This window comes from Myodes glareolus, chromosome 2, assembly GCF_982192425.1.
Source record: "Myodes glareolus chromosome 2, mMyoGla1.1, whole genome shotgun sequence".
Lineage (NCBI taxonomy): Eukaryota > Metazoa > Chordata > Mammalia > Rodentia > Cricetidae > Myodes > Myodes glareolus.
Window position 1 is genome coordinate 88008177 of NC_142027.1, and position 71079 is coordinate 88079255.

The 71079-nt window shown below is 47.6% G+C and overlaps 6 long non-coding RNA genes across 8 annotated transcripts; 2 read left to right on the forward strand and 4 right to left on the reverse strand.

Moving 5' to 3' along the window:
- Positions 1–3504: 3504 nt before the first annotated feature.
- Positions 3505–5790, reverse strand: LOC146895538 (uncharacterized). Its single transcript, XR_015000489.2, has 2 exons — positions 5071–5790; positions 3505–3779 (listed from the first exon to the last, which is right to left on the reverse strand). It is a non-coding gene; the product is annotated as an uncharacterized LOC146895538 (long non-coding RNA).
- Positions 5791–12105: 6315 nt separating this feature from the next.
- On the reverse strand, positions 12106–22088 carry LOC125390052 (uncharacterized). Of its 2 annotated transcripts, none has more exons than XR_015000488.2 (6): positions 21886–22088; positions 19706–21787; positions 17898–18060; positions 17739–17816; positions 16986–17151; positions 12106–12809 (listed from the first exon to the last, which is right to left on the reverse strand). It is a non-coding gene; the product is annotated as an uncharacterized LOC125390052 (long non-coding RNA). The 2 variants fall into 2 exon arrangements; XR_015736911.1 differs by lacking the exon at positions 16986–17151 and adding an exon at positions 18976–19110 and having other exon boundaries at positions 12106–12872; positions 21621–21787; positions 21886–22046.
- A 2228-nt stretch (positions 22089–24316) lies between these two features.
- Positions 24317–27249, forward strand: LOC146895539 (uncharacterized). Its single transcript, XR_015736912.1, has 2 exons — positions 24317–24599; positions 26724–27249. It is a non-coding gene; the product is annotated as an uncharacterized LOC146895539 (long non-coding RNA).
- LOC146895540 (uncharacterized) lies at positions 24939–34352 on the reverse strand. Its single transcript, XR_015000497.2, has 3 exons — positions 34255–34352; positions 25588–25649; positions 24939–25447 (listed from the first exon to the last, which is right to left on the reverse strand). It is a non-coding gene; the product is annotated as an uncharacterized LOC146895540 (long non-coding RNA).
- Positions 34353–44519: 10167 nt separating this feature from the next.
- LOC125390067 (uncharacterized) lies at positions 44520–54240 on the forward strand. Of its 2 annotated transcripts, XR_015736915.1 has the most exons (6): positions 44520–44898; positions 49994–50193; positions 51175–51338; positions 52730–53023; positions 53421–53521; positions 53702–54240. It is a non-coding gene; the product is annotated as an uncharacterized LOC125390067 (long non-coding RNA). The 2 variants fall into 2 exon arrangements; XR_007228637.3 differs by lacking the exon at positions 52730–53023 and having other exon boundaries at positions 44525–44898.
- Positions 49992–57060, reverse strand: LOC146895541 (uncharacterized). The gene is made up of 2 exons (XR_015000502.2): positions 56110–57060; positions 49992–50754 (listed from the first exon to the last, which is right to left on the reverse strand). It is a non-coding gene; the product is annotated as an uncharacterized LOC146895541 (long non-coding RNA).
- Between the last annotated feature and the right edge of the window lie 14019 nt (positions 57061–71079).

Below are 71079 nucleotides of genomic sequence, written 5' to 3' on the forward strand. Positions count from 1 at the left end.
TGTGTGGTAACAGGATTACATGGCTTTCTAATGAACATGGCTGTGCTGGCTCAGCCCCGTAGCTGGCTCCTGCACACATTGCTCTTTCCTTCCCTTTAGCACACACTCGTTGTTTCTTCACCCACCCACCCTTCCTTCCTTCCTTCCTTCCTTCCTTCCTTCCTTCCTTCCTTCCTTCCTACCTTCCTTCCTTCCTTTCAGAACTTGACCAGAATCCCCCCAACACATCTCCTCTCCATTGCCGGTTGCAACTCCCACCCCCTCACCTGCTCATAGCATTCTATATTGCGACTCATTTTCTGCTCTATTTCTTATTCGGAACCTTGACTTTGCATTTTTTTATGCCTTCTAGTGACTGTACACATTCCCACAGCTATCCAAGCTCCCTGTCCCCCTTGTCCTGTACGACCTCTCCCACGTCATTCCTTTTACAGAGGTGTTTAAAGAGTCTGAGCCTTGGGACTGGAGAGATGGCTCACTAGTTAAGAGCATTGCCTGCTCTTCCAAAGGTCCTGAGTTCAATTCCCAGCAACCACATGATGGCTCACAACCATCCGCCTACTGCCCTCTTCTGGCCTGCAGGCCTACACATAGACAGAATATTGTATACATAATAAATAAGTAAATATTAAAAAAAAAGAGTCTGAGCCTTGGGACATTTTGTAGTCTGGATCGATCAGAATATGTGGATAGCTTCCCACACACCTTCCTGAAACCTTGGATCTCAGATTTACCCGTGAAATAGACATTATTGTTTTTCTACTTTACATAGGTTGTCATTGAGGATCAGAGGGGTCAAGTATGTTTCTAGGGTCACACAGCTAGGAAATGGTAAGTGACCTATGAACTGACCCTAGAAGGATTGCTTTTGGATGTGTGAGTTGAGAGGACAGAAGGAGCCAGGGACCAAATCCCCCGAGCTACATGTCCACCTCAGGCGCCAGGTGCCGAGGATTTTAATTGACCTGCAAATGCCCTGCCTGCCACAGTGCTTGCTTGTATTTTCACTGGAGCTGTTCTGTCTCCATACAGAAAACACTTACTCTTCTGTTAAAATCCTGGTTGTCATCGATTCAGTAAGCACTGTAGAGGCAGCACAGAGCCAGTAGGCTGCGCGCCACCAGTATACAGTGGCGTCTACCCTGTGGGTTGCACAAACGTGTTCTCTGGTGTTTAGGACCATGTCACCTAAGGACACACTTCTCTCTCACAGCCCATCCTAAAGGACACTTGGCTGATAGGAGCATAGCCACTTCCTCACAGTTAAAAGTGTGAAACAACGTAATCCTTAGGACGCTAGTTCTCAAATTCTGTCCCTACCTTGCACGCTGGACTTGGGTGGTGGCGGGGCCAACAGTGGCGGCTACGGAGGTCAGATGACATTGTGGTGGCTGCTGCCCCCATCCATTCTGATCTGATCTCTCTGCTGCTGTGATGAACACCACAACCAAAAGCAACTCGGGGAGGAAAGGGTTTATTTCAGTGTACAGCTTGCCGTCCATCACTAAGGGAAACCAAAGCAGGAACCTAGGGGCAGGAGCTGATGCAGAGGCCATGGAAGAACCCTGCTTCCCAGCTTGCTCCCGTTGGCTTACTCAGTCTGTTTTCGTATACTGTCCAGGATCACCTGCCTGGGGTGGCACTGTCCACAGTGGGCTGGGCCCTCACACATTAATCATTAATCAAGAAAATGCCCCCCCCCAGACTTGCCTAGGGGACAGTTTGTTGGCGGCATTTTTCTCAGTGAGTGTTTGCTCTTCCCGGTGGCTCTACTTTGTGCCTAACTAGCACACCGGCTCAGGGTGGCGATCCACTCTCCGGGTGGTGATGTCACGTTACTGCCTGAAAACGGTCCCAACTTCAGAACATTCCATTGAAAATGTCCTTAGCCTTTTGGCACTTGCGCCTGCTGTCTGCGAGCAAACACGGATAGGCTAAGACACACGTGTGGGCGGCTCACGCAGATTAGCAGAAACACAGAGAGACTCCGTGTGGCCTGGTGTGACAGCTCAATCTTTCTTTCACGGGCAGTTGGCGGTGATTTTTAAATTGTATCCACATATTCTGGAGTCTACTTTCTCCTCATAAAATTGCTCTTAGATTGTGTAAAAGAAAATGAATGCTCCAATGTTTCACCCTCCAAAGGGCCCCACAGCTTTGAGTGCTGTCCCGTGTCCTCTGCTATTGCACGGGACTGAGGACGACTGCAGACTTGTTTAACTTCAAGGATAAAGGGGATGAAAATGTAGAGATGCCACGAGGGACAGGCAGTGCCATCAGGCTGGCGGAAGGCACTTTGAACACTCTGCCCAATGAAAATGGCACCCGTTAAAGAAGGGCCCCGGGCCCTGTCTCCCCCAGCAGGGGTTCCCCACCAACTGAGAACTGGAAGGCTCCTTTTAGCTTTTCCAAACCAACCCCCCCACCCCCACTTCTGACGCCCAGAAATAACTCCCAGGCTTGGGCCAAGCCTGTGCTCGTACCCATCCCAGAGACCCTGGGAGGAAGCTGGCCTGCACACTGGAGAAGCCTTGACGGAAGGAAGGATTGCCTGGACCCTGAAGAACAAGGTCTTCATGACTCTGACCAGGGTTTACAGAGGAAGCCTGTGGCCGATAGAAGTCTGTGCCTCCCGCTCTTTCCAAGCCCACCCTTCTCCGGGGCTCTGTGGCACAACTGCATTGGGGCGCCGTCCCAGGCCTTGAGGAAGGAGGCTGCAGTCTGAAGAGCCACCTCTTCTCACTGGAGTGAGCTACTGGGAGGTGCTCGAGCCAAAACCAGGTGAAGTTTCGCCACAGCACCACAGACCACCAGGCTGCCTCCCCACCACTCATCCTGCAGCAGAACCTCCCCTCCCCCAATGCTGACATAGCGCCCAGGGTCTTCTGGACCTCTAAACACCCAGCAGGAACCTCAAACTTTGCTGTCTCCTGCATCATCCTAGCTCCCCCTCCATTCATTCATTCATTCATTCATTCGTTAGTTTTATTAAGACAGGGCCTCAGTCTGTAGTCCAGGTAGCCTAGATGCTCACTCTCAACCAGGATGGCCTTAAACTCACAACATTCCTCTTGCCTTGACTCCCAAGTGCTGGATTACAAGCATGAGTCGCTACATCTAGCTCTTATTGTCTTTCATTTAATTTTCAGCTTACAGTGCTAGGATCTGCTCGTGGAATACAGTGTGATATATTACTAAGTATCTAGGTTATGTAAATGATTGAGTTGGGCTAATTAGCATACCCATCATCTCAGTCATTCATCACCTTGTGCTGCAAATCCTTAGCAAGGTCTCAGCTATGTTGAAGCATAAACTCTGGTTATCCATCCTACTGTGCTACAGGACATTGGGATTCATTTCTCCCACCCGCCTTTACCCTCTGCCCCATAATTTTGAACCCAGTGAGTCACATCAGCATCTGCCTGTCCACTCGAGCTACCAACCTGTGGACTGTCTGCCTTCTCAGTTCTTTTTCTCAGCCCTCTCAGCGTAGCCAATCAAGCATCGTGTCCCGCCTGCTTTATTCATCTGATGTGATCATTGACATGGGTCTCTCAAAGCACATGTGTTGAAAACTTGACTCCTGGGGCAGCAGTGCCGAGAGATGGGGCTCTAACGAGAGGCGGCTAGGTCCCTAGGACCCTGCCTGCCTCAGCATAGATAGCTGTTGGGGGTTAATTAGCCCAAGAGTGGTCTTGCTGCCCCTCCCATGCTTCCTTGTCTTCCTTCCACCACGGGCTGATGCAGCAGGACGGCCTCCACGTTGGCCTCTTTAACGTCTGGAAGAGTGGAGAATAAAGTTTTTCATAACCTGCCCAGTTTCAGGTGTTCTGTTACAACAACAGAGGTACAGAGACACATACATGACTTCCCATGACGTCAGCCCAGTTGGAGCCTTCAGCCCCTCTCTTCTGGACATGCTGCAGCACAGAGACATCACACGGCCTCAGAGTACCTAGATGGTTGAAGTATGTAGGAGGTATGTGTAGATTCTGTGCAAACACTACATAGACTTACGGAAAAGGTGCAGATGCGTCTAGATTCTGACATCCATGGGGACCTGCACTGAATCCCCAGTGGAAGCCACAGAGCACAGACACAACTGTCCTGTCAGGCCTGGAAGGGTCACCTGTGACTCTGGGCAGCTAAGCCAGCTGATGCCATGCTTCCGGTCTGGGCAACATATGCTTTATGCTCTGATATGCATGAAGTACTTCCTGCCCACGTGCCACCTACAGACTGAATCTCAGGAGGCAGTCTCTCGCTATGATGAGAGTGTGGTCCCAGATGTGTCACTGAGCAGTTGTATGACTTGGGGCAAATGTCCTTTCTGGGATTCCGTTCTCCTCTGTCATATGGAGTGACCATAGTGCCGGGTTTACAGGGCAGCTTTAGGGCGTCAGTGGGTGAAGAAAAAGTACTGGGCTGGGAGGTGGTAGCATGCTCGTGTGAGTACACACACACACACACACACACACACACACACACTTAGGAAGCAAAGACAGAAGGATCTCTGTGAGTTCGAGGCCAACCTGGTCTCCAGGCCGAGTTCCAGGACAGGAAGGCTTCTCAGAGAAAGTCTGTCTCGAAAAACCAAAAACCAAAACAGAAAGAAAGAAAGGAAGGAAGGAAGGAAGGAAGGAAGGAAGGAAGGAAGGAAGGAAGAAAGAAAGAAAGAAAGAAAGAAAGAAAGAAAGAAAGAAAGAAAGAAAACGGGAAAAAAGAAAAGAAAAAAAAAGAAAGAGAAAGAACGTGTGCTAGGAGTGGGCAAGATGGCACCAGGGAAAGCCAGCAATATTCCTGTGTGCAGGCTGTCAGCTCTTTACAACCCCAGACAAGGAACTGCTTTATGACAGGAAATAGAAGCTGACAAACCGAGCTAGCCAGCTCTGAATGCTTCCATCTTACAAATCCTCCACCCCAAGGGCAGGGCTCAACCCATATCCCCTCCCCCACAAGCCGGGCCTCGGTTCCCGAGGAACAGATGCTAGCGGAGCTCAGGAAATCCTCTTGTCGTAAGCCCCAGCCTTCCTGCATGGCCACCCTGGTAGCGTCCTCCACGGCACTTACAGGCTGTGATCGGCGCGAGACACTCTGGATCCTAGCAGCGCCGCCTGCTCCTTGGTAGGAAATGTGTTTGAACTAACTCAAAGATAAGAAGTGCCTCACACTTAAAAATAGCTCCTTTTATAAAAATAAAAATAAACAAGCACCAAGTCCTACCCGTTAAGACCTGGCCTAGCTACAGGATAACGTGGCAGAGAGGCCTGTGGGTTCCAGCTTTCCATTCTGTAGCGCCAGCGTGCACCTCTCTCTTGCCCTGGGGAAATCAAAGGTGTTCTTGCAGAAAGGGTGGCTGCAGATGGGCAATGGCGCCATGGGCTAAAAAAGGTCGTGTGGCAGGAAGCATGTCGGTATGTGACAGTTCCCTGGGTCATGTGTTGTGACCACCAGGCTACGCTTCTACAGTTACAGCCCAGGAACCATGAGAAACACCAGCTGCAATCCTTGAGGACTCCTCAAGAGGAGTGCTCGAAAAAAACCGGGCAGGATAAATGTCCTTCATTTTGGTTCCACGGTGGCAAATGGCAGGCTTAAAACTAAGCAGGAATGTCACAGGCGGCTGCTTAGCAGGGCTGCAGGACCTTTTGGCTATAAAAGGTTATCAATTCACGGGGCTCATCAAGCATAGCCAGTTGGTTTACAGATCACGAGTCAACTTTCGGTTGCCGTTGAACTTCCTTTAAGCCTCTTGTTTTGCACCGAGCAAGCAAACAACTTCTAATCCCTCAGCTGTGTAGTTCCAAGTACACCACAAAGTGCCGAGACACGCCTTGGCCCCTGCTCTGTGTGGTTGCAGGTTAACCAGGCCTTCTGTTGGGAGCCTCTGCAACCAACCGTTCCTGCCCTTGGTGCACACCTCGCTGTGGACCGGCAGGCTCCCTGCTGACTTTTGTTTGGGCATAGCTACTTGATGATCTCCTCTCAGACCTACACCACACAGTCAGACTACCATAGGGACTATTACTTTTAAAGCAGAGTGCATGCTTTTGTGTTTAGGGAGACTTCAGGACACACTTGAGAATCCAGTATCAAAGTCTGTTTGCTTTCAGGAAGAGAGTGGTGTACAGGAAGGTGTACTGGAAGGAAAGAATGCCGCGGCAGGCCGGTGCATTCGCAACACAAACATCGCACCTGCCAACTGGAGCTTCTTTGAGAGGTCAATCTCAGGCTCTTAAGGCTAAGCAGACCTGCGCTGCAGCTCACTAAAGTAAAGGACACCCAAGTCACCAGCCTCAGTTTCAGCCGGAGCCGATTTGCTAAGATGCATGGCTATAGATTTTTAGTGCACTCAGGTTCTTCGTAATTAATTTCTACCAAATTTTTTGTTTTTGTTTTCTTGAGACCAGGTTTCTCTGTAGTTTTTGAGCCTGTCCAAGCCTGTCCTGGAACTAGCTCTTGTCGACCAGGCTAGCCTTGAACTCACAGAGATCCATCTGCCTCTGTCTCCCGAGTGCTGGGATTAAAGGTGTGCGCCACCACTGCCTGGCATCAATTTTTCATATGTATCCTATTTTGAGACAATGTGTAACTCAGGTTAACCTGCATGTGCTTGGATTACAGGAATGAATCCCTCCCTCCCGCCCCCTCTGGTTTCACTATGTCCCCCTGTCATCTCCAGGGCTGGGACTAAAGCCTGTGACATCACAGGTGGCAGAAATATCCTCTGCCGGACTTAGAAAATAGCTTCCTTTCAAGTTTACTCAAATCGGAGAAAAGTTTAACTGATGTTTTTATTTTCTATTTTGTTTTTGTAAATGCAGTGGCCATGAGGGTGCCATACAGAGTGATAAAGGGGCAATACCTTCTCAGAACCCTTTATTTTTTTCACATTCTTTTTGCGGGGGAGGGAAGTTGTGGTGCAGTGGGGAGGGGGTCAAAAGACATCTTTCAGGAGTCCCTTCTCTCTCCTATGTGGGTTCCAGGAATTGAACTGAGTTCAGTAGGCAAATACCTTGACCCAGTGAGCCGTCTTACTGACCCTCGGGGCACATTTAACTTTGAAAATTGTTTTAAATTATGCCCATGTGTGTCAGTTCGTATGTTAGCTTCTGCTCATGAGTACAGACCCCCCCCAGAGGTGGCATTACCAGCAACTGTGAGCCGCCTAGCTTGGAAGTGACCTCAGGTCCTCTGCAAGAGCACTGGGTACACTAACCCACTGAGCCATCTCTCCAGTCCCAGCCCACCTTCATAACACATGTCCCCTCCAGTTTCCCACAAAAGACGATGTTACAGATTTCAGAAGCCAGAGGGTTGTGCTTGGCCTTGTGGTCAGATGTCCTGAACACTTTTCTGGGGACAGAAGGGACAGTAGGGCCCTTTCCCAGGCCCTCACACTCACGCCCTTCCACTCTCCAGCAGGCCGGCATGATTTGAAACTAAAGAAGTGAGCTCAAATGTTATTAAATTTTTTAATTAAATATAAAGAGAAATGAAGACTTCTGCCCTCATCCTGTTCTTAGCCACAGCTCCTGCTGGCTGTAGGAAAGAATTTTAATTGGAAAAAAAATAAGATAGGATAATTAAATAACTCCAGAGGCAGAAGTGACCCAGCAGAAGTCACTAAGAATAACCCATAATTGTGTCGCTATGTTCAACACAAGTGTGGCTGGAAACATGACCATCCACCCAGCTGCCTAAGCCTCTCGAGTCACCCAGGAAGCCCCACCTCCTGCTCAACACACCTCTCAGCGGTCCTGGGGTTCCCTCATAACTTTTGTTCACCTCCCACCTTTGAAGACGTTTGTAGCTCTTCAGATGCCCCTCTTCCGACTCTTTGCCCCATGGATATAGCCTGAGACCTTGAACATGAACTTGTCCTGTGGTTCTGTGCTTGTCCCCCTCATGCCCTTGACTGTGAGACTCTTGAGAGCGAGGCTTGTCACTCCTTGCTCTATCTTCAGTACCTAATGGTAACTTAATAAATACATATAACTCGCGAAGCCATTCTTTTATGTTCTGCCGCATTCCAAAAACAAACTGAGAAGGCAAAGGAATAGTTTGCAATTACTGGCCTCCCTGCCTCCCGACAGCTGGGCAGCAATGGGCCCAGAGATGGTTTGGTGGTTAAGAGCACTGCTGCTCTTCCAGAGGACCTGGGTTCAGTTCCCCGCATCCACAGAGAGGCTCACAGCTGTCTCTAACTCTAGTCACAGAGGATCCAACACCGTCTTCTAAACTCCCTGGGTACCAAGCATGCATGTAGTGCACAAACATACATGCAGGCAAAATATCTATACTTATAAAATTAAAACAATAAAATTTAAAAACAAATAAACCAAAAGAGGCTTTTTTTTTTTCCAGGCTGGATGAGACCGAGATGAGCAGGTGATGTTCAAGGTCACGTGCAAAGTCAACCATGAGGGATGACACCATGCCTGATGGTCTGTTTTTCTAAGCATCAACAACCCCTAGAGAGCAGACACCAAACACCTTCATCAAATCGTCACAAGTCGCTATGACAGCAATTCTCAAATGTATCAAATATCCTTCTTATCAGATATTTACATTGCAATTCGTTTTTTAAAAAATGCATGCATGGGCAGCCCGTATATGGCGGTTCTGTTGAACTTGTCCATATTGGGTTTCATGGTCTTAGTGGATGAGGACGACTGACCAGGTCTCTTCCTCTGGAGGGCACCAGACCTCATTACAGGTGGTTGTGAGCCACCGTGTGGCTGCTGGGAATTGAGCTTAGGACCTTTGTACTAAAGGATCACAGTATTTGGAAGGTTGAGAACCACTGCTCTATGGCAAGGATGAAACTGAAGAAACTGGGTCAAGCAAAGATTTTTTTTTTTTTAATGAATGTAGTGGGGTTGGAGAGATGGTTCATCAGTTAAGAGCATTTGCTGCTCTCATATAGGATCCCAGTACCCGTTTCTGGAAGCTCATAGTAGCCACCTGTAACTCCAGCTCCAGGAGACCCCATGCCTTGAGCTCCATGGATACTAGCCCTGATGTGCACATACTCACACACCCAGGAGGCCGCCAGAGCTGCATAGTGAGACCCTGTCTCAGATAAATAAATAGTAAATCAAAAAAAAAAAAACCACCTTCATAGTCCATGTTGTGCCACACGAGTAATCCCAGCACTAAGGAGCCAAAGTGGATAACCATGAGTTCAACAAGATCAAGAACTTGTCTGGAGAAAAGATGGGTCATGGGAACACGGTCCAAGAATGGAATCATGTGAGATCATGTGAGGAGAATTCTGTTTGTGAGAAAACCCCTGGTGCAGGAGAATTGTCTGTATTCTGTCAGTCTGTTTATTTTGAATAAACGCTGATTGGCCAGGCAGGAAGTATAGGTGGGTCAACCAGACAGGAAGTAGAGGTGGGGTGATAAGAACAGGAGTGTTCTGGGAAGCGGGAAGCTCCCTCCACAGTTCTGCCCAGGTCACCGAAGAGGCAAGATGTAAGCTGCCCCGCTGAGAAAGGTACCTATCCATGCGGCTAACATAGATAAGAATAATGGGTTAATATAAGCTATAAGAGCTAATAAGAAGCCTGAGCTAATGGGTCAATCAGTTTGATAACTTATGGAGATTTCTGTGTGATTTTCTTTGGGGCTTGCCGGTTGTGGGGCACCAGGTGGAACAGATACCCCAACAAGCTGGCCCTCATGTTACAAACCCCAAGAAAACAAGACAGAGTCTTGTAACCTCAGTTTCTTCAAAACCACAGAACTGTTCTTGGAATGTGCTGTCACGCCCCTCCCAGGCGTAGCCAATGGGAGTGAGTTCACTGCAGTTTATCACACCTGGCTATCCTTACTTGTTTATGTGCCTCTATGGAAAAACATGTTTCTGCCCTCATGTGACTTGTCCCCCTGGCTGTGCATTTTACTCGTGTGAATCCTCTTTGGAGGACAAATTGTCCAATGCTCTGAATAAACTTGGCTGTTACGCGAGACTTTCGTCCACTCATTTCTTCAACTCATTCTCCCTGGCTCAATCCCCTTCAGAGCAATAAACAGGAACTGAGGAGGAGGAGTAGAAAGAGAAGATGCGGCCAAAGTCAGACCACCGGTAAATACACAGCGTGGATTCCAATCCGAACACCTTTGTTCTCCACATCCTTCTACTATGCCCTTTGGTCTCTGCTCACAAACTTGGCTCTGACACCTAAACCCTGTGAGCCCTTTAGAACAGTTTGTTTCTCGTAGTCTGAAAGGGCTGTGGTGGTGGTGGTGGCCTTAGGGAGAGCTGGACTTACACCAGGCAGAACTATTATCTACACCCACACTGATGATCTCATCAGAAGCCTGAGGCCATCCTCAGGTACAGCCTAAAAGATACGCTCTCCTGCAGCGTGGTAAGAGACAGGCAAAGGGATCGTTCCCGTGTGCTGGCTGCAGGCTGCACTGGAAGCCGACCCGAGACCTGCCAGCCCTAGTGAGGCCTCCGTCTGAACCCTTCCCATGCTAGACTTCAGGTCTCTTTCTAGGACTGACTTCCATCTCAGGGCCTCTCTAGACCAAGATGGTGCCTCTGGGTTCCAGTGTCTGGAAGGGCAGAGAAGGAAGTGGGGTGATCACTAAGGGAAATACACAGATGTACATCCCATGTAGCAGGTGAGTTAACTCCCAGACAGAGACAGCCTTGGGGGGATTTGGCTGCTGCTCTCCTCCCACCCACACATCTAGCATGCTCATGGCCAGCCGAAGTAGATCTGGTCGTCAGCAATTTACCCCTGACTGAGCCACAACCATCTTCAGGTGGACGTGGAAAGGTACACTGCCAAAACAGCAGTGTGCCGGAGGTGGCCAGAGTGGTGGCACCTTACCCAATCCTGTCTTTTGAACGTGAACTTTCAACAGTTTCAATCAAGCATCAGGTAACACGGGAACACATTGTAAGAGGCATTGGTGGTCAGCCTGACTGCTGGGTAAACATCACAGCCCCAGATGGCCCCGGTCAATCACTCCACGTGGCCTCCTGATGCAATATCGCTATAAACACCAGCAGGTGTGGCAGGTTGTGCAGGAGAAGCTGGGCAGGCTGCTCACAGTTCACTCATTGTTTCAGAGCTGTTGACTTGTATGTATGTGTATGCACCTGCGACATGTATGGCTGCCATGTCCATATGGGTGCCCACGGAGGCCAGAAGGGGGCACCGGATCCCCTGGAAATAGAGTTACAGGTGGCTGTGAGTCAACCAAGCTGCATTTTGGGAAGAGAACCCTGAAAGAGCCGCAAACACTCTTAGCTGCTAAGCTATCTCCCTAGCCCACTAATAGTATCTTTAATAAATAGAAACAGTTTCTAAAATAATAGTAAAGCTGAGGTATAGCTTAGCTTAGAGCACATACTTAACATAAAGAAAGCCTCGGGGCCCATTCCCAAAACCAAAATAATAATAATAGCAGTACTAATAACAGCAACAATAATGATAATAAAGTTGAAAGTGTAATGAGGCTGAAGAGATGGCTCAGTGGTTAAGAGCACTTGCTACTCTTTCAGGAGATGAGATCAGTTCCCAAAACCCGTATTAGGTGACTTGCAACAGCCTACTGTTAAGTCGAGCTCCAGGAATCCAGCACCCTCTTCTGGCCTCCACTGGTACTGCACTCAATGCACATACTCATACACTTATACACAAAATAAATACATATTAAAAATGACAATGTAACAAGTGCATGAGCAAGTGGCCATTGTGTGTAACCGTCATCATCAAGTACTGCTTACTGTGTGGGGCTGTCTGTGCTGTGCTTCCGTGGAACTGGCAAAATGACCAACGGTTTGCTTACAGTGACATCTTCACCTATATTATATGTTCCCCTCTAAGGTCACACCTACTACCCTACACAGTGTAACAGGGAGTTTTCAGCCCCATTACAATCTCGTTTTGTTTGGTTTGGGTTTGGTTGGGAGACAGTCTCACTATGTAGCCATCGCTGGCCTGGAACTCAGAGAGATCTGCCTGCCCCTACCTCTGGAGGAGGATGAGGAGGATGAGGAGCGTGTACCACTGCCCCGGCAGCTCTACTAGAATCTTAAGGAACCAGCAGTATGTATACAGTTGCTCATTAACTGAAAAGTTATTAAGCAGCAAGGATGTATTTATTTCAATTTTTTATGGAATCAGTTATAACATACACAAAAATAAAAGGCTAAATAGGAGATTGAAAAGAAGATAAATAGGAATTCCAGTATGTTCTTCCGATCCTTGTCTGCTTATTACCTTAGCACTTTCGTCCTTGTTAGCCTATGTCAGGAGGAAAATCCCAGCAGAAATAATCAGAGGACCAAGAAAATTAAATCAGATGCAAAATGTGTTTGGGAAGTATAGGAAAATAAGGGCATATCAGACGAGGGTTAGTGATAATAACTACTGCTTTTCATAACTAGCACCATCATTAGCCAAAAAGCAAGCCTGTAAGGTCAGACAGCTGAGGCCATTTTTCATGTTGGGAAACTGGTGGCCCGAAGTTGGAACCACGCTCTGAGTTCTTCGGTTGCCAGTTTCTGATGGGTTTGGTGGTGCGGTTTCCTGGGACGGAGCACAGGAAGAAGAAAGGGTGGAGCCGGGGGAGGATTTGTTCGGTGCCTGTGAGTTGTTCGGTGCCCGTGAGCTGTTCGGTGTATGCATCTGCGGGATCCGGTGGCAAGAAAACAATTTGGAAAGTGTCAGCTGCTCAGGAGCCAGAGTAGAAGACGTTTGTTTGGGTCTTGTCACCTTGATCAGGAACAGCAAGTACAGACTGGTGAAGAAGGGAGTGAAGGGAGCTGGACTCTCGGATGCCTGAGGGGGTTGGGATGTAGAGTGGAGCTTTGGTGGGCAGCTTTCATTGGAGGAAGACCACCCCTAATGGAGGGACAGCCCACAACATAATGAGCAGTGACAAATCATGAATAAAGAGACCTAGAATCTGCCACCACCTGGGAGAGACCAAGTTAAGTAGCTAAATGCCTTGTGGGATTCCCAGGTCAGTCCAGGAATGGGGAGTTGGGAAGACACCAGGGTTGGGGTATCCTCAGCCTCGAGAGCCTCCCTTGGTGTGAGCAGAGCCATGGTTCCATGCCCGGTGCCACAGAGAGAAAGCGATGAGAGACAGCGAGGATGGACGTCGGTGGAAACTTGGTGTACTTTAAATAACAGTAATTTGCCAAGCGGTGGTGGCGCACACCTCTAATCCCAGCATTTGGGAGGGAGAGAAAGGTGGCTCTCTGAGTTCTTCGAGGCCAACCTGATCTACAAAGTGAGTTCCAAGACAGCCATAGCTATACAAAGAAACCCTGTTTCAAAAATAATAAATAAATAAATAACAGTAATTTATCAAAGCTAATGTCTTGGTTTGGGTCATGCCAGCATTATAGATTCAGACACTAGAGGAAGCTGAGTGAGGGCTATATGAAAGCCTTATGTGCCAGTTTAACCTGTCTGTGAGTCCAACATTATTTCAAAATAAAAAAAAAATTAAGCAGGGCATGTGGCACTCTTGAGAAAAGGTAATAGGGTAGGGAGTTCTGGGCCAGCCTGGGCTACAGATTGACTCTGTCTCAGATTTTTTGAAAGGGCTGGGAAAGAGCCTTCACAGGAAAGCGATTGCCTTGTCTATGCCAGAGCCTTTTAACAAAAGCACTCAGCATGTGCCATAGGTCATCTTGGGGCTGGAGAGATGGCTCAGTGATTAAAAGCACTGACTGCTTCCAGAGGACCAGGGTTCAATTCTCAGCACACACACATGGTGGCTCACAACTGTCCATACATACGTTTCCGGGCCTTTTTTTTTAAGATTTATTTATTATGTATACAGCCCTTCCTGTTTGCCTGCACTCCAGAAGAGAACACCAGATCTCATTATAGATGGTTGTGAGCCATCATGTGGTTGCTGGGGATTGATCTCAGGGCCTCTGGAAGAGCGGGTAGTGCTCTTAACCTCTGAGCCGTCTCTCCAGCCCTGTTTCTGGGGCTCTTAAACCCTCTTCCATCCTTAATGGGAATTGCACACATGTGGCGCACACACATTCATTCAGGCAAACATTCACATATGCAAAGTAAAAATAAATAATCGAAAAAATGGGATAAGTCATCTTGCAGCCCCAACGCCTTCATTCTTCTCCACTGGCCAACAGATTTGGCTAGAATTCCAAGGCCTTGGATATTGCTGGTCAGAGTAAGGAAGCGGAAAGGGAACTGAGGGGGCAGAAGGTCAGGCCTGCTTTTCTGCGCGATCCACAGCTGGCCATGGCTGACTCCAGCTATAGAGCTCTGGACCCTGGGCTTCTCCTTGGAGGAAGTCACTCTTATTGTCTGCCGAAGATGCCAGAATGAGACCGTCTGGGTCGGAATCACACCATCTGTTTGTGCCCTCGGAACTTTTAAAATGATCCCAGTGTTTACGGATCTGAACTTCCGATGTCACACTTGTGGGGGAAGTACCCAAGAGGCTTCCAGGCCTGGCAAGACTGTTCATGCAGGAGGGAGAGCCTTGGCTAGGAAGCAGGTTAAGTTGTGCAAGGTGGTGCTCAGTGAAAGCGCTGTTGTCATTCTGGTTGCCAGGGAGGGGTTCACGCTAGCATCTCTCAGATCCACTTCCACCTAACTGCAGTATCCTGAAGCCAAGGCAGATGCTCCGACTTAGCATGTCACACTCACGGGTGAATTTTCCCACCAAGAAGACAGGATTTTTCTACATTGAAATTCTCAGCGGGGTTGAAGAGATGCTTAAGGGCCCCGGCTGCTCTTCAGTGGACCCAAGTTCGGTTCCCAGTACCCACATGGCAGCTTAGAACTGCCGGTGACACCAATTCCAGGGGATCTGATGCCATCTCCTGGCCTCCATGGCCACCAGACACACTTGTGGTACATATATACACACACAGGCAAAACACTCCAACACATAAAATGAAGGTGAATAAATTATAAAAAAGAAAAAAGTCCCAGGGCTGGAGAGGTAATGATCTGGACTCTATTCCTAGAATCCACTCCACAAAGTTGTCCTCTGATCACCACAATCTGTGCCGTGCATGGCACACGTGCCCCCTGCTCCCATGCGCGCAAGCACACGCCCACAGGCACACCACACATACACACTCATAAATAAGTGTTAAAAAAAAACATTTTTAAGGCAGAAAATCTCCCTGTAGAAAATGGTATCTACAACATTGTTCCATATCCACCATTCCCTGCGCTTTGAAGTCAGGCAAATTCAAACTGACATACCCGCATCTTCCAAGTGGCAAGACAGAGTAGTCTTTGTTTTCCTGCCTCTGGCTGGTTCCTGGCGACTTAGCCAGGGCCACCTTTCCACATCACACACTAACCCTTAGTCCTACAGAAGCATTCCAGGACAGCTTGCTGCTTGTTCTCCTGATTCTCCCTTCTTCCCACTCTCTCTTTTTGTTTTTAAATTATCTTTTATCCTACCTCTTGGGAGGCTGAGGTGAGAGTATCGCCACAACTTGGAGCTCCCCCCCCCCCCCTTTAAAAAGGCGATTCTAATCAATGGTGGCGCATCTTTAATCCATGCACAGGGAAAGCAGGTGGATCTCTGTGAGTTTGAAGCCAGCCTGGTCTACAGAGTGAATTTGAGAACAGCAACACAGAGAGACCCTATCTTGAAAAAAACAAACAAAAGGATAGTAATAAACTTGTGACATGCCTGTAATATGACACACCCCTCCCCCCAGAGAATCCGCTGTAAGGAGGCCAGCACTGGCTACACAGTAAGACAAAATTCTTTCCCCTTTGCGGAATGCCGTAGTAAACCCTTTCGTGGACATGATGGGGTTAAATTGTTTGTGAAACATCTCAGGGCTCAAGACTAGCAGACTCAGGAGCCAATGGCCAAGCAACCCCTCAGGCAGCAGTGTGGTGGCTGGGGAGGAGCAGAGCAGAGCTTTGGGAGTGACTGGGAAGTTTCCTAAGGAGAAGACATTTCTTTGACCCAGCGAAAGCCACGGAAAAGGATAGGGATGGCTCAGTGGTAGAACATTTACTTATCATCCACAAGGTCCCAAGTTCTACCTCAGCACCCCCACACACACAGAGAAATGATAAAGTTGATTCTTAGCACAACATGATGATTTGCTCTTGCACAAGCATTCATTCAAGGAGACTGAGGCAGGAGGATCACCTTGAGTTCAAGGCCAGACTTAGCTAAGCAGTGAACTGAAGGTCAACCTGGACTACAGTGTGAGACCCTGTCTCAAAAAACAAAGGGAGGTGCTGGAGAGATGGTTCCGCAGTTAGGAGCCCTGGCTGCTCTTGCACAGGACCTGGGTCTCATTCCCAGCACCCACATGGCAGCTCATAACTCTGACTTCAGTTTCAGGAGATATGACGCCCTCTTCTGGCCTCCACAGATACTGCATGCATACACAGACAGGCAAAACATCCACATGTAAATTTTGAATTGGAAAAAAAAAAAGTGAGAGTTGCCAGATGTGGTGGCCTGTAATACCACTTGGTGGTATAGGCAGGAGGACTTCAGTTCTACCTCAGCTAACAAAATTGGAACCAGCCTGGGACCTGAAACCTTGCTGTAAAAAACAAACAAACAAACCCATAAAGCTTAAACAAATAAAGTTGATGCTATTTCCTGTTGGGAAGCTCCACCAGCCCCATTCCAGACCCCGCCCCTGAGAAAGCCCACCATTGGTGGCTCCTCCTTGTGAGATGCAAAAGACCCCGCCTACTGCTTATTTAAGCCCATAGAGCTGCCACAAACTCTCACACTGTCCCTCCTGCCTTCCTGAGGGTCACCTGGGAGTGCTCTTCTCTGCTTTGCTGTTTATTAAATCTGGATTTATTAATTCGGTTTGCTTTGGCTAAATACATCCCCGATAACCAGGGATCCAATACCTTTCATGTCCATGTTGATAAATCAAGTTTGACAGAATTTGGAGTTTGGTCAGACCTATCTTTTTCTATTTCATAAAAATAGGACTTGCCCGAAGGTCGGTCCTCACTTACTTTGTAGTACATTTCTTGTGGCTTCATTTGCGACACTTCCATTACAAAAGAATAGTATGGATTCCACATTCCAAGTAAGGAAACTGAGGTAGAGGCAAAGGAACTTGTCCACGGTCGCACAGCTTTTTAGGAACCAGACTGGGGTACAGACTTCAACCGTCACATGCTAGGGAAACATTGCACCCTGAGCCACACTGCCAGACCGGAAGTAACTGATTATGTGAACACCAGGGAGGCTGCTAATAAGCCTACAGGGCTCAGACAGCTCCTTTCGCCCACCCTCTGTCAGTGACCTTGACGCTAAAAGAGCCCGGCGCTGGTGAACCAGTGCCCACACACTTGCTTGCCCTGAGCTGGAACCTCGTTGAGTCGGGACTCAGGACTCCTCGGGGCGAGCTCTCTCCTCTGGGACAGGAGCTGTTGCTGCCTGTTCTTGGGCTCCTTCCACTCAGCTAATTGGTGCGTCTGGGCTCCCAGGCTCCTTCCCCACTCGGTTTTTCTAAAGTCAAGGACGCTGTCCTGACGAGCTGAGTGAGTGAGTGAGTGAGTGATTTAGCAAAAAGAGCCCTTCTGCTGGGTGAGCCCAAAGCAAAGGCCAATGGCTATATTTAAGAGGCCGGCTATCGGGAGCCTGGGAAAAAGGCGCCTGCTGTGGATACGGTTGGGGGCACGGGCAGATAAAACCCAGAGAGACCTTTGCCTTTGGGAAAGGAGTGGGGCCTTAATCTAGACACAGCCTATGGGCCCCATTACCTGATTACTTTAAAGGTAATGAAGTCGGGGAGAGACTCCGCTTGCACACAGTCTGGAAACAAGACTTCTGCCACATACCTGCAGTGAGAAAGGAAGATCTGACACCCTCCTACTTCCCATTCCCACCCCCAACCTCCATCCCCCTCCCCTCCCCTGTACCTCTCTCCCATGAATCAAATGTTCGGTTTTGGTGTTTTGTTTTGTTTTAACTCCAGTTTTGAAAGGCTCTCCCCAGTGTGCCGACAGCAGACACTCGGAACCCCAGAGGTCTTCTCACAGAGCAAGCCAAATACAGCCACTCAGGGTCATCCTGAGAAGCAGGCTGTGAGTAGGAAAGCCGTGCTGGGGGTGAGTTAGAGTGCTGGGCAGAATTCCAGGATGAGGCCCTGCCTGCTCCCCTATTCTTTATCTTCCTAGTGTCAGTTCTGAAAGAGGAACCTTCCACAGGTTAAGTCCTGCAATTCCACCGGAGACTTCTTATTATTTGATATTTAAAATGGACAGTTATCCCATATGAGATGTCCAGGCAAGCTTACCACAAGTACATTTAAATTGTTTGGTCCCCAGGTTTTGGTAGGGGGGTGGCTCAGGATTGAATGTAGTGCTTTATATAAACTAGGCAAGAACTCCAGCACCGAGCTACAGCCCCAGCCCTTGAGAATAACTCTGAGATACATTTGAGTGTGCAGGGCAGATTTGCCATGACGCTACTAAATACCAAGTTCATACCATGCAGGCATGACCACTCAGGGGCATAGGCAGATGCCCAGCCTTGGGGTCATATGACCATCCACTGCTATCAAGTCTTTGTAGGACTAAAACACACATACACACACATTTATTTTTGTGTTTGAATGTTTTGCCTGAATATATGTATGTGCACCATGTACCTGGTACCTACAGAAGTCAGAAGAAGACATCAGATCACCTGGCACTGGAATTATGGGTGGTTGTGAGCCACCGTGTGTGTGTGTGTGTGTGTGTGTGTGTGTGTGTGTGTGTGTGCAGGAAGCAAACCTGCACACAGCAAGTGCTCCCACCACTCTACAGCACTGGGCCAGGCTGGGATTCTTTTATTTTAAACAGGGTTTCCCTGTGCAGCCCTGGCTATCCTGGAACCCATTCTGTAGACCAGGCTGGCCTCAAACTCAGAGATCCGCCTGTCTCTGCCTCCTGAGTGCTGAGATAAAAGGCAGCAGGTAGCACCACCACCCTGCCAGGAGAGATTCTTAATCACCTAAGAGCCACGATTCTTTTCTCCTGCTTCCTAGTTGGCCACGAGGCGAGTAGCTCTCCTCGGCAAGGATGCTCTGCCCAAGCACCTGGGCTCTGTAACAGACCCCCTCCGATGGTGGGGTGCTTCGTGTTCTTCCTGTGAGCACAGAAAGGCACTCGATGCAGCGGCTGACCAAACAGAAGGCCTGGAAGTCATGTGCGGAACCCGTGCCGACTGATGTCCACCGCCCTGGGCCTGAGCACTCGCTCACAGCGAGAAAAGCAGCTGCTGTTCTTATTGTAACTCATCCATGAGTCCAGGTCAGAAGCCGAACGAAACAGCAAACAGTCCTTGTTTGGGATCTCAGCTCCTCCCCTTCCAAACCTCACCCTCAGTGCACCAAACGGCCGCCCCTCCCCTGGAGCTGCCCTCTTCAAACTCCGCCCTTCCGAAAGCCAGCCAAAAGTCTGCCCCTCCTTGGAGCTGCTCAAGACCCCACCTATAGGCTACTTAAGACCCGGTAGCCATATTTGTCACGTGATTCTTCTCCTGCCCACCTGACGGTTACCCAGGAGTTCCTTTGCTCTGTTCATTAAACCTGGATTTAATAATTCAGTTCGATTGGCTTTATTACATCGGCGGCAGATTTCCATTAACTGGGGATTCAAAACTTATCAGTTCTGACCATGCCGAAGGAAGATGGTTATTTTCGAGGGATGGGGTGAGGCCAGTGTGGAAGGCACCCACTCACCGCACATGGCTGCAGTTCAGTCACACCTGCCGGGGTACACAACACCCCTCATAATGGCATACTTCTGCTGTCGTCCCTGTGTGCTTCTAGCTTTGTCTCACAAATTCTGTCTCTATCATAACTCATCCCAATTGGTTGCTATGGGGATTTGTTTTGCTTTGTTGCTACCTGGTCTCAGGCAGCCCAGGCTAGCCTCAAACTGGCCAAGGCTGACGATGAATTCCTGAACCTCTCTTTGTGACTGTTCATTTGTGAACGTTTGTTTTTGTTTTTAGGGTTTGTTTGTTTGTTTTGCTTTTATTTTTAGGACAGGGCCTCGCTGTGTGGTCCCAGCAGACCTAGAACTAACTACATTGACCAAACTGGCTTTGAGGTCACAGGGGTCTACCTGCCTCTGCCTCCTGAGTACCTCCAATGCTGTATTAAAGCTGTTGGTCACCTTGGCTGGCTGAGCCCTGATCCTCTTGCCTCTAACTCCCAAGCACTAGGATTACAGCCATCATGAGCCATCATGCCAGGCTTTGCTTTTCTAAATTACTTTTTGGTATGCTTCAATTTATCAACAGAATTCAGCATTACTGAATTTGCTCAATCAAAGATGCCTCCCGCTTCCATAGTACATTCGTTTCCTTTTCACCAGGATCTTTCTTCGTATTCTTTCATTCTCCCATTAATTCAGTGATGGGCAGCTAAGACGAAACACTGGCCAACTACAGGGGTGCATGCCTGTAATCTCAGCACTCAGGAGGATGAGGAGTTATTACAGAGACCAGTCTGGGTTAAGTGAGACTCATCTCACACTGACTGATGGGGGAAGGGCCCAGCTCACGTGGGTGGTGCCATCCCCGAGCAGGTGGATCTGGGTTCTATAAGAAACCAGGCTGAGCAAGCCGTGGGGAGCAAGCCAGTCAGCATCGTTCCCCCATCCCGGCTGCTAGGTTCCTGCCTTGAGTTGCTGCCCTGACTTCCATCAGCAATGGCGTTGACCAGAGAGTTGTAAACTTGAAGTAAGCCCTTTTCTTTACAAGCAGATTTTGGTCACGGTGTTTTATCCAAGCAGCTGAAAGCATACTAAGACAGACTACTCTTAACTGCAGTCTTAAAACAACAGATCGAATGAAAACCCACTCTTGTAAAACTACTTTTGGAGAACTTAAGAAACATGGGATTTTACTGCATTTCTTGAACAACAAATATAGCTCATGAATAATCGATTTTTTTTATAAGCAAGTCTTCTTGTTGAGTACAAACCCAAAGGAAAGGGAATTAGTACCCTGCAAATATATTCTCGTGGGATCGCAGAATCACTGAATCGGCTAACTACATTATAAACTGGTGGGCTATATAGGCAACAGGATACACCTATGGTCATTTCATTTATTTATTTTTGGGACAGGGTCTTACTGTAGAATTTAGGCTGTTCTGGGATTTGCTGTGTAGACAGGGCTGACCTCACATTCCACCCACACAAGACCAGAACCTTACTGCACTGTATTTGGGAAGAAAAAAAAATAATAACTTTTTCACGATATGAAAACTAGAACTCTGAGATTTTGAAAGCACGTGGTCTTTTATTTCTGTTTTTGTTTTACTGATAAGGCCCTTTCTCTGCATTTTACCCTCTTCCCTCCAACAAAGCTTTGCCCTTTTTTATCCTGCCCATTATTGTCACTTCTATACTAAAATCAAACAAACTCAGCTCCACAGATTTCGAAAACACTAAGGAACACTGTCCAACCCAGAGAAGGAGAAAGCAACTTCCAAATCCAAAGGTTGAGCAAGAAAACCGCCTGGCAGGCAGTGTCTGGTCTTATCAACCGCAAGATTTCGGGGTAATGAAAACTCCACAAATGCTCCCACAGGCGCACGTGCCTCCTCCCACCCTCTCGCTCCTCGGGGAACTCCTGGCACTAACTTCCTTAGGCACAGAACACCTGGCTCTCCGTGAGTTTTAACCCAGGACTCCTCTGAGGTCCATCCTCGCAGCTCTGGGACAGCATTCTGGCTCCCAGGTTCAGATACTCCGGCCCTGGCTACCGCGCGGGTCTGGAAAAGCAAGCTGCGCAGCACAAGTTGGCAATTCTAGAGAAGAAAGCAAGCAATGAGGGGGTGCTTGCGGGCTCTTCCATCTCCTTTAGAAAGCAATTAGAGAGAATAAGTCACCCACCCACCCCGGATACCTTCTATTGCAATCCTGCAGTCCCGGCCTCTTTAAAACCTGCATTTTTCTCCCTGGGAGAAAGCCTTAGTTAATGATTGCCAGCCGGCTGCTCTGTCTGGCAGGCCATGTGACCCGGACACGTGACTCGGAGCTGGCTGGGATGGTTTCTCCTATTTGAATAAGCTTGGGCTTATTATTGCAGTCTGTGGGAGCGGCGGGCGCAACGTGATTCCCTGGCCGTTACACAACGCTGGAGAGCTGTGCTCGCCGCTGCCAGCCGCTCCAGGGCTGGCTTCTCAAGAAACAGAAAACAAACAGGACTTGGTGTTTTCCAAAGTAAGAGTCCGTTCTCCCCTTTGGAAAATGCATCTTGGCAAAAGACAAGGCCCAACCTCGCCAGATAGTACTAGTCCTTTTGGGGCAAGAAAGGTAAACTTGTGCGCAACAGGCAAAGCAGAGAGCAGATCGGGATGGGTTTTACCGCGCTCGTTTCTCTCCCTGAAAAGGCCTCAGAATATGGCCTTTTTACATTCATAAAAAGTGTCCACTAACAGAATGTGGTGGCAATGCTTTTAAACCCAGCACTCCCGGAAGCAGAGGCAGGTAGAGCTTTGTGAATTTGAGGTCAGCCTAGCCTACATAGCGAATTTTAGCCTGCCAGGGCTACCCCCACTTCTCGCCAAAGTACACGAGGTTGAGGTTCTGATTCAGCAGGGGAGTGCATGCGAGGTCTTGGGGTCAGCCCCCAGAACCAAAATCAAACAAACAAACAAAAAACCCAAACCCTACGATTACTTTTAAATTTAAACTGCAAATAGCAAGTCCTTTTGCGGTTCCTCCTTCCTTTAATTTGTCAAATATTATTAGGTGAATTTTTATTTTCAGCATATCCTAAAAAGGATCGAATGAGGGTCTCTAAAAGGGAAAGCTGGAAGAGCCTTCACAGGTTAAATGACATGCATGCACATGTTTGAAAATATGGGCAGGCTGGCCTCTAGAGAGCCCCTCTCCCACTAAGATGTCATCTTCACTGTAAGCTTCCTAGGACCGCCCCAATCCCACGCCAAACGGAGCCCTGCTGGGTTTAGCTTTCTCCAGCCTCTGCTGTAGTGACCAGAACAAGAGAAAGGCGGGGAGGAAAAACCACATGAACCATGTCTTGCCAGGATGGAGCCTGACAGAAGCCCTCCCCAGGTGGGACCATAGCGGGAGGCCCCTCACTGTCTCTTCCTTTAAGGAGGCGCTTTCTCTAGGCCAGGCCAAGAGGTTTACAGCAGTGGAGTCTTTCATCATTCCACAGCCTGCTAAGTGTTACTGCAGGGGCCTGGGAGACAGGAGCCAGCAGGCCCAGGGACAGAAGGACAGAGCCCTGCTCCCTCAGGGCTTCGACTCCACTGATCTCTGGGGCCCAGCCTGGCCTGGCTGAGATTGCAGTAGCTGTTGTGGTCGGCCAGCCCTTTCCTGTTTGCTGGCATTGCCAAGGGTCCTGCCCTACTGGCTAGGACTCAACAACTTGCCAGCTGACTCATCGTGTGGTGGTTTGAACAAGAATGTCCCCCACAGGCTCCCGTATTTGTCATGGGTTGTTTGGGAAGGTTTGGGAGGTGCAGACTTGATAGAGTGTGTCACTCTGAATCGGCCTTGAGAGTTTAAAAACTCCTGAGCTGACTTTTGGGAACCTATTCCCTGTACTGGGTTGCCTTGCCCAGCCTTAGTACAAAGGAAGGAGCTTAGTCCTACCTCAACTTGATATGCTGTGTCTTGTTGACACCCATGGGAGGCCTGCCCCTTTCTGAACAGAAGCAGAGGAGGAGTGGGGGGGGGGGGGGTAGAGGGGAGGTGGCGGGGACAGGAGAAGAGAGGGAGGGGAAAATGTGATCAAAATGCAAAATAAATGGAAAATTCTAATTAATAAGAAAAAAGGCTCTGTGCTATTTCCAGTTCACTGTCTCTGCTTGTGGTTCAAGATGTGATCTCTAAGCTTCCTGTTCCTGATACCACACCTCTGCACCCCTCAATTGGACTCTTCTTATTCCTCTGGGACCCTAAGGCCAAGCAAGCCTTTTCTTCTCTCGGGTGCCTTGGTCATGGTATTTTAGCATAGCAACCGAGAACTAACTAAGACACATGAGGGACAAGAACCCAACCTTCGCTGGAAGACACAGGTGTGGCTTTGTTCCTTGGGGACACTTCAAGCCAGCCTCCAGGGCATCTCCCTCACACTTATTTATAAGGGTCTGGTTGCTATTGGCAACTGGATTGAAAGAAAAGCAGGTCTACCCTAGAGTGAACCCTGCTCCAAACTTGAGTGTCCAGCAGAGCAGGAGCTTCCTCATCCCGGCCTCACCACGGCCAACCTGCGAGGCACCTGTGGAGCTGGCCTGCCCAGAGGGCCTAAGAAACAAGAGTGGTTGGCATGATGCCAGCACCACTTGTATTTACTTCTGTGAGGTGTGTGTGGAGAGTTCCTTGCTTTCCCGGGGCTGGACACACACCTTTGGGAGACACGTCTCATATCCAAACTCCATCAGCGCATACACTCAAAGCCAACAGTCTCAAACAAAGGCTGTACACTCCTGATCTTTGCGGCATTCTTCACACGGCTTCAAGTGCCCATCCATCAATGGATGGCGAAACAAGGTGTGGTTTGGGTGAGAACAGGCTCAGACATTTGAATACTTAATCCCCGACTGCGGTGTTGCGTGGGAAGGCGATGCAGGCCTGCTGGAGGAGGTATGTCACCGAGAGTGGGCTTTCGGAGTTTGTAGGCCCTCCCTTCCTTCTCGTTCCCTCTCTCTGCTTCCTGTGTGTGGCTCGGCTCCTGCCGCCCTGCCTGCCACTCGCTGCTGTGCCCGCTCACCATGATGAACTCCTACCCCTCTGGAACCATAGGCAAAAACAAAAACAAAAACAAAAACAAAACCCTCTTTCTTCCATAAGTTGCTTTTGGTTGTGGTTTTTTTTAGCATAGCACCAGAAAGATAGCTCATAGAAGTTTCAAGAAGGAAGAAAATTCTAGCAGGGCACGGAAGTACCCAGAAGACACTATGCTAAGTAAGTTGACTCCATCGCTACATTATGGTTTATATAATTCTCCTTATATGGGAGGGCTAGGGAAGCTCAGTCCAGAAGATAGAACCAGAATGTGGTTACTGAGGGACAGGACAACAAAGAAAGAGAAGCTGCTGCTTGGTCAATGTGAAGCTTTCTTCATGGGAGGGGTGAGAAGGCTCGGGAGCCCACGTGAGCAGAATGGTTAGAGAACAGTGCGAGCATTCCTGACGCCAACCAACCGCCCACATAAAATATTAACACGCTAAGTTTTATAGTGTCAATATCCTACCACAATAAAAAGACTGGTAGAATATTACTAGCCTCTGGTAGCCTCCAACAGCCTTTGGCCTGGCTAGGAATAATAGATTCTTTCGAGGTTGCCTAGCGGTCCCAGCCTTTTGATGCCTTCGGAGATGAAAAGACGGCAATACCAACTTCTTGTCCTTCAACTTTGGTTCTGTGACACCCACGGCCTTCATGGGTGCATGCTCCACCGTCCTCCATCTTTCGGCCATTGGTCAGATTTGCTGGCAAGAAAAATAGGGGCACGTAAGAGGGAAGACATGAGATCAGCCCCGGCTAGGAACTGCTTCTGCTGCCACCAGCAGGAGGGGCCGTCAGTTTGGGATGAACAGGTCTTGGTCTCCACGCACATGGTGTTTCTCACCTTTGAATGGCTTTTACAGAAGGTCCTGGAAGATTCCTGAAGGAGAGTACATGGGAGCTGGGCTGGAAGAAAGCGAGGGAGGATGACTCGAGGAAGCATAGGTGAAAGGGTAGACTGCAAGTCTCAAGTGTCCCAGGGCCCCCCTTGGAGGACGTTAAATTAGTGGTTAGGATGGCCTTGGAGTATGTCAGTCTCCACGACTTGGTCATAAACTAGAAAGCAAGTCAGATATGGGAGACTTCTATTGCTACTATCAACACATCTGTCCCCAACTTCTGCCTCTCTCAGCTTGGAGCATGTAATGACACACCTGGGAAGAAGAAACCGCAATTGAGGAACTGCCACCATTAGATGGTCCTGTGGGCATGGTTTGTGGGGCATCTTTATTGATTGCTCTCTAACATAGGAGGACCCAGCTCGCTGTGTCACCCCTAGGCAGGTGGGCCTGGTTCACATAGCGGAACAAGCCAGAGGAAGCAAACCACAGTGGCATTCCCGCGTGCTCTCTGCTTCAGGTTCTCCCTTGGCTTCCTCCAGTGTTGCGGAATATTCCTTCACATGGTGTGAAGATGTGTCACTGTGAATGGTTTAATAAAAAGATAACCGACCAATAGCTAGGCAGCATTTTGGGGGCAGAGAGGATGCTGGGAAGAAGAAGGATGGAAACGCCAAGAGTCCAGCATGGAGGAAGCAGGAAAACAGCGTGGGCGGTACAGACTGAAGGTAATAAAGCCACAAGGCAGAAAGTAAATCAATAGAGATGGGTTAAATTATAAGAGCCAGTTTGGAACCAGCCTAAGCTATTGGCTGAGCTTTCGTAATTAGTAAGTCTCTTTGGGAGTTGGCAAGTGGGACAGAAAAGAAGGACTATGCTCCACAGTGGACTATAGCCATGAAGGCAGTGCTGCTCAGCCTTCCTGACACTGCACCCTAATACAGTTCCTCATGCTGCAGTGATCCCCAACCATAAAATTATTCCGTTGCTACTTCATAACTGTGATCTTGCTGCTGTTATGAATTGTAATTTTTTGGTGAATCTGTTTTTGGGTGGTCTCAGGTGACCCCTGTGAAGGATTGCTCAAACCCCAAAGGTGAGAACCACTGCTCTAAACTGACATCAGCCCTTTTCTTCCCAGGTTGCTTCCGGTCATGGTGTTTGTCACAGTCGCAGAAAGTGAACTAGGACACCGAGTCAAAGCTCCGCTCACAATGAAGAGATTTAATGGATGGCCAAGCCACAGACGGAGCAGCATTTAAGTCCTGATGCTGTGGTGTCCAGAAGCCTACACCCATCACCCCATGTTTGGCATGTGACACGTGGGTCACATGCTGGTTGTTAGCATTATGATGATTTGGTGTGGGACAATTCTATATTCTGTCAATTATATTTTAAATAAATGCTGATTGGCCCGTAGCCAGGCAGGAAGTATAGGTAGGAAAACCAGACAGGAAGTAGAGGTGGGACAATGAAAACAGGAGTATTCTGGGAAGAAGGAAGCTCTTTCCGCAGTCCTGTCTAGAAACCGAAGAAGCAGGATGTGACCTACACCACTGAAAAAGGTACCAAGCCATGTGGCTAACATAGATAAGAATAATGGGTTAATATAAGTTATAAGAGCTAATACGAAGCCTGAGCTAATGGGCTAATCAGTTTATATCTAATGTAGACTCTGTGTGATTTTCTCTGGGACTAAATGGCTGGGGAATGGGACAGGACAGAAACACAAACAAGCAGGCCCTCATGTTACAACGATTGTCCCCATTCCCCCACCCCAGAAGCTTCACACACTTTCCAGTCAAGGCTTTCTGGAAATGTTCAGATTTCCTATTATGGCTTTTGAAGGGTTCACCATGGACAGGCTATTCCAACTTAACAATAAAACTTACCCAAGTTTCTACCTCTTGGGATACACAGGGCTAGCAGCATAAACATCGGCTACAAACCCTGCTTGTTGCATCCAGCTCCACTTGCATAGGCATTTCAATATCTGAGTGCAAAAGACTGAGCCCAGTGACGTCAAGAAGAAGAAACCGAGGGACCGGGCTGGACCAAGCCATTGTGGAGACGGGTTGCCAGGCAAGGTACTCCAATTCAGGACAGACGGGGGCAAATGACACAGAGTATATGGCCCTCTAGATGGATTTCTTCAGGGTCAGGTCAGAAATGGCAGTGTCTCCTCAGACTGCCCCAAGGGGGTCTGTGGGGTGATACCACAGGCCAAGACCTGCCTCTGGAGCTTCCCATGGGTGCTGAAGTACTTAGATTTGTTTAGAACCCAGAGGAAATAAGTCATCTCCCCCACAAACAGGAAGAAAAACTCTACATTGAGGGCTTGGCAGGGGCTTTTGGTTTGGAGTTTTTTGGCGGGGAGGGAGGAGAAGTATTGAGACTGAAACAGACAAGGAATGGCAGGAGCAGCGCTGGAGGCCTCATGCTGAGAATAGATCTATTCTTCTTTATGGAGAGACAACTCCAGAGCCTGCTTCAAAACAAAGCAACTCATGCCAGTTTGCTTGTTTGCTTCCTTTTGTTTTCTCCAGACAGGGTTTCTCTGTGTAGCCCTGGCTGTCCCAGAACTTGCTTTGTAGACCAGGCTGGCCTCAAACTCACAGATCCACCTGCCTCTGCCTCTGCCTCTGCCTCTGCCTCTGCCTCTGCCTCTGCCTCTGCCTCTGCCTCTGCCTCTGCCTCTGCCTCTGCCTCTGCCTCTGCCTCTGCCTCTGCCTCTGCCTCTGCCTGCTGGGCCGCCACCACACAACAGTGCCAATTTGAGAGATCCTGGATCTTCAGGCTTCCAACAGACAGCATGACTGGGCACAGAAGCAGCTGTGACAGAATCAGAAAAGGCACCACGTTCCATAGCCGGGCTGGCCCTGCTCATGACACCAAGGGTGAAGAACTGCATTCCTGCTCCAACATACGCACCAAGAATCTTCCGGGCGGCTTTCTTTGCAGCTGTCATGGCCAACATAAACCAAGAATGTTTGCACCCCTTGGTTGGGACCCTTGAAACTTACGGAGCTGACAGACGCTCACAGCGCTGGAAAAAAAGGAAGCGCTTGGAGAGTCTGAGACACACTGGCTAAAGTAACCCCAGCCACTGCCTCACACGTGGACTTGGGGTACCTCCAGCTCGGCTCATCCTAAGCTTTAATATTCGAGATTTCTTTCTACTTGAATTGTTTCCTGCCATAAAAGACATATGCATTCATCCCTCAAAAATATTAATGCCCCCACGTGCAGGCAGAATGAATGAGCCCAGTTGTTTGAGAGAGACAAAGCACTGTGACGGCTGTCCTGGCGGTGCAGAGGATGTGACACCCCCCCCCCCGGGGGTGTCGTGTGAGCATAGAAGGAGTGGATCAGTCGATAGATACTGTCAGGGCAAGCTTCTCCCTGGAAGCAAGACAACTGAAGGCAGGAGATGCCAGCAAAAAGCTGAAATGGGAGAGGCCTTGAAGATGAGATAAGGCCATTTTTTTAATATTTTTTTTCTTTTTCGTTTTTCCAGTGGTGGGGGATCAAACCCTTGCACATTCTAAGCAAGTGTTCTTTCAGTGAGTGGCAGCCCAGGCCGGTCCGGGGATGAGAGATCCACGCAGAGGAAAGGTGAGGAAACAATGTCAGAGAACGCCCCCGGAGGGCTGAGGTTCAGCCACACATGGGAGCCGAGCTACTGGATCTCAGAATCACAGCACAGTACACAGGAACCCCGGCCTTGGGGGCTGCAAGGCGGCCACCACTCCTCTCACCTGACCTGAAGTGAAAGGGGGCTGGGCACTTGGAATAACTGCCAGGTAGAATGTCACTGGGGTGGACCTGATGCAGGTCGGCTGGTGCAAAGGGACTGTGAGGTCGTGTCAGCAAGATACCCCTTGCCTTCCATGCACAGAACTACCTGTTAGAGAGTGATTGTGTTTAAACCCGATGCAAAAAAAAATATATATATGGTCCTATTTAACCCTGAATACATGTAACTAAAAGTGTTGATCTGCGAACCAATCTACCCACACCTACACGCTTGTGATTTTCTTTTTGAAACAGAAAAGAAAAATCTTGTTATGTAGCCTAGACTGGCCTCTAGTTCATGATCTTCCTGCCTTGCCTTCCCCGTGAGCTAGAATTCCAGGCCCCATCCTGCACTGGCCTTTCTTCTTCTCTGTTGTTTTAGGCCTGATCAGATTACATTAGCCCAGGCTAGCCTTGACTACATGATCCTCCTGCCTCAGCCCCAAGTGTTCCTTTACGTGTAGGCTTTACCATTGCCTCTCTAAATGTAAGTGAGGTTAGATTCCCAGGAGAAGAAGCAATGTGTCACATGTCTAAGGAAGAAACTTGACTCCTGAGTCACCCCTCCAAGTTAAACATGCCACAGCACCCCACACTGCACTTCCCAAAACAGTCATGAGTAAAATGCTTCCTACAAGGCCATGCTGGGGATGTAACTGAACTTTAGTGAGCATCAATAGAGGTAAAGGGGGGAGGGGAATATTTCATCCCCTAAATTAAAATAGGAGAGAGGAAGAAACAGCTCTGAGGACAATGAACACCCAATTTGACTGAGCAGGACTCCTCTTCACGATGCATGGGAGCTAACCATTTCCAAACCAGGTCTTTAGAGAGGGATCTAGTCTAGGATCCCAGGGACCATATGCCCCCTGAGCCAGTGGTAACAAGTATGAAAATAGAAACACCTGAAAAGGGTGATCTAGGCCAGAGCAGGCCTGAGACGGCCAGCTCCATGGGAGCAGGAGCAGATCCAGACCAGGGACATTTGCAGAGGCAGGACAGAGCCAGAAACCTGGCCCAGCGCAGACCTGAGACAGCGAACTCAACAGGAGCAGGTACAGGGGAGCAACTGCTGAGTGAGTGGGCCAGAGACAGAGACTGCTGCTGGCCAGGCGTGAATCTGGGATCTTCAAGGGAGGAGACCTGAGCCAGGACCCCTGAGGCATAAGTCTGGGACCTCTGAGAAACTAGGCCTGATCCAGGATCTCTGTGAATCTCAGTGTGAGTCTGAGACCTCTGAGGGAGTAGGCCTGAGCCAGGACCTCTGCAGGTCCGGGCATTGGTCTGAGAACTCTGAGAGAGTAGACAGGAACCAGAAACCTCTGTGGGGTCTGAGTGTGAGTCTGGAACCTCTGAAGAAGTAAGCCTGAGCCAGGTCCTCTTGCAGGTCCCGGTGCACCCAAGTCTGGAAACTCCGAGGGAGAAGATCAGAGCTAGAGACCTCTATAGGACCAACCCCAAGCCAGGGACCTCTGAAGGAGCAGATCCAGACTAGGGACATTTATAGAAACAGGTCTGAGCAGACAACCTAAACCAGAGCAGGCCTGAGACAGCAAACTCCATGCGAGTGGAACAAATCCAGGGAGAGCTGAGCAACCTCCAGGAACACCAAGGGAACAACGGGGTAACTAGAACCATGGCACTAACTGTACCACAAGGAACAACCATCTGAACCTTGGATCCACTGGCACCTAGAAGATTAATCACCAGAATCACAGACAGCCCCAACCACACCAAGTAGAGGAAAAGATGAGTACACAAGATAAGAACACACAACACCACAAAGAGCAACACGACACCAGTAAAATCTAGAGACCCTACAACAGCAAGACTTGAACAACCAAATATATATGAAACAGAAGAAAATGACCTAAAAAAATAACTTCAGAAGAACGTTTGAGACTCTTAAAGAGGAAATGAGAAATTCCCTCAAAGAAATTGAGGAAAAGACAAAAAAAAAAATGGAAGACATCAGTAAATCCCTTAAAGAAAACCAAGAAAGCACAATCAAACATATGGAAGAAACTATTCAAGACTTGAAAACTGAAATAGAGACAATAAAGAAAACACAAGCTGAGGGACTTATAGAAACAGAAATCATGAGAAAACAATCAGGAACTACAAATGCAAACGTAAACAGCAGAATACAAGAGATGGAAGAGAGAATCTCAAATGCTATAGATACAATAGAAGAAATAGACTCATCAGCCAAAAAAAAAAAACATTAAATATAACAAAAGCTTAGCACAAAATATCCAGGAAATATGGGACACCATGAAAAGACCAAACCTAAGAATAATAGGCATAGAAGAAGGAGAAAAAGTTCAACTCAAAAGCACAGAAAATATATTTAACAAAAATCAAAGAAAACTTTCCCAACCTAAGGAAAGATATGCCTATGAAGATACAAGAAGCATACAAAACACCAAATAGACGGCATCAAAATAAGTCCCTTTACCACATAATAATCAAAACACTAAATATACAGAATAAAGAAAAAATATTAAGAGCTGCAAAGGAAAAAGGCCAAGTAACATACAAAGGCAGACCTATCAGAATTACACCTGACTTTTCATTGGAGACAATGAAAACCAGAAGGTCATGGTCAAGCGTTATACAGACATTAAGAGACCACAAATGTCAGCCCAGACTACTATACAGACTACTATACCCAGCAAAACTTGCAATTACCACAGAAGGACAAAACAAGATATTCCATGACAAAACCAGATTTAACCAATACCTAGTCACAAACCCAGCCCTACACAAGGTACTAGAAGGAAAACTCCAACCCAAGGAAGTTGGCTGCATCAACAAAAACACAGACAATTGATTATCTCACAGCAGCAAATCCCAAAGAAGGGGAAAACACACAAATTAACATTATCAACAACGAAAACTAAAATTAACAGGAAATAACAATCACTGGTCATTAATATCTCTTAATATAAATGGACTCAACTCACCTATAAAAAGACACAAGCTAACAGACTGGATACGAAAACAGAATCCATCCTTCTTCTGCATACAAGAAACACACTTCAACCTCAAAGACAGATGTCATCTCAGAGTAAAGGGTTGAGAAAAAAATTTCCAATTAAATGGACCTAAGAAACAAGCTAGTGTAGCTGTCCTCATATCTAATAATATAGACTTCAAACTAAAATCAATCAAAAGAGACAAAGGAGGACATTTCATATTAGTCATAGGAAAAATCCATCAAGAGGAAATCTCAATACTGAACATCTATGCCCCAAATACAAGGACAACCTCATATGTAAAAAAAACACTTCTAAAGTTTAAAGCATGCATTAAACCACATACACTAATAGTGGGAGATTTCAACACTTCACTAGACAGGTCAGTCAGACAAAAAAAATGAACAAAGAAATAAGGGAAATAACAGACATTATGACTCAAATGGACTTAATATTTTAGAATATTCCATCCAAACAGAAAAGAATATACCTTCTTCTCAGCACCTCATGGAACCTTCTCAAAAATTGCCCACATACTCAGCAATAAAACAAACCTCAACAGATAAAAAAAAAATAGAATAACTCCATGTGTCTTATCACCATGGCTTAAAACTAGAATTCAACAGCAATACTAATTTCAGAAAGCCCACAAACACATGGAAATTAAACAATGCTCACCTGAATAATCAATGGGTCAAGGAAGAAATAAAGGGAGAAATTAAAGACTTTTTAAAATTGAATGAAAATGATGACACAAAATACCCTAATTTATGAGACACAATGAAAGCAGTGTTAAGAGGAAAGTTCGTAGCACTACATAAAGAAGTTGGAAAAAATCTCACCCTAGTGAATTAACAGAACATTTGAAAACTTTAGAATAAAAAGAAGCAAACTCACCCAAGAGTTCCAAGGCAGGAAACTATCAAATTGAGAGCTGAAATCAACAAAATAGAAACAAAGAAAACAATACAAAGAATCAATAAGACAAAGAGTTGGTTCTTTGAGAAAAATCAACAAAATCAAACCTTTATCCAAACTAACCAAAAGGCAGAGAGAGAATATCCAAATTAACAAAATCAGAAATGAAAAGGGGGAAATAACAAAGACATGGAGTAAATCCAGAGACTCATAAGGTCATATTTCAAAAACCTGTACTCCACAAATTTGGAAAACTTAAAGGAAATGAACAAGTTTCTGGATAAATATCACTTACCAAAATTAAATCAAGACCAAATAAGCAGACCAAATTAAACAGACCTATGACTGCTGAAGAAATAGAAAGTCATCAAAAGTCTCCTAACCAAAATAAAAGCCCCAGACCAGATGGTTTCAGGTCAGAATTCTACAAGATTTTCAAAGAAGAACTAATACCAATAATCCTCAAATTGTTCCATACAATAGAAACAGAAAGAACATTGTCAAACTTTTTTTATGAGGCTACAATTACTCTGATACCCAAACCACAGAAAGACATTACTAAGGCCTGGCAGTGGTAGCGCATGCCTTTAATCCCTGCACTCGGGAGGCAGAGGCAGGAGAATCTCTGTGGGCTTGAGGCCAGCCTGGTCTACAAGAGCTAGTTCCAGGACCAAAAGCTATAGAGGAACCTTGTCTCAAAATTTAAAAAAAAAAAAGACATTACTAAGAAAGAGAATTACAGACCAATCTAACTCATGAACATTGATGCAAAAATACTAAATAAAATATTGGCAAATTGTTGCAAGGAGGGCCCGGTTGTTGATCCCAGCTGCTTAGCTTAGCCCCAAAATAACCACACAGAAACTGTATTCATTAAAACACTGCTTGGCCCATTAGCTCTAGTTTCTTATTGTCTAATTCTTACATCTTAATTTAACCCATTTCTATTAATCTGTGTATTGCCACATGGCAGTGGCTTACCAGGAAAGATTCTAACCAACATCTGTTTCAGGCAGAGGATCCATGTCTTCTCTCTGACTCTGCTTCTTCTTCCCAGCATTCAGTTCTGTTTTCCATGCCTACCTAAGTTCTGCTCTATCAAAAGGCAAGACAGTTTCTTTATTCATTAACCAATGAAAGCAACACATAAGCAGAAGGACCTCCTACACCGTTTCCCCTTTTCTTTTTAAACAAAAATGAAGACTTTAACATAGTAATATTACATATAACAAAACAGTTATCAAGCAAGAATTACAGTTACAATATTTATATCTACTTTATCTCTTATCATAACTAAGGAAAACTATATTATTATTATTTATTCTTCAGCTCCATCAAAGACTCCAGAAGGATATAATATTACCTAAGTAAACAGGAAGTACATTGTAAGCAACTTCAAAAACTCTAGAATTGACAGAGACATCTCACTGCCTGGACCCAAAGTTCTTCTGTACCACTGAGGCATCCATCTTCAACCTACAGGCCCATAATATCCAGCAGACTTTTTCATGAAGCATGGAATTTCAAAGACAGTTCAGTCATTTTCTTCTGTATCCTGCAGAATGTCTCACAGACTCTTTTATGAAGCAGGAACCCCAAAGGATCATCTCACCTTTAGGCAAGTTCAGCAGTCATTGCTCTTTGGGTCCTGTATGTCCAGTTTATGCAACAGTCCAGGCAAGAGCAGTTTCTTGCCCAAATGGCTAACCAACTTCATAAAGCGTCTCTTCAATGCCCATCTTCCTCTTAAGTAGTTTGGTGCTGTCCGGAGCAGATGTGCCTCATTGTCATGAAAAGTTCTAAGTTCTTAAAACATTTTATATGCCATATTCTGAAGGTCTCTGAAAGATTTGAAGAATACCTATCTAACTGAAATATATCTTTATACATCTAGAAAATCTAACTAATGTGACTATAATTTTGGCTATTATAGATGACTATCTATTAACCTATATTTCTTAATTATACATTACATTTTTAAATAAGCTACACAATCACAACACTTCAATCAAGAGCAAAAATATGCGTATAACAAGATTGACTTTAAATTTGTATCAATAAACCAAGATCCATACCAATGCAAATTATTCATTCTATATAATATCCCCCTTTAAATGTAAATACACATTTATAGACAATATTTGGAAAAATGGGCACAGTTCTGTCCATACTGCTTCCTGCATAGACACATTCCCAGAAAATGGACTATGGATATTTTCTTTTGTTTAGAATGTGGGTTACAAGTTGTTATGGCTAATGGTCAGGAGAAAAGCTAAACAAAGGATATTAGATTCAGAGTTCTTTTTTAAATAAATAAATAAATAAAGAGGGGGAAGTGGTGTGGGACAATGGTCTGTAGTCTGTCAATTATATTTTAAATAAATGCTGATTGGCCAGTAGCCAGGCAGGAAGTATAGGCGGGACAACCAGACAGGAAGTAGAGGCTGGTCAATGAGAACAGGAGAATTCTGGGAAGAAGGAAGTTCATTCCTCTGCAATCCTGTCCCAGCCACAGAAGAAGCAAGATGTGACTACTCTGCCAAATAAGATACCAAGCCATGTGGCTAACATAGACAAGAATAATGGGCTAATATAAGTTGTAAGAGTTAACAAGAAGCCTGAGATACCGGGCCAATCAGTTTATAACTAATGTAGACCTCTGTGTGATTTCTTTGGGACTTAATGATGTGGGAACTTGGCAGGACAGAAACCCCAACAACAGCAAATCGAATTCAAGAATACACCAGAATCATAATCCACCATGATCAAGTCAGCTTCATTCCAGAGATGCAGGCACGGTTCAACATATGAAAATCTGTCAATGTAATCGACAATATAAACAAACTGAAAAATAATACCACATGATCATCTCATTAGATGCTGAAAAAGCTTTCAACAAAATACAACATCCCTTCATGATAAAGATCTTGGAGAGAGCAGAGATACAAGGAACATACCTAAACGTAATAAAGGTAATATACAGCAAGCCAACATCAAACTAAATGAAGAGAAACTCCCAGTGATCCCACTGAAATCAGGAACAAGACAAGGTTGTCCACTCTCTCCATATCTATTCAATATAGTTCTTGATGTCCTAGCTGGAGAAATAAGACAACAAAAGGAGATACAAATCATAAAAGAAGAAGTCAAACTCTCACTTTTTGCTGATGATATGATAGTTTACATAAACGACCCTAAATATTCTACCAAGGAACTTCTACAACTCATAAATACTCTCAACAATCTATCAGGAGACAAGATTAACTCAAAAAATCAGTAGCCCTCCTGTACACAGATGATAAAAGGGTTGGGGAAGAAATCAGAGAAACAACATCCTTCACAATAGCCACAAACAGCATAAAATATCTTGGAGTAACTTTAACCAAACAAGTGGAAGACTTGTATGGCAAGAACTTTAAATCTTTGAATAAAGATATTAAAGAAACACCAGAAAGTGGAAAGAGCTCCCATGCTCTTGGGTAGGTAGAATTAACATAGGGCAATCTTACCAAAAGCTATCTACAGATTCAATGCAATGCCCATCAAAATCCCAGCAAAATTCTTCACAGACCTCAAAAGAGTGATACTCAATTTCATATGGAAAAGCAAAAAAATCCAGGATAGCCAAAACAATCCTGTACAATAAAATAATTTCTGGAAGCATCACAATCCCTGACTTCAAACTCTACTATAGAGCTACGGTGCTGAAAACAGCCTGGTAATGGCATAAAAACAGACAGGAGGATCAATGCAACCTAATAGAAGTCCCAGATATTAATCCACACACTTTCGAACACCTGATTTTTGACAAAGAAGCAAAACATAGCAAATAGGAAAAAGAAAGCATATTTAACAAGTGGTGCTGGCATAACTGGATATTAACATGTAGAAGAATGAAAATAGATCCATATCTATCACCATGCACAAAACTCAAGTCCAAATGGATCAAAGACCTCAACATAAAGCCAGCCACACTGAACCTTATAGAAGAGAAAGTGGGAAGTACACTTGAACACATTGGCACAGGACACCACTTCTAAATATAACCCCAGCAGCACAGACACTGAGAGAAACAATTAATAAATGGAACCTCCTGAACTGAGAAGCTTCTGTATTGCAAAGGACACAGTCAACAAGACACAACGGCAGCTACAGAATGGGAAAAGATCTCTACCAACCCCACATTGGACAGAGGGCTGATCTCCAAAATATGCAAAGAACTCAAGAAATTAGAAGAGGTTTAGGCCAACTGAGGCACCTGAAGGGACACTCTCCCACCCGCTGAGCAGCCTGCAGGCTGTGCAGTGTGCTCCCGGCTTCCAGCTTCTGTCAGCTGTCACCATGCAGTGGTGGGCTTTGGTGATGCAGGTCTGTGAGTCACTTCTGCTCCTGTAAGTAATCCTTCACCAATAAATACTCCTGTAAGTAACCCCAAGAAAATTCACTGGTTCACCAAAAAGAAAAAGAAAGAAAGAAAGAAAGAAAGAAAGAAAGAAAGAAAGAAAGAAAGAAAGAAAGAAAGAAAGAAAGAAAGACCTGAAAACCATTTAATTCTCATGGTGGTGGTGGTGAGGGGGGGATGTCAACGGCAAGGACTGCAGAAATGGCTGGAATTCTGCAAATGCTAACTAGCTAGCTCTTGTCACCGTTGTGCCTGTGGGTGACATTCCTGACCTCGCAGAGCCTCCGTTTCTCCAGCTACACTCTTATCCACAGAGGATGCTCAGGGCTCAGTACCTAGGGAGGAGTCGAGCTGTGTGGACCCTTGGTCCCCTAGTAGCACAGCTTCGGGTGTGGTCCAAGAAACATCAGTTTGCTTTGCAAAACAAACCCTCGGATATAAGCTCTGCTTCTCAGTATGGCAACTTCCAAACACATGTTTTTAGGTGCGAACACATGTGGACAGGTCAGCTAGACAAAAGGCTACATTCATTCCAGGAAAAAAAAAATATGGACTTCAAGAAAAAAAAAAGTGCCAGGAAATGCCATTCCAAACCTATTCATAATACTTTTAAGATGTATTTATTTCACATGTATGGGTGTATTGTCTGCGTGTTTGTCCATACACCATGTGCATGCCTGGTGCCTCAGAAGGCCAGAAGAGGCCACTGGATGCCCTGGAACTGGAGATAAAGGTGGCTGTGAGCTGCCATGTGAGTGCTGGAAACTGAACCCAAGTCCTCTGCAAGAGCAGTAAGTATGAGCCAGGCGGTGGTGGCGCACACCTTTAATTCCAGCACTCGGGAGGCAGAGGCAGGCGGATCTCTGTGAGTTCGAGGCCAGCCTGGTCTGCAAGAGCTAGTTTCAGGACAGGTTCCAAAAACTACAGAGAAACCCTGTCTCGAAAATCCCAAAAAGAAAAAAGAAGGAAGGAAGGAAGGAAGGAAGGAGAGAGAGAGAGAGAGAGAGAGAGAGAGAGAGAGAGAGAGAGAGAGAGAGCAAGCAGTAAGTACCCTGAATCATTGAGCTTTCTCCCTAACTCCGAGAGAGAGAGAGAGAGAGAGAGAGAGAGAGAACAGTAAGTACCCTGAATCATTGAGCTTGCTCCCTAATTCCCAAACCTATTTAATAAAGATGTATCCAACAGAAAAACAATAGGTACCACCATTCTAAATTCTCAAAGTTGCACTTTGCCAAAACTCTGTTACCAAAATGAAGTGGATACTATCTTTCCCAAGACAGGAATCCTAGAGGACTTGAATAAATCGATCCGAAATCCTTGCTTTTTGTATGCTGTGGACTTTCAGCATGTATAAAGTCAAGTGTGTTTAGAGGGGTGAGCGGTTTTCCAAACAAGTCCTCTGACTTCTGAATGACAACCATAGCATGTGTCAAGCGTGGCTTCAGAGATTTTTTTTTTAAAAAAAATATGGTTTATTTATTTATTTTTACTTTAGGTGCATTGCTGTTTTGCCTGCATGGCTGTCTATGGGAGGGTGTCAGATCTTGGAGTTATAGACAGGCGTGAGCCACCATGTGGGTGCTGAGAATTGAACCCAGATCCTCTGGGAGAGCGGCCAGAGCCATCCCATGGCTTCAGATTTTAAATCTCACCACCCTAAATGATTGTTATATTTGGAATGAAAGGCAAAAGAAAGACAGAGCCTTGCCCTTAACTAGTTCCAGGCTCTCGGCTTTGCTGGAAGTGAGACTCTCTTTAATACCTTCAGAATCTCTCTTGCCTCGAAGCAACAGACAAGTATGTGCTGCTCCCTTCTAAACAGGGAACGGCAAGAACAAACAGAAGACCGGAGACTCGCTTTGAAGCTCGGCATCCCTGGAGCCAAGCTTCTCCCAGGCTCCCGAGCTCCGGGGACAGGCACTGAAGAGAACACCCGGCTCTTAAAAGCTAACTTATTAATTCCAGGCTGTGTGGGTTTAGACTGAAGGTCACAAATCTGGCTTTAACCTTAGTACTGATAGGAATCCTGTGGGAATCCTGAGTGGCGAAAGAAATGCTGTAATATCGCTAATAATTAATATTGGCAATAATGTCCCAGGTTTCTTGTTTTCAGGGTTTTTAATCCCTGAAGGCTTCAAATCACTTTGCATACCAATTGTTTAACACACTGCTGACCTGTAACGGACCTGGGCACAGTGTATCGCCCTGTTGTCGAGAATACAGCCACACTCGGCTTGTTTAAGCACGAAGACAGACACATACTGAAACTCAGTGTAAATTTCAGGTAGGCAGGTTATAATTACCCACTTGAAACCCAGCCAGGAAGTGAAGTTAATACCCTCTCCTTCATGAAAAGCGCCCGGGTAACTCCTGGATCAGAGACAGCTTGAATTTTCGCCTCCTCCTATTCAAGTTTTCAGAGCCTGTGCGCTACCGACATTTGGCACCAGAAGGGCATTCTGTCGCGTGGGGGTGGGGGCAGGGAGCAGGGAGCAGGCCTGCACCCTTCAGAGTGCTCAACAGCCACGCTAGATGCTATCCATGCACCTGCCTTCAGTGTGACAACTGAAAATGTCCCCAGACCTAGCCAAATGTCTCCTGGGGTGGGGTGGGGTGGGGCAAAGTCACCCCTGCAGGGAACCGCTGGTGTCGCTGATGTGGTGGGTGGAGGTGGAGGGGAAGCTGAGAAAGGACTTGCGGTACTTCATACTTTGGGTTCTTGAAGGGCTGCTGCTGAAAGAGGGGCACACATTGCCTGTGGCCTTTGGAAACTACCGCTCATCCCCCCCACAAAAAAAATGCCCCCACCACCGCAGGCTATCCCACACCACCCTCTCCCTAGAGTCCATCTTCTGGGCATCCCCACAGTAGCCGGGATAGCTTCTAGGAAGAGTTCTGGCACAGGCTTCTCTAGCCCCAGAATGCACCTCAACTTCCTGGGTCCTAGCTCCTTTCTCTTCTGGGCTCCATTGCCCCAACAGCTGCAGGGAGGCCTCTCTGTGGTACCAGCTGCAAACGTCTTTGACCACAACCTGCTCTTGGAAGCATCAAACCCACAGACTCTCTCTCTCTCTCTCTCCCTCTCTCTCTCTCTCTCTCTCTCTCTCTCTCACACACACACACACACACACACACACACACCCCAGATCCTCAGCTGCGGACCCTTGAGACCCACCCCACTCCCTACCTCACCCCTGCCTGGCCCAGCCTGGCAGCCCCCCAGCTCTTCCCGCAGACCAGGAATGTGAACACTTCCCCCCACAGTCCACAAGAAATGTATTTTACATCACAAACCCCGTGCCGTTCACACACACAAATTAACAATTTTACTTTTCGAACTTTTTTAGATTTAATTTTAGACTTAATAAAAAAAAAAAAGCTGCACTAAGAGCCCGGGGTAAACCTGGCAGGATGGCTATGGCCTGAGATTGCAGTAGTTGGGAGGTAGAGTCAGGACGGTCAGCAGTTCAAGGCCAACTTGGGCTACATTCAGCTTTGTTTAAAAAAAAAAAAAAAAACAAAAATTAAAAAAAAAAAAAAACAAGCAAACAAGTAAGCAAAAGCTAGGCATTCCGAGACTGAGGCAGGACGATAGGAAGTCAGACAGGAAGACTTTAATTAAAAAATCCCAAGAGAGAATGCTTTATAACCTCAAAAATTTTTAAAAAACATCCCAAGTGGCAACTATTGAATTTCCATATATTCCTCACCCAACTAAATATATGCTAACATAGCTGATGTCACAATCAGGAAATTAGACCTGTACAATGTTCCAGAGCAATCTTAAGACTCCTGTTTCCCAGTATTGTCCTTCGCAGTTCCAGGGGCCTGAGGTTTCTCAGAGTTCCTCGGTGTTGCCTCACTTTTCATAATAGCTGAGTCTTTTGAAAGGCATTGAGCCGGTGCTTGCCTTTAATCCCAGGCAGGGGCAGGTGGTGCTCTGTGAGTTGGAGGCTAGCCTGGTCTACAGAGCAAGTTCTAGGACAGCCCGAGCTATTAAAAAGCAAGAGAGAGGGAGAGAGAGAGAGAAGAAAGGGAGAAAGGAAGGGAGGGAGGGAGGGAGAGAGGAAGGAAGGGAGGGAGGGAGGGAGGGAGGGAGGGAGAGAGGAAGGAAGGGAGAGAGGAAGGGAGAGAGGGAGGGAGAAAGGAAGAAAGGGAGGCAGGCATCGATCAGAACTTTGTCAAATGTTCCACCTATGGTGATCAATATTGTCACCATGACCAGATCTAGGATCACATACGAGACAAGTTTCTGAGCGTGCGTGCCTGTGAAAGAGTTTCTAGGCCAAGGTAACTGAAGTGGGAAGATCCACCTTCCACGTGGCGATCATTCTGTGGGCTGGAGTCCTGGGAAGAACAAAGCCAAGAAAGAGTGAAGGGTGATGAACCGCACACCTCTAATCCCAGCACACAGGAGGCAGAGGCAGGCAGAGCTCCGAGTTAGCGGCCAGCCTGAGGGCTACACAGGAAGTTGTGCCCTGTGAAATAACCCTCAGATATTGTGTGTGTGAGTGTGTGTGTGTGTGTGTGTGCGTGCGTGTGTATGTGTGTGCGTGTCTGTGTGTGTGTGTGTGTCTCTGTGTGTGTGTGCGTGTCTGTGTGTGTGTGCGTGTCTGTGTGTGTGTGTGAGTGTGTGTGTGCGCATGTGTGTGTGCGTGCGTGCGTGTGTGTGTGTGTGTAGGTGCATGTGTATGCAGGGGACCACAGAGTCCAGATGATGGCATCTGGAGCTGGAGTTACAATTAGAGCTGGCTCTGTTGGAGGCTGGGAACAGCACCCAGGCCCCTGGGAGAGCAGGATGTGCTCCTAACCACTGAACCATCCCGACAGCGCCCAGTCTACTGCCCTTTAACATCCTGGTTTCTCACCGAGGTCGTCGGGTCACAGCCGGTGTGAAAGCACAGTTCGAGGCGGCTCTCTCTACTCCCCTTACTGGGATGTCTCACTGCTCTGCCTCAGTGACCTGACACAGGATTTTCTTTCTTTCTCTTTGCCCAGGTCGCCTGTGTATGGTTTTAAACTTCTTGACTTCTCCCGTCTGGTGGCCTCTCAGCACCCTGAGTTCCGCAGTGAACCCAGACACTGCTCTCATTTCAACTCTAGGGCTTGGGGGCTGGGGGGGGGGACTCTCCCCACCTGTACTTTCAGCTCTCACTTTTCTGGTGGCTTCAAGAAATCCCCACCCCCACCCCGCATGTTCTACCTGGAGTCACATTAAGATCAAAATAAAGCTAATTAAGCTTTTTTGGTTCATTGTGATTTTTGCACTTTGGCATTCAGTGTGGCTCAGATGGCACAAACTCAGCAAGCTCTCACATAAACCAGTTCCCCTCCCCCAAACCCGTACCTAGTGGTGGGACACCCTTGTTCTCTGTCTCCCAAGACTTCCCACCAGCCACCCAGCGCTTCTCTAACTCAGAGGCTTGCAAACTTACCTTTTTTGACTTTGGACGTTTGAAATAGGGTCTCACTATGGAGCCCAGACTGGCCTTGAACTTTTGATCCTCCTGCCTCAGTTTCCTGAATTATTATTATAGGAGTTTGGGGAACCTCCCAGCCTCGCTGTTTGCTTGTCCCAACACTCCTGCACCACTAAACTACATCCAGCCCCTTGTCAAGTTTTACAGAACAGCAGAACTACCTGTGGGGCTCCTTAAAGGCCCCAGGTTCCACCCCCAGCCCTTAGAAGACAGAGACCTAATGAGCAGACCCACCCTCAGAGACAAGTCAACACTATTCACTTCAGGACCTTGAAATCCCCATCCCTAACAAGTTCCTGGCAGCTGGGGGAACTCTGACCGCTCATGTACTAACTTCAGGCTCCCCACTTCCTTCCTGACCTTCAGAGAAGCTTCACCGCTCAGACCACTACACTACCTGTCCACCCAGACAGCAAGCAGCACCTGGAACCTCCCAGCAAGCTGCACCCTAAAACCTCCCATCGCACAGTTCCCTCCTACAGAAGGGCCCTGACCATTTGCCAGCCTCACAAGAACTCAAATCTCTCCCCTCCTTGAAGGGACCAGCCCTAAACCAGCAGCTCCAGGTAGACTCGTGTCTCCAAGGCTTCCTGGAGTTTCCCTATTCCGGTCCTTGGTGACGATGAAAGTGGGTGATTTCAAAACTGAGGTTAGACCTGCACAGCCGGGACAGGTAGGGAATTGTACTTGCTGTGTTCTTGCTGCATTGTGGTAGCCTCTGTGATTGGCCCTGTCACCACACACTAGTTAGGGTTTCTGCCTGAAGCCAGGACAATCAGGTTGGCAGGGAACCTTTTCAATACAATTACCAATGATGTCTTTTTTTTTTTTTAATTTTCTCTTTGATTTTGAGGCAAAATACCTAGCTCAGACTGGCCTCGAATGTCAGGGTCCCCTCCCCTGCCCCACCCCACCTCTCTCTCTCTCTTTCTCTCTCTCTCTCTCTCTCTCTCTCTCTCTCTCTCTCTCTCTCTGCTACTGGAAGCACAGGGAGGGACCTAATGAGCGAAGAAAGGGGACTCCACCTATTCGATAAAGAGTTGAAATTAATGAAATTCACTTAGGAAGTAATATAGACACTGGGCACGCAGGACGCTGTAAACAGTAGGTAGGCATGGGGTGGGGGAGTAGGCTAACTAAAGACGTCACCCGGGGCCAAAGTCAGAAGACATACGGGGTCCCCTAGACGTGTCTGTTGGAGAAGTTTTGGAAGATCATTCAAAGGAAACCGTACTGTGCCCTTAAGCAGCCGAATCAAGAACTAGCTTGCACAGGCAGGCGCCCTGGCCTCGGGCCTGTAACTGCCCTGCCTGCAGGATGCCAGGCTTGGGGGAGCCGCACTACCGACAACCGCCGGCAGGTGTCGCTTTCCTGGCCTCCGAATCCACTGTGAGCTCAGCAAATGGAGGCGCTAGGAGGAGGCTGGGACGCAGTCAGAGGAACGGATTTCCTGGCCTCGGAACATCCTGGTTCTTGTTTGAGGGGTAGTGGGGGAGGTCTCTCTCTCTCTCTTTTTTTTTTAATCAAATACTTACAAGTCATTTACTGGGTGTCAAGCCCTGCAGGAGTGATTGAGTGGTCACGCAGAGACTCAGGTCCTGTCCCGGTCACCCTGACCTCAAAAGCAACGAGTAATTCTTTTTAGGCAGCAACATTTCTGATGCCCAGTGCTTGAAAACTCAAGTTTGGGGAAGAAAACTCCCAGCTTTCAAGCCAAGCAAGGACCTTTGATTTTGTTATAAGGTAAGAGGGGCTCTCTTTAAACCCTCTCATTTCCTAGTGGCTTTAAAATCTTCTCTGAGGGCTGAGTTTGCCCCTATGTGCTGGGGATACAGAGATGAATATCAAGACCTCGGCTCCCAGGGGACACAATAAGCAGATGAACTTGTAAGCGAGTGCACCCTAGCCTAATGTTGGTCTGATAGGTACTTTAACCATACTAATCAGGGCATAAGGGGGAACCAGGAGTTTAGAGCAAAACTCACCAGGCCTAAAAGTCATAGAGCCCTGTGTGAAAGCCACCACCCAGCGCTAATGCCCAGAGAGGAACATCATCTGCCTTCTACCCAAGGACAGAGGTGACAGAGGCATCTAACCGCTGATCTATTCTGACCCCCTGAGCCTAGTCTCTTAAAATTCATTTCTGTTCTGTGCCTAGGAACCACCATCTACAATATATCTCACTTCCTTCTATGAACCGGTACCCTAGAGTCTGGCTGAAGTTAGGGAAGAGAGTCCACCCGTGCCTCCTCTATGTAGCCTGATTTTTGTTTATCTGTTGCTTGGTTTTAGGTCGTTTGTCTTTCATATGCTGAGATTGTTTGTGCTTTTTTCTTTCTTTGTAGTTTTGAAATAATTTAAAAATTCAGAATTCCAGGAAAGACTTCCTGATTTTTTTGGTTTGTTTTTTTTTTTTTCTTCCTCACTAGCTATGTGGTTCCAACCTCTGGGAGTTTTAGTCTGCAAATATCTCCTCATAAAGCCAGAGAAATTGTCTCCAATTTCCCACAACACCCTTCAGGGCAGTATCTGGGCCCTCTGGCCTATTTGGAGCCACTAGGAATGAGGCTAAGCTGGGGACGAGAGCTAAAGGCTGCCTGGCTTCTGGCTATGTTGGGTTTGGGCCCCTTTTCTCTGAATGGGGAAACGGAGTCCTCCATAAGCACCTTTATCTCTATCTGTTTTATCTGATAAATAAAACAACGCAAGCCGGCAAGGCGGCTCTGCAGGTAAAGGCAAGCCTGCCTAGCCCAACGATGTGAAGGCTATCTCTGGAGCCCACCTGTGGAAGGAGAGGAACTTACTCTGGCAAGTGTTCTCTGAGGTCTACACACACACACACACACACACACACACACACACACACAACAAGTGTTTTGACATTTTTTAAAAATATACAAAACTCTATATTCAGTGTTCCCTGAACTTTGTGTCCTTTTTGTGAGTGTCCTTTTCAAAAAAAGGGTTCTGCCTCACAGAGAAATACTCTATCCCAATACACACCTGTATTCCCAACACTCCAGAGGCTGAGGCAGGAGGATTGCAAAGCCATGTAGTCCCTGCCAGGAATCTGAAACTTCTAGGAACCAAGTTGCTATCTTGTGGTGGTGAGGTCTTCTGTGTATTTGCCGCATCCCAGTTCCCCCTAAATAAGCGATTTGAATGGTTTCAAGTGACTCAATTTAGAATATTAATCTATTAAATCCCATCATATTATACTTGCTAAATTGCTCCAGTCTATTAAAAGAATTTGGAGCTGGGTGCGGTGGTATATTCCTGAAATCCAGGGAGAAAGGTCACCAGTTCCAAATCAGCATGGGGTACATACACAGTCAGACCTTATCTAAAAAAAAAATTAAAACAATTTTCAAAAAGGTGTATGACCCCCAGGTCTAGCAACTTAATAGATGACGTATTGTTTTCTTTGTATCACCCACTGATTCTTTTGCATGTGTGGCAGTTTGAATGAGAAATGTCCCTCACGGGCTCATGTATTTGAACACTTGATGCCCAGTAGGTGGCGCTGTTTGAGGCTGTGGAACTTTCAGGAAGTGGAGCATTTGCTGGAGGAAGTGTGTCACTGGGGGCAGACTTTGAGGGATTGTAGTTTGCTCCCCTTCCAGCTTGCTCTCTCTGTTCAGATTTGCTGTTGGACGTATGATCTCTCAGCTTCCTGCCCTGGTCCCCTTCTCCCATGCTTCCCCACCATTATGGAGTCTCCTTCCGGAACCATAAGTCCAAATGAGCTCTTTGTTCCATAAGTGGCTTTTAGTTGTGGTGTTTTATCACAGCAGCAAACTATGGTGTGCTCTCTACGACAATGTTGTCTCGAGTGAAGCTGGAGATGGAGCCTTATACCAAACAGCAGAGACATCCATCGAATCTGGGATGAGCAACGTTCAGAGAAGCAGTTGTTCATCTTCGCAGATGACTCTGATCTCCCATCCTCTCTCCTACATCTCTGTGTTATCCACCAGCACTCCACACGGAACCTCTGCCTGGCAGATCATCTGTGTACTGCCTTGACCTTCCATCCCATTACATTTGCCTAAACCATGAAGTTCGGTTCCTCTTACGTCTCATATTTTTACCTGCCGCACTTTTACAAATCCTGGATTTTCCATCCCAGCCCAGCTAGCCACACCTAGAAGCCGGCCTCCTTCCGGCTGCACGACAGCTTCCCAAGTGTTTCTGGAAGCGTGTTGGTCGGTCAGGACCATCTGAATCACGTTTTCAGCGTACACTCAGCTGCTCAGTCATGCCTTCCACCAGCCATCTGCTTCAAGAATGAAGAATCTCTCTGTAATCCAAATGCAATGCTTTCCGGGGCTAAGAGCACACGCTCCTCTTGCAGAGGACTGAGTTCCATACTCAACACCCACATAAGGTAGCTCACAACTGTCTGCAACTCCAGCTCCAGGTGATCTGATGCCCCTTTGACCTCCAACTGCACACACACACACACACACACACACACACACACACACACTGGCACTCGCATGCAAATAAGTGATTTTGTTAATTTTGGTTTTAAAATGCAGTGCTTTCTCCTGTCAAATTCAGCAGCTCCTCCATCCACCAGTGCAGCTGTTTCTCGGCCCAGTGGAACGGCCACCACTGCAACTGCTGGCCCCAGTACTTCTGCCCTAGCATCTGGTTCTGTCCCTGGCCCAGAGGCTGCCCCTGGCTTCCCCTTCCCTCCTCCTTGGATGGGTATGACCCTACCCCCACCTTTGACTTTCCCCGCAATGCCTGTGCCCCCTACGGGCTTTGCCGGCCTGACCTCAGAGGAGCTGCGGGCGCTGGAGGCCATGAGCGGCTGCTCCTGGAGGCCCGGCTGCAGAGTCTGCGCAACATACACATGCTACTAGATGCCGCCATGCTGCAAATCAACCAGTACCTCACTGTGCTGGCCTCCTTGGGGCCCCCCAGGCCAGCTACTTCAGTCACCCCACTGAAGAGACTGCCTCTGCAGTGGTATTGGCTGCCCCCTCCACCAGCGTTCCCAGCTCTGAGGCTCCATCCCCATCCCCAGGAGCCTCCTCAACATCCTCTGAAGCTGAGAAGCCTCAACTCCTGAGTCGGTGGGCAGTAGCGCTGCAGAGGAGCCTCCTGAGAGCCTGAGGCTGCAGAACTCCTGCAGAGTCACCTGCAAAAGCTGGAGTCCCCTGTTGCCCACTGACACTTCCCAGACCTGGCCCTCCCTGCTCTCGAGCGGCCCTCTCTGGAACACATCCTGCCACCAAGTGCCAGCTCCCTCTGTCTGCACCAGGGAGTAGCCCCCAGCTGAGAAAGAAGGGGCAGGATCTCTGAGGCCAAGTAAAAGTGGCTGGGTTCATAGTTGATCCATCCCGATGGCCCTGCAGCCAGGTGGAGATGTTGGTCAGCTCTAACCTTCCTCTACCACTTGCTCTGTGTTCTGCTGGGGCCTTGAAAGTCGAGGCTCAACCTCTGGGAAGCCTCCTCTCTGCTTTCTGGAAGAAGGTGAAGCCCCTCCAAGCCCTGTATGTGAGCGTGGGACCATGCTGCAGCTGCGGTGCCGAACAGTATTACTTCTGTTCCCAAGTGTGGAGACCCGAGGGGCTGAAGGAGGACCTTGCTCCACCCTCCTGCCTAGGCTGACACCAGTCTCCTTCCTCTACCCTAATCTTCTCAAAGCCCCTTTGTGATGGTGGCTGTGCCCCCTAAGTCCTGTGGCATTTCCATGTCTTACTTGCAACCATACAACTCAGGGAAAGGAGTGCCTGGGAGTGGGGGACAGACGGGCAGCGCTGAGGGACCCTGTCCTGCCCCTCCCCAGGCTCTCCCCCCCATCTCACCCAGCAGCCACTGCCTGGTGAGCCTGGCTGAGGGTGTGTGGTGCTCCTTAACCACTGCTCCCCAGAATCCAAGGCAGGCCCCCTCCAACCCGCAGGACTCGAGTTCAGGATTGGAACTGTTTCTGTACCTAGTGGATTTGGGCTTACTTTTGTCTTTTTGATTTGAATGCTTGGCCCCAGGAAGAAGGAGCAGGTGTGAGGCTAGGTACCTGGACTTTCCCGTTTAGAACAGGTTCTGGGCCATGCAGGGACCATGCAGGGACCATGCAGCCCAGGCCTAGCTGCTTCTGTCTTTCTTCCTTTGGGTTGTGTGTTACAGGAGTTTCTGGAGACAGTTTCAGATGATTATTTAATTTGTAAATATTGTACAAATTTTAATAGCTTAAATTGTATATACAGCCAAATAAAAACTTGCCTAAAAAATGCAGTGCTTTCTAACGTGGACTTGTATCAGTCTCTTCTGTTTGCCCGCACGTGCCGTCCGCCTTTCAACACAGCTCTAACGAACAAGAGCTGCTGCACGTTGAGCACCAATGCAGCCAAAGCCCAGGTAGACTTGGTGTCCTGCCTGGAAATTCCTTAACCTTCCACCTTCAGATTCAGAAAGATAAATAGACTTTTTTGTTTATTTTGTTTGGTTGTTTGTTTGGTTTTCGAGACAGGGCTTCTCTATGTAGCTTTGGAAACAGTCCTGGAACTCACTCTGTAGACCAGGCTGACCTCAAACTCACCGAGATCCGCCTGCCTCTGCCTCCCAAGTGCTGGGATTAAAGGCATGCACCACCACCGCCCAGCATAAATAGACTTTTTAAAATAATAATTTCTTTATTGAATATTTGGGATTTCACATCATGCACCCCAATTCTGCTCACTTCCCAGCCCCCTCATATCTTCCCCTCACTCCTGCAGAACCCCAAAAGAAAAAAAAACAAAAAACAAAAACCAGCAAGCGAACGAAAAATAAATAAATAAATAAAATAACCTCTCCATTCCTTTATCTTTCCCACCTCTGCAAACAGCTCTTCATCCATCCTGGTGGCTTCACTTGCAAATGTTCTTTTCAGTGAGTCACTGGTCTGGCCCAAGGTCTCTGGTTTCTGGCACACATCATCACTGGATCCTCACCGGAACTCCTCTCACACATCCCTCAGCTGCCTGGAGTCACGGAGATCCTGCCGGTATCGCGCCACAGGACCAGTCCCTTCACCAACTTCAGCAGGTCCTCGATGGGGTAGATGTTGGGCTGTAGGCTGGGTGGTCACTCCATGCTGGCAGGGTCAGTTCTCCCTCACCTCCTGGTGGTGAGGGGTGGGCTGTCTCTCCCAAGCGCAGGGACGGGAGCTTACTTGTTGGTAAGCCAGATCACAAGCTATGTGAGGGCAGGAGCTGTGTTTGTCTTGCCCTCCACTCCGTCCGAGAGCCAACCACTGTATGTACACTCCGGAGGGCAAGAGCTCGGGAAATAGTTCCTGACGGATAAATAAAAAATGTGCACGTGCACAAAGGCAACTTCATCTGCTTGTCATAAATTGAATGCGGAAGAGTGAACACAGACCCGATCAGTGCCCTCTGGAAGGGGATTTGAGGGCAGAGGCTGAATGGCTGTCTTTGCGTCGCTATAGCAAATGCTTGTGATAAACAGAGTTCTGGAGAGAAGGGCTTCATTTCAGCTCACTGTTCATTTGATTCTTTGCTGGTTGAGCCCGTGTTGCTGGGCCTGGGGTAATGCAGAACCTTAGAGAGGGGCCGCGTGGAGCAGGGCTACTCGCATGGAAGCAACCTGGAAACAGAAGGAGAAGGAAAGAGAAAAGGGCTGGTATGCCAGTATCCCCTTCTAGGGTACACCCCCAACCCTAACTTCCTCCCTGTAGACCCCCTGTCTTAAGGGCTCTCCCATCACACTGTAATGCCTCAGGCTGGCACTTAACAAAGGCCTGAGAGACAGTCAAGATCCCGATTATAACAACACCCACGATATTTAAGTCAGACAACAGTCCCTTGATTTGCAGTTTTCAAACAGTCTGATCTAGTACCTCACACTTAAAATCTTTAAGAACCCCCAAGAGATTTTGTTGATGTCAGATATTAACTGTCAGTGCTTTTACAGAAAGTAAAACAAAAAATCAAAGTGTACTGATATTTAGAACCAATCAATTCTACATCAACATAATGTGTATTTTTTTTTTTTTTTTTGAGGCAGGTTCTTCCTACATAATCCTGGCTGGCCTCGAACTCACAATGTGAACCTCAGGCAGGGGTCCTGGCTGTCTGGAAGCTTCCTGACTATGTCAAAGTCATCTGCTGCTGGGTTTCAAGAGACAGGATGTGTTCTCACGTTTCCCTTCATGCTTAAGTCAGCTCAAGGTAACCACTCCCGACTGCAAGTTTGGGGGTTAAGTTAGCCTTCATTTTACTGCTTTTGAGATTTTGTTACGCAGCCCTGACTGGCCTTCAGCTCAGGAGCCTCCTGCCTCAGCCAGCCAAGTACTGTAATTAGGTGTGTCACCACACCTGGACCACCAGAAAGGTTGTGATGGTTTGAATGAGAAATGTCCCCTATATAGGCTCAGGTGATGTGGGATTCCCCTCTGGATGCTGTGAATGCCATTGGTTAAAAAAGAAGCTGGTTTGGGCCTATTGCAGTGTGGAATAGGACAAGGCGGGCATTCCAAGCAGATAGAGGAAGAGAAAGAAGCCAGAGGCAGAAAAGCCATGTAGATACCGCAGGAGACAGACACCAAATGGAACCTTACTGGTAGGCCATGACCACATGGCGATACACAGATTAATAGAAATGGGTTAATTTAAGATATAAGAACTAGCTAGCAATATGCATAAGCTAATAGGCCAAGCAGTGTTTTAATAATATAGTTTCAGTGTGATTATTTCGGGTCTGGGCGGGTGCGAAACGAACGAGCAGCCTCCACTAACACTCAGGTATCGAAACACTTGGTTCTCAGTGGGTGGGGGGAGTGAGGGGGTGCTATTTGGGGCAGTGGTGCAGCCTTAATGGAGGAAGTACATCACTGGAGGAGCTTTGGGCGTCCACAGCTTGCCCACTTCCAGGCTTGCTGCCTTGCCTACCCAGCACAGTGGATTCTTAGCCCTCTGCAGCTGTGTGCCAATGTCTTTCTTCCGTCTGCTCACAGTACTGTATTGTAACGGCAGAGAAGTAACTGCCACAAAGGCACAGCCTCCGACGTCTGCGAGTTTTGTTGTGCCACTCCTCGGTGCCGCGGAGACCTCGTAGGACCACACACATGCCCGGCAAGGTCTCCATCACTGAGCTACTGCCCCTCGCTGCCTTTACTTGTTATTTTGTGAAAGGGTCTCACTAAGTTTCCCAGGCTGATCTTGAACTCCCTCTGCAGCCCACACAGGCCTTAAACTTGAGGTCCTTTGCCTCAGTCTCCCAAGTAGCTGGGAGTTACAGATCTGCCACCAGAGCTAGTCTGCGAGGTCTTTCTAGCCACTCGCTCGCAGAATCCTAGAGGGCTTTGCAGATCTAAACACACGGTCTCCACCCTCAGAAGTCTCCATTCGATGGCAGGCTAGCTGGGTTAGAACACAGCGTTTGCCAGAGCCTCCCAGGCCCAGAGGGCGAGTGCATCGTGCACTGCAGTTAGCAATCGCCTCCACAAGGCAGTATTTACTGAGGGCACATACCCAGGGACTTGAGTGACAGAAGCCCCTAGGTTGCCAGGGAGGAGACACAGGCAATTTTGCTTCTAAGCATCACCTGCTTCTCCCTCTAGGTCAACCCTCCTGGGAGTTGTGACCCTCAATGGCTGTTGGAGCCATTAACTTTTAAGAGGGCCCATTTGAACAGTTAGAAACCATCAGCATATGTCCCGCGCTACCGTCTCGCCAGCAAGAACCACACGGAACACTAGGATCCTTCTGCAGAATAGCTTTATGTCTCTTGGGAGCAGAGCATAAGCCAACACGGCCGTGGGGACCCAGATAAGATGGAACCCATCCCTTATAAAGGAAACAGACCCTGCCCTGGACGTGTCATTCCCGGATTGGCTGACTGCTCCCAGTCCCAGGTGAAACCTCGGGAGTAGGCAGGGACGCAGCGGTAGAGAGTTACAAAGCACGTGCGCTGAGATTAAAGGCGTGTGCCGCCACACCTTGGGGTCACAGAGGTCAATCTCTACCTTTGTTCCTAGAAGCAATGGAGAATGTGGTCCGGCCCTCCACAAGCATAGTGGGAGATGAAGAGGCTTGGAGGCCGGGTTTTTCTCCTTAGCTGTTTTCAGAGGTGGGAGGACGGTGCGTGTGGTGGACCCTGGCCATGGAGAAGGGTGTTCCTCTCCACCCAGGCAGCCGGGCGATGGGAGGTTTTACAAGGCCGCTTCCTTGGACCTCAGTTTTCACAGCCACAAAATGAAGAGATAAAATACCATCATCATTCATCTCCCCTTCATCTTCATTGCTCTACAGTCTCCGTGAGCCGTAAAGATTTACGTAGAACTTCGTCTCGGTTTTATTATTCATCGTTCATCATTTTCCACCGGGGCCAGTGACAGCCCGTGCATACGGAAGTAAGTGGTTCGCGCTCCCCGGGATGATGGAAGAGGGGGAAACCCAAAGGAGCTCCCCTAGCGCTCTGCCACTGCGAACCTGTGGCTCCCCGTCCCACATGCAGACAGGGCTCCAAGGATTGCCTCTACATGGTCTTGAGTTCCCGGGGCAAATAACTACATGGCCTGTGGTGTTTGCAGAGCCCTTCCGCCTCTGGGCACCCTGAGAATGACACCAAGAACAGCATCCGGAGAGACACACAGCCGCCAGGCAAGATGTGGGGCACAGGGTTCTACAGTGACAGATAGACTGAAGGAAATCAGTGGGGTACACAGGGTAGTCCCCAGCACAGAGAGCAGCAAGCCAGGAGGGAAAGTGGCCCTGAGCCTCCGCAGTTCCGGAAGGAATGACTCCACACACGGCACTTTTGGAAAGAAAGTGGCCCACAAAGGGAATGGCACTATGAGAAGGTGTGGCCTTGTTAGTATGGTGTGCTTGTGGGTCTGTTCTTGTAGGAGGAAGTGTGTCACTGTGGGGGTGGGCCTTGAGCTTTCCTATGCTCAGGACACTGTCCAGTGGGTCTCAGTCAGCTTCCTGTTACCTGTACAAGATGTAGAACTCTCGCCTCCTCTGGCGCCATGTCTGTCTGCACACCGCCACACTCCCTGCCGTGATGATAATGGACTGACCCTCTGAAACTGTAAGCCACCACCCCAATTAAATGTGTTCCTTTATAAGAGTTGTCATGTTCATGGTGTCTCTTTGCAGCAACAGAAACCCTAAGACATATACCAAACTTTGCTTCATTTGATCACCCCCGCCAGGATGCCCAGCAAAAAGGGGGTCTCTGACCATCCTCTGGGACCCTGGGCCTGCTATGGCACTGTTCCTCAAATTTAAGCGCTATAAGCTGACATCCATGTGACAGGGCTGGGATTGGGCCCAATGAGAAGCCATCCTAACTTTAAGACTGAGTAATCCAGTCATAAAGCAAGTGGGGACAGGAGAGGGACGTGGAGAGGTGGATCAGCAGTTAAGACCACTTGCAGAGAACCCAGGTTCAGTTCCCAGTACCCACGTGGGGTTTACAACTATCTGTGACTCCAGTTTCAATGGATTGGAAGTCACAGACAGGCCTCCCACTTCCCTTTCTCCCTACCAGGGCTTGGGTATCAAGGTATGGCAAAGACCCCTCTCAGTTCTTAACCTAACGTAATGGAGTGGTACTACTGGTCAAGGGAACTTCCCAGCCTTCTTGGAATGGCTTGGCATGGTGACTCAACCTCTATTCCTAACGCTCAGGAGTCAGAGGCAGGAGGATCACAACAAGTTTGAGGCCAGCCCGGATTACATAGAAAGGTCCAGGCTCAGCAAAACCACAGAGAGACTATCTCCAAAAAAATAAATCAATAAAGCCACCAACAGCAGCCTGAGGCGTCACTCCAGGGTGTCACCTCCTTCCACACTCTGCTGGGACATGCGTGGGCACCAGATGTGAGCCCAGCCTTCACCCTGGAGTGGTTAGCAGACTGGACTTGTCAAAGCAGCTCATTTGGGGGTGGGCATGAAATGGGGCTTGAGGGTGTATTCTGGAGACTTCTGAACATACCAGACCATGGAAACAGAAAAACCTCCTGTGGGAGGGGCGGTTCTTCAACCACCATGATGGGGTGTTTTCTGCTTGCTGGGGTGAAAGAGAAAAGGGCAGATAGTCATGTTGGATCATAACTGTCCCATCATCTCTTCCCAAGCCTCCATTTCTTTCGTCTCCAAAGCAAACACCTTGAAAAGTATGCCCTCAGGGCCAGAAATCTCAGTTTGTCCCAAGACCTCCTTCTAGAGTTCATCCGAAATGACTGAGTGCATCTCCAGCAAGCCTTCAAACTTTGGCCGGGTCAGCCCCTCATTATTGCATAGTCTTTGCTGAATATGGGAGTCGGAGTGACTTTTAAATCTTGTTGGATGGTGCAGTCCTTCTGCACAGGCCTAGGGAAATTCCCTAAGAAACCGCAGGGAGACGAGTTATACAGCCCTATCACACACACAGACTTGGCTGCAGCAACACCCAGGGGGTTGAAGAGGCAGCTGAGCTGAGAGGGCCCATTGTGAAACCTCCAGCTCTTGGCGTGCCCTAACCAGGTGTTGCTCAGCAACCAGGTTGCCCAAAGACTCCCAGACTCTTTAAGTCAAATCAGGAATGTTGGAGTCCATTTTGAGATCCAGAGACCCACGGAGACACAGGAAGAGCTGTGTGGTGTGGTCACGGCCAAGCCCCTTTAGCCTACCCATACCTCAATCTGTCTGAAGGAGACACATACATCGTTATAAGGATCGTTGCCAAGGAAGTCGGAGAGGCGGTTAGTACGATGCCTGACGCATCAGCTAGATTTACCGCCTGCCCGCTCGTGAGACCCAGCTAGCTGGCCCTGGGGAAAGCAGGCGCTCTGCACACGCCCACATCACGCCCAGGCCCCAAGCTCCCGACTTGGGAAGGTGAATCCCCGGAAGACCAAAAAGCCATCAATTTTGAGAGTAGATTACCACCCACTTTCTTCTCTGCGTGGTCTCATCTGTACTTTTACTGAGGCCACCTGATCATTACACCCACCTTTCCCCGGCACAGCTACAGAAACACCAGATTCGGCTGTGGAGGCAGCTTTCCTGCCTCGTTCGCTGCCTGCTCTCCTCTGCTTCTCCCTGGGTCCCCTAAAATCCGTGTGGCTACCGGTGCCACATTCCCCAAAAGCACAACACCGCGGACACAGGAGTGGAGCTGTCTGCAGGCCGCGGACGCAAAGTGGAGCTGCGAGCCCAAACTTGCTCTTAGAAATTCCTGACCGAGACTCTAGGAACCACATGCTGCCCCAGATTGTGTGAGCGAAACCCAGGTGCAGCCAGGAGAAGAGAGGAAGAGGGGAAGGGACAGGAGGGAGGGGGAGGAGAAGAGACGAAGAGGAGAAGAGGGGGAAGGGGTGTGGAAGAGGCGGAGGAAAGATGAGGGGGGGGGAGAAAGTAGGGTGAGGGTAGAGGAAGGGGAGAGAAGGGAGGAAGAAAATGTGCAAGGAGCCTGTATCGGGAAGGGGAAAAAGTCTCAGGTAGTTGGGGTGGGAAATGGAATCGGGTGGGAGGAGGGGCGGGGCAGCCACGGAATCCTTGACCTCCGAGCCTAGGCTTTGCTGTCCGTCGGGTCGGTCTGTCCACCGATCACTCATCACGGGCTCCTGGTAGGCTCCGTGGGCTCCTGGGGAGCAGGGTTTCCCTTGAGCGGACCCCGCAACCTCCTGTGGTACTCTTGGTGTGTTTTACGCTGGAGAGCTACAATTCCGAGACAGAAGCTGTGTCGTGCAGTCTTTTTCCATGAGCTGAGCCACGGACCCCGTCACGCTGCAAGGCCCGTCTTCTCCTGCACGCTCCACGGGTGAAACCTGGACTCTACACTGACTTTGATCTGTTTCGGTTGTGGTGGGTTAATCTTGCCTCGCTCGATGACGTTGCAGAAAGAGAGAGAGGGAGAGAGAGAGAGAGAGAGAGAGAGAGAGAGAGAGAGAGAGAGAGAGCCTTTGAGGGAAAGGTTATCTTTAGCTCTGCTGGAATTTACTTAAGTCAACATTCTCGAACACGATGCCGATCCTCAGAGTTACAATGGAAATAGTAGTAACAAATTTCAGCTAGCCTATAGTCGTTCTGCAAAAAGCAGTCTGATAAAATCACACCTGCGGGCAAAGCCCGGAGACTGGCAAACTTCTTAGGATGTTTATCGTGTTGTGGGGCAGTAAGACGCACACACTGCATGTAGTTCTTGGTGTGTACATGTGCATACATGTGAAAGTCTTCGAATGAGAGGGATCGTTTCGGCTCTAAAACAGCTTTGACCCTTGGACAGCGGGCAAGTCCAACTTATGACAGCCTCAAATGCTATTATTATTTTGTTCTTCAAAATTAGTTCAAAGACCAGAGGATCACATACTTAAAATTGGCCTGAAGATCACTTCAGAATAAGGCCCTGCAATGATATGGAAAATTAATAGGCCCAATTGAATTAAAAAAAAAAAAAAGGCCTTCTGGTCACATCTGATCCACACCTGAAAAAGTGATGCCTGTTTTGTTAAATCGGTCATACTACGGTCATACTAACCTTCATGTCGATGAGCTCTCAGGAAGCTGGGAGCCCCCAGGAAGTCAGGTCACAATTAGTAGCATCAGTGCCCTGGCATCCTGTGTTCTCTCTAAGAGACTGTGTGGGAGCCCCAGGGATGGTATCGACTCATTTTGCAGCTTGTCTGGTGTCTTTGTTGGTTCATTTTGTTTTGAGATCCACCCACGTCTGCCTCCCATGACATTTCCAAATTGGGATCACTCTCGCGGAAAGCTGGTTGGTGTCTTTGAAGTAGGGCACTACCTGACCCCTGAAGGCTGCCCTCTCTTCAAGACTGCAGGCAAGATCTATACATGTTCCATGTGGCAACACAAGGACTCTCAACCACTGAGCCATCTCTCCAGCACCCCCACGTCGTTTGTTTGTCGTGAAACAGGGCTTCACTATGTCTGACCTGGAACTCACTGTATAGACCAGGCTGGTCTCCAGCTCACTTGATCTGCCTGCCTCTGCCTCCTGAGGGCTGGGATTAAAAGTGTGGATCACTCCACCCATGTCTAATTTTTTTAATTATTATTATCTTATTGTTTTATGTGCATGGGTGTAAAAGTACCTTCATGGCATGTGTTTGCATGCAGTGCCCATAGAGACAAGAAGAGGGTGTCAGATCCCGGGGCAGGAGTTACAGATGACTAAGAACACTGCTCTTCCAAGGGACTTGGATCTGATTCCTGACACCCACAGCAGCTCACAGCAATCTCTTATCTCCAATAGCAGGGGAGCTGACACCCTCCTCTAGCCTCTGCAGCCACTATACACACGGTGCACAGACACACATGTAGGCAAAACACTCACATACACACCATAAAATTTAAATATCTTTTTTTGTTGGGCAGTGGTGGCATATGCCTTTAATCCCAGTATTTAGGAGGCAGAGGCAGATGGATCGCTGAACTGGAAGCCAGCCTGGTTTACAAAGTAAGTTCCAGGATTGCCAGGGTTACACAGAGAAACCCTTTTTGAAAACCTTTTTTGAAAAACGAGACCAAAAAAATAAAAATCTCTTTCAAAATTTTGGCTAACTTAATAGAATAAAAATTCAGAAGATTCACATTCTCTTTTCCTTGCTGGACGGCAGGGTTTCTCTTGAGCCACAAACCAGCTCCCAAATCATGACACGGAGACTTATTATCAGTTACGAATGCTTGGCCTTATCTTATGCTTGTCCCGCTAACTCTTTTTTTTCTTTTTCTTTTTATTTATTTCTTTTTATTTTATTTTTTTTATTCTTTATTTTTTTTTCTTAAAAATATTTTTTTAAAAAGATGGTTGTGAGCCACCATGTGGTTGCTGGGAATTGAACTCAGGACCTTTGGAAGAGCAGGCAATGCTCTTAACCACTGAGTCATCTCTCCAGCCCCCTACTAACTCTTATAACTTAATTTAACCTGTTTCTCTTCATCTATGTTTTGCCTTGGGTTTTCTTACCTTTTTTTCATTCTGTATGTCCTACTCTGTGTCTAGCTGGACGACCCTGAGCATCTCCTTCTCTTTCTCTCTCATTCTCTCCTCTCTTTCCCCATGAGCCTAGATTCCTTCTCCTACTTATTCTCTCTGCCAGCAGCCCCGCCTATCCCTCTACTGCCCAACTATTGGCCATTCAGCTTTTTATTAGACCAATCAGGGGCCTCAGGAAGGAAAAGCAACACATCTTTACATCGCTAAACAAATGCAGTATAAACAAATGTAACACATCTTTGTCTAGTTAAAGTAATATTCCACAACATCGATGTAGTTTTTTCTCTTGTTTTTTTTTTTTCTTATGAGTTGAGGGGAGTAAGGATAACAAAATGGAACTTGGGCCTCTACAAATCACAGTCATTGCTTAATAAGAACATGAGGAACATTCACTTTAGATTTCATGGCTATGTTCCCTTCGGTAAACTTACATTTAAGATCAAAATACCTGGAATGCAAATGTCTTCATTCTAGGCTGAAGGTGAACACATCAAAAGATGAGGTGAGCCTGGTACGGTGGCACACACCTGTCATTCCAGTCCTGGGAACGCTGAGGCAGGAGGAACCAGTCTGAGGCCACCCTGGATTGTAGAGAGAGGGACCCCACAACTCATCAAGAACTAAAATGAAGAAAAAATAAATAAAAGCCTGGTGTAACAGTGCCTTTAATCTCAGCACTCGTGAGGCAGAGGCAGGCAGAGCTCTGTGAATTTGACAGCATCCTGGTCTACACAGTGAGCCCCTGCCTCAACAACAACTTTTACCCCTCTTTCTTTTTTCCCACCCTTTCTGCTGCCGTAGTGGTGGGAACTGTAGAATCCAGCACCTGATACACAGTAGACAAGCACTAACCACCGTGCCACTCCCCGGCTCTCCTCAGGTTTTCTTCCTATAGTCTATGGGAATGAAACAATTCCCTAAACATCGGTTTAGAGAAAGCCCACACTGATATCACAGTGAGTAACAATAAGAATTCTAGGGATTTTCTTACTGGCGATGCTCTCCTGGGAGTCACGTTCTCACCCCATACTGTATGACCGACCTCCAGGGTTAGCTGTCGGATCAGTGTCTGGGAGGCGAATCTGCTGTAGGATGTGGCTGGAGAGGCTCACGTGCGACTGCATGCGCTAATGCCGCCTACAAGATGCAGGCTGAGGAAAAGGCATTCGAGGCCAATCCTGATGACTTGTTGACTCCTGAAAGTTGTCCTGACCTGCACAGGTGTGTGTGTGTGTGTGTGTGTGTGTGTGTGTGTGTGTGTACATGTGCATGCATGTGGGCATGTGCACATGCGCACACAAGCGAACACACACACCAAACAGAGGGAGTCAGGAAAAGCTAAAAGATCCAAGATTTTTCAACACGCCAAGGTTAATGCCCGAACGCCAGCACAAGGGCCTGAGACTTCAGCCGTCACCTAAGATTCTTTCATTGACTCAGAACCTGTGAGTTTCCACACAGCAGAGTGTCAGAGATGTACGTGTTGATGGACAGCATAAACTGGCCATGTTGTAGCCAGCACTGCAGGTAAACAGATGAGCTTCCAGCAGCATCCCGCATTCCTCTGTGCTTTGCTTTTTTTCTTTTTTTGGTTTTTCGAGACAGGGTTTCTCTGTAGCTTTGGGGCCTGTCCTGGAACTAGCTCTTGTAGACCAGGCTGGCCTCGAACTCACAGAGATCCGCCTGCCTCTGCCTCCCAAGTGCTGGGATTAAAGGCGTGTGCTACCACCGCCTGGCCCTCCATGCTTTTCTGCAATGAGCACCCAGACAAGGCTGTAAGTGAGATACCGAAAGTCATGTTTGAGAAGAACCATGAAAAGATCAAATGGGTCGGGGCTCAGTGTTGCTGCCCTTGGACACTTTTCTCCTGGGACACTATTGGGGCAGGAACATGGTTGTCATGAGGACACGGACCTACTTCATGACAGTAACTTCACAAGCTTGAGGCAGCTCCCAAGTGGGCTTCTTTGGTTTAAGAATGACTGTCTCTAGATTTACTGTGAAGAAAAATTTCTACATACATTCATAGATACTTCGTTTAGTGCTGATTGACTGCTGAGACAGGAGTCAATGAAATTTTATCTCATCGCGCAGACTGGCCTATAACTTACTATGAATCTCAGGTTGACCTTGAATTTGGCGCCTTCATCCCTCTACCTCCTAAGTAGGTCCTCAGGTGACAGGTTTATGCCACCATGTCTGAATTCTGAGATTTATCTTTATTTTAATTTTATTGGCTCAGAATAGTGAATGAAAACTAGGTGATATCCTCTTCAATGCTGACTGATTGATTGATTGATTGATTGATCGACAAAGTCTCATGTATCCCAGGTGGGCACTTTATATTCACTTTATAGCCCAAGATGGCATCCAGCTCCTGATCCTCCTGCACTATCCTCAGTGTTGGGATGAGACACCACTCCCCTTTTATACAACATGGAGGATGGAACCCAGGGCTTCCTGCGTGCTAGACAGCACTCTGGCAACTGAGTCGTAACCCTGTCCGAGCTGGCTTGATCTTTTCAGTACTGAGGATTGAACAGAGAGCCCCGTGCGTGTTAGGTGAGCCCTCTGTCACTGAGGGATAGCCTAACCCTGAAGCTGACCATTAGAAACGGCGTAAAGCTTCTAAAGGAACAAATATGTCCTGCTGTTTAAATGGCTGACCTTCCAACTGACTCAGGAATTGCCCCGGCAGGTAATCTGAGTCACCATGTGGCTCCGCTTGTGTCCCTTGGCCTTCACTTTGCCCTGTAGACAGTATCTTTCCTCTCACCAACTCATGACAGTGACGTGGGGACCAGGAAAAACTGACGGTGCAAAGTTACAGCATAACATTTTCTAAATGCCTCGGGAAAAAGCAGGTTTTGAAAAAATAAATAAATAAATAAAAAGCCTCTTGAGAAACACAGTTGCTTCATTAGAGACACAGGCACCCGGCCTTCTTGGCTCAAACGGAAGTATCTGTGTCTATAATTCAAAACCAGAGGAGGAGGGACTCCATGTAAGATGTTTAAAGAAGGAATTTGTATCCTTTTTAGATCTGCAGGGCGAGGCCTGCTCTTTTCTGCCATCTCCAGAGAAGAAAACACAGTGGGCACAGTGGGCACAGTGGGCACATAGTGATCTCATTGTCAGCATTTCATAAGGAAACTTTGGGGTTTGAAAGACAAAAGCACGCCCGCTGATGCAGGCTGTCCTCTCTAAAGACTCTGAGCTCTCCTGACCACTGAAATGATCACAGCCTTCTGAGGGCTCCCTGACTCTGTCTTTTGTCCATTTCCAAATGAATGGAACCAGACATATTTTATGTCCTTGTATGGCCCCTCAAGGGTACTGAGTGCATACGTGTGCAGGAACCCCCCCCCCACACACACACATACAATAGTCTTGCCATAGGCGGCTGTATAAGGACTCATCTTTCAAGTCAATATCCGTCCCATCTGTACTTCCCACCCCTAGGGCAAATTCAGTCACCAGTTTTGACTGAAATTCTAACACCAGGTAACGAACTTAGTTCAAAAGAAATCAGGGTTAGAGAGACGGGCCAGCAGTTGAGAACACTGCCGATCTCACAGACGGCCCAGCTTTGATTCCCAGCACCCACGTGGCAGCTCATACTGTCCAGTTCCAGGGAAGCCAACACCCTCTTTGAGCCTCCATGGGCATCAGGCACACATGTGGCGTCTGAGGGTCTTACAAGGCCAGCCTATGAGAGAGACAGAATACACACACCTGTGGGTCACACCGGCTGGGTATGATCAGGAAGCGGTAGGGCTTTGTAGAGGGTGGCACTCCCTGTGGATACTGAGATTGGACAGAGCCTAAGAAAGAAGGCAAGAGCAGACTTTTGGAATGCCCCACCCGCCATTGTCCCCTCAGACCCGTTGCTGTCTGTCACCTAGCCTCTTCAAACTCCTGCTTCCTGAGTGAAGTGAAGGCAAGGTCTGGGTGAACGGTGAGGTTCCTTCCTGTTGTTCTGTGGTGATGGTGGCTCTCTAGCGCAGGTTTGGCCATTTCGTTGACTGATGAAATATGTCCCGCATGGCCACGGTCGCTTTGATTCTATGAGTAGAATTCCAGTGGAGAGCCTTGGATTTTAATAATGAGCTGGACTAAGTAAGCCACTTCAAACCTCAGCTCGTGTTTTTTCTTCCATCAGTCTAAACAGGTGACCCAATAACAGCAAACCGCGGTGAGTGTCTTCCCGAACAAAGATTCTTTTGAACCATGAGGAAAGCTAGACACGTCTCTTTTTATACACGCTAATATGTGTACACACTGATAAATAGGTATGTCTGTGCCATTTGTCATTAAAGACAAATATTCCCCAAATAAAATTATAATAATTAATAAAACCATTTGGTACATGCCATGTACAAAACATGGTTGAAGACTTACCACACACTGAGTGACTTCTTTATTAAAGCCAGTTTCTGTTTTCTGCGCGTGTGTGTGAAGCTGAGCCTATGTATATGCACCATGTGGTTGTGTTAGCCCACAGGTGTCAAAGAGGATGTCAAGGTAGGTACTGGAGTTACCTACCGGAGTTAGGTAGCTCTGAGAAGCCACCTGGGTCCAGGGAACTGATCCTGGGTCCTCTGCAAGAACAGCAGGTACGGAACCACTCTGCCTTTCCACCAGCTTCTTGAGTGATTTTGTTTTTATTTATCTACATTTTAAAACAGGGTCTCTCTAATAGCCCTGGATGTCCTAAAACTCATTCTGTAGACCAGGCTGGCCTCAAACTCACAGAGATCCGCCTGCCTCTGCCTCCCGAGTGCTGGGATTTAAGGTGTGCACATCACAACATGGGGTGTGTGTCTATTATTTTCACATATTGCCTTATTTCCAGGCTTAATAACCACATTTGGTTCCTTAAAACAAGAAGGTAAATAACGCTAAAGTGTCTCGTCTTGCAGGCGTAGCTGTTGTCAGAGCTGGGGAGTGAGCGCGCAGAAGGGGTCACAGTTTGACTTGGTAAAGACCTTCCTGGAAATGCATTGATTGCATTTATATTCGGGTGGGGATTCTGCCCCTGCGGAACTCCCCTCCTTTGAAAGAGAGGAAAGTCTCGGACTTCATGGTGAGCAAAACCTATTTACACTGTGTTATTTAATGTTGGTTGTAGGACAGAATCTGGAGTCAACGGGCAGGCCCTCCGGGCACACCTATGAAGAATGTTCTTGGTTGGTTCAGCTAAAGTTGGAAGACCTCAATTTAGACGACCTCAATTGTGTCGGCCGCAGGCAGAGTGTGAGAGCAGTGGAACATCACACCTTCTGCTTTCTGTCAGGCCTGATCGGGTGTTAACTTCGGTCAGTCCCTCGATCTGGCCGCTCGTTGGCCTTCACCGCAACTCAGTGGTCAGGAGAACTTGGTGACCGTGCGTGTCCAGCTTGTGCGTCCCGGCACCTTCCTGCGGGTGTTTAGGCTGCTTCTGGAGGCGAGGCGTCTGCGTAACTGGAAGGTGGGTGGTGTGCAGATCTCTTTATGGCTGCCAGCAGCATTCAATACTGCCTTTTGCTTTCAAAGCCTTCTCTTCCTCCTTCGCTTTGGGTGCCATCTTGATGAAAAGTTGGGACCAGTTTTCTCATGAGGATTCTGGGATCAAACGCGGGTCCAGGCCTTTCAAGTGTTTCGCCCCCTAGGCACCCTCAAGCCTTCGTTCCTCTTTTTTGTGGTTTTGTTTTTGTTTCTTTAAGACAAGGTTTCTCTGTGTAGTCCTTTCTGTTCTCTGTAGACCAGGCTGGCCTCAAACTCAGAGCTCTGCCTGCCTCTGCCTCCTGAGTGCTGGGATCAAAGGCATGCGCTACAGCCACCACCCAGCCCTCTTTTTTCTTCTTAGACAGCAGTCTTTTCTTTAAAATGTGTTACATGTGTTTAGTGTGTGGGTGGTGTGTGTACGTGCTCTTGGGCATTTGGGGGTCAGAGTATCACTGGTGGAAGTCCCTTCTCTCCTTCTACCGTGTAGGAAGCAGAGATTAAACTCAGGTCATCGGGTTTGGCAGGAGGCACCCGTGTCTGCTCAGCCATTGCCCCTGCTGTTGTAAGGCGCAATCCTTCAAGCCAAACTGCCACCATTTTGAGGAGTTTGGCTGGGCCTGCTCAAAGAGCCAATCACAACCAATCACAACCCTTGACTGCCGACCTTCCATCCTGGTAGAAGGGTTGTAGCACTCTCGCTGGAGCATCCGGCCACCCTTCCTGACCAGTTATTTGAGGCTCTGCCTTAACTGCATGTGGCCTTAGGGAGGGGTTAGAGTATGTCAGTAAGAAAGAATCGAAGTGGGCTCCAACTACACACGCGTGCGCGCACACACACCCACCCACCCCGCACCGGAAGTCATCAGCTCTGGGGGTGAACTTTCTAGTGTGACTCCTTTTAGGACACACCACACACCCCCACTTGCGCCTACCCCTGCCCACCCATGCACCTACCCACTACTCTGTAAGAAAGCCCCATAAACACAATGGTTTCCCTGAGCAAACTGGGGGTGGAATCAGACATGGTTTGTTGTTGGGACTTAGGGAAGTGGTAGGGGACACATTTTTTTTACATGTCCCCCATGGAAGGAATTTTAGCACCCATTTTCCTCCCTCCTCCCTCCCTCCTTTCTCCCACTCTTTCTACCCCTCTCTCCCTCTTTACAAGGTCTCTCTCTCTCTCTCTCTCTCTCTCTCTCTCTCTCTCTCTCTCTCTCTCTCTCTTTCTCTCCATGTACCCGGGCTGGTCTGGAGCTCCCTAGGTAGCCTGGACTAGCCTCCATCTTCCGACCCCAGCTCGGCACACTAGCTCCCTTGACTGTGCTTTGCATTTTCACGGATGTTATTTCTTTGCGGGGGTTTTTTTTGGGGGGGGGGTTCTTTTTCTTTCTTTCTTTCTTTCTTTCTTCCTTCCTTCCTTCCTTCCTTTTTTTTTTTTTTTTTTGTAAATACAGACCCTTGTGATGGCTATTCTTGGTTGTCAACCTGACTACATCTGGAATTAACTAAAGCCCACAAGGCTATATACACCTGTACGTGATTTTTTAAAAATTATTAATTAAATAAATTGGGAAGACCCGCTTTCAATCTGGATCTTTTGAGGTGGGAAGATTCACTTTTAAACTGGGCCACGTCTTCTGCTGGCAGCCTGTACAAAGGAAGTGGAAGAAGGAAGCCAGCTCTCTTGGCCTATTTGCTCTTGCTGGCAAATCCATCCTTCACTGGCCTTAAAACTTACGTCTTCAGGATTTCAGCACACATTGAAGACCAACCCTGTAAACTGAACAACTACTGGATTCTTGGGCCTTCCGTTGGTAGCTAGTCAATGTCAAACTAGTAGGACCATAGTCTTTGATAATAAATCCATATATACATATCCATATATCCATATGCACACACTCACACAGAGTCTATAAGTTCCTTTCCTCTAGAAAACCCTGACTGTTACAGACCCTAATAAGTAGCTAATTCCATAGAGGCAAAATAGTCCATACACGTAGAATCCCCCGCTTTTTAACTTGCTGGCTATTGCAGTTCAGTCGCTAGAGGCTAGTTTAATTCAGTCCAACTGTGGATACATCGCAGATAGTGCAAGTGGCTTGTGAATCCCAAACCCATGGCCAGCTGTAGAAGGAAGAGCGGGTTCTCAGGGACTTTTCTTTCTCTCTTTGAGAAAGGGTCTCACTTTACAGCCCTGACTGGTCTTGAACTCAGAGATCTTCCTCCCTCTGTCTCCCCAGTGCTGAATGGGATGAAAGGGGCCCTTAGGGACCTTTTCTAACCTAGCATTTCAAGTCACTGCTGGAAACTGTTGGCTAGCACCTGAGGGTGTCCCTCACACGCACTTCATCTGACAGACTGTATGGCACAAGGTGCCAAGTGGCCCTCACATCCATCCATGTTTTGCAGAGGTTAGTGGACACCATGGGTCCATGCCATCACAGCCCACAGGAGGAGATCAAAGGCACAAGGCAGCATCAGGCCCCCTTCTAACAACAGCGTTTTGATTTAATAACCGGTTTGTCAGAGAATGCGTAGGGTGGAATGAAGTGGTGTGTGCTCCTGTAGAAATTTATACTGTAAATTATGTTTGAAATCGAGCGGCTCCCAACGCATTCTGACTTCCTTTAGGCTGTAGTTGTATGAATCTGAGGAATCAAATTTTTATAGGATGAATTAATCAAACCTATGTGGAACTATCAGCATTTAAATTTAATAACTAGCTTCTTAATAACTGCCTGGGATGGAATTAAGTAATGTGTATTCCCAGGGTGATGTATTATATCAAAGAGTCTAAATACTGACAAAATTATACATGGTTCCTCAGAAACCCAGCTGACCTGAGGCTATCACCACATGACTGCAAGAACTCAAACTCCTTGCTGAATCAATCAAAGCCTATCAATTCAGGCAGCTGGAGAGATGGCTCAGGGGTTAAGTACCCTGGCTGATCTTCTAGAGATCTTGGGTTCGTTCCCCGGCACCCACACGAGGGCACATAACTGCCTGTAACACAGTTCCAGGGGAGCCTACACCCTCTTCTGGACTCTTTGGGTACTGTATGCACAGACGCAAGCAAGCACACACAAAAAGTAAAAAAAAAAAAAAAAAAAAATCAGATCTTGAGGCAGCTGTTGTGGCACATGCCTTTAATTCCAGCAGGAGGCAGAGGCAGGCGGATCTCTTGTGAGTTCGAGGCCAGTCTGGTCTACAGAGTGAGTTCCAGGACAGGTAGGACTACACATAGAAACCCTGTCTCCACAAACAATTCTTTTTAATGTTACCACCTCAATGAAAACTAAATTGACTTATTCAAATGATAATAATGCTATTAGTTCAGCCTGAACTATGCCCCCTTTAACTCAAATATTTTTTATTTTTTGAGACAAGATTTCTCTGTAGCTTCGGTGCCTGTTCCTGTCCTGGAACTAGCTCTTGTAGACCATGCTGGCCTCGAACTCACACAGATCCGCCTGCCTCTGCCTCCCAAGAGCTGGGATTAAAGGTGTGCGCCACCAATGCCCAGCTTTTAACTCAAATCTTAAACAGATGATTATTTGCACAGCCAAGTTTGGAGACAGGTTTTAGCAGCGCAGGGGAGGGGAGTTGTCTTTGGTACAAATAATCGCCAACACGGGATTTTTCTACTTCGTGATGGTGTGACAACAGGAAGATGGAGGTTTAGCTTTATCCCTCTTCGTGGCCTACTGATCATTAGATCCTCTGCCCACGATCCTGGGGAGCAGCAGCCAGCTGAGTCAGGCCTGAGGCCTGAGGAGAGAGAGACTGCTGACCCTGTGTTGGGTACGGTTCGTTGCCACTAGCGTATCAGGTAGGTGAGGATACTAGGTTCATTTGGCTTATGATCATTTCTATTTAGGAAGGGTTTGCCAGGATACTAGCCCAGCTGAGTCAGAGAGCCTCTTTATCTGATTCACACTTCGGAGGCCCAGGCCTCTCCTGGAGACCAGGCATTCTTTTTCCCAGGTAATTCTAATACTAAGACCAACGTGAGACCCATTGGCAAAGTTCCCATGTCTTTAATCCCAGCACTCAGAGGCAGGAGGATCTCTATGAGTTCCAGGCCAGCCTGGGTTACGGTGCTGGTTAGTTTTATGACACCTTGACACAAGTCATCTGAAGGGAGAGAACCTCGGTGAAGAAAATACCTTCTGGAAAGGATGCTTAAAAGAAATCCCACACTAACTCAGAATTGAGAAATAGATGGTTATTTACTTAGGGATAAACTCACAAATCAGAATTTTCTGCTTGAATGGAGAACAGAGACTGAATCCAGCAGCCTGAAAGCGTGGCCAGGGAAGAAGGGGCAGACACAGGCTCTGCATCAGCATATATAGTATAAGAGGCCACGCCCTAGTAGGCAGGTAACCACAAGCTGTAAGACTTCCTACAGCAATACCTCCTTAAGATTGGGCTGTAAGGCATTTTCCTAATTAGTGATTGATGGGGGAGAGCCCAGCCCATTGTGGGTGGTGCCATCCCTGGGTGTGTGGGTGTATAAGAAAGCAGGTTGAGCAAATCATGAGGAGCAAGCCAGTAAGCAGCACCCCTCCCCATGGCCTCTGCATCAGTTCCTGCCTCCAGGTTCCTGCCCCATTTGAGCTCCTGTCCCTGCTTTCCTCTAATGACAGACTACAGTGTGGAGGTGTAAGCCAGATAAACCCTGTCTTCCCCAGCTTGCTTTTTGGCCATGGTGTTTGGACAGATGCAGCGAGATCCTATTTCAAAAGAAATAAAGCGGCTGCAGAGATGTGTAGTTGGTTTTTTCACTCTTTGGGAGCCCATCACCCAACTCCCAAATAAATGCATGGAGAGACTTATTCTTACTTATGAATGCCTGGCCTTAGCATGACTTGTTTCTAGCCAGCTTTTCTTAAATTATCCCATCTACCTTTTGCTTCTGGGCTTTTAGCTTTCTCTATTCTATATTCCTTTCTTTCCTTCTTACTCTGTTGCTGGCTGGATGGCTAGCCCCTGGCATCCTCTCTCTTCCTTTTCTCATTCTTCCCTCTTCTTCTCTTATTTATTCTCTCTGCCTGGCAGCTCCATCTATCCCTCTCCTGCCTGGCTATTGGACATTCAGCTCTTTATTAGACCAATGAGGTGTTTTAGGCAGGCAAAGTAATACAGTTTCACAGAGTTAAACAAATGCAACATAATAATGCATCTTTGCATCATTGAACAAATGTTCCACAGCATAAGCGAATGCAACACATCTTAAACTAGTATTCTACAACAGAGATGGCTCTGCAGTTAAGTAAACTTCCTTCCCTTACAGAGGATCCTGGTTTGATTCCAGCACCCACATGAAGGCTTACAACTGCTGTAACTCTACTTCCATATGATCCAGCGCCCTTTCTGGCCGCCTCAGGTAATGCCTGTACACAGACACATAGGCACATACGTGTAAATGAAATACTAAAAAAAGAATAAGCCAGATATAGTAGTGTGCATCTTTAATCCCAGCACTTGGGAGACAGAGGCAGGCATATCCCTGAGTTCAAGGCCAGCCTGGTCAACAGAGCAAGTTCCAGGACAGCTAGGGCTTTACAGAGAAATCCTGTCTTGAAATCAAAAAAAAAAAAATCTTTGTAACAGTATGATGGTAATGAGTATAATTATTATTAATAAGTAATTATAATAATTATCATATAATTTGCTGCTTTTATTAAGGCAGCAGCTTTTTATTGAGCCATGGATATGTCAAGTACCATTGTGGATTATTTTATTCAACCCTCACCTGGATCATCAAAACCTTAGGAAATCGGTATGACTTCTATGTTCGTTTTACATGTTGAGGCATAGGTACCTGTGGACTTGCCTAAGAACTCCCAAATAACAAGTTGCCAAGGCACACCCAGACAGGAAGACTCCAAAACCTGCACGGTGATCTTTTTATAAACAGTAGCTTCTGATTCCAGCTTCTTTAGGTCTTTGGACTTCGTTACCTTATCTGTTGGGGGCATTGGTTTATTTCACATTTCCCTCTTTCTGAAAGTTAGAGCCTTTCAGAACCAACAAAAGCAATTCCTGGGGCTCCTGGAGGAGAGGTGGGCCTCACTTTGCAGACAATTAAAATGGAGGAGTTAAAATTCAACGTTAAGATCTCTCTCTCTCTCTCTCTCTCTCTCTCTCTCTCTCTCTCTCTCATTTCCTGGCCAACTCAGAACACTTGTGTGCAATAGAAAGGGCCCTAGAAGCAGAGCTTCCACTTGGAGGAAATTGAAGTATTTGCCGAAGTGTTTAACATTTCCCTGAGGGGTCCAAAGAGACAGCTCAGCTGTTTGACAGCATTTGTTCCTCTTGCAGAGAACCCAGGTTCCGTTCCCAGCACCCAGTTACCAACTGTAATTCCACTTCCAGGGGCTCTGATGCCCTCTTCTAACTTTCAAGGGCACCAGGCATGCTTATGGGGCACACACATACATGTAGGCAAAACACTCATCACACATGATA